Raw genomic sequence first — 71,373 nt, forward strand, 5'->3', positions numbered from 1 at the left:
GAACTGCCTATTCCTTATATCCAGTTGGCTCCAGACCCTCCAAACCATTCCTGTCTGTTCCCATCTCCTGAACAAATTTGAAGAAGCAAGGTCATGTTAGTTGACTTGAAATACAAAGAGTTTAGAGTTTGTCTTTTCTTTCTGATGATGATTTTTTTTTAATCGGAACATTTTAAATTTAAAAATTGAAAAGATTTTATATAGTTTTATTTCTCTTATTTAAAGATTATTCTGGTCAAACCATGTTGAGCTTCCTAAAGAAACCAGAGCTGTGTGACAGTACTCCAGGTGTTCATTGTCTCCTTCTCTGTCTGACCCTCTCATGACATTTGAGCTGGATGATTGTCTTCCAGCCGAATTTGCAATGGGGTTGAGATGTCTCAAAGACATTACAGGCTGAGCCATTTATTCAGATAAGTCCATTCTCTATGGCCTTACAGGATTTAGCCAACCCTACTTATGCGCACACTGAGGGAGAGCCTGAAACCTGAACTTGTCCTTTACCAGCAGTGGAGCATCTACCTAAGGAGACCCGAGAAGGTGCTGGGTGCCTAACTCCCTATTCAGATATTCTCGCTCATGTTGCTTGTTTTTGCTTACACTGCTCATGCTTCTCTGCTGCATAGGCTATGGAGGTACCTGGAATATTCTGCTGGACGTCTAATCTCACATACAAATAACATACAAGAATGCTTCATTGGTTCTTCACCTTCCTTTGCTCCCTTTCACTGCTACTTGCTCTGCACAGCTCATCACACTGTACAGGTCTCCTCTATTTACACTGCCTGACCAATCAAGTCAAGAAAAGTTAGGAGCATTTTTTATTTCAGTGGTACACTGATTTAATTGCACCACTCTATTTCCATTGCTACAACTGAAAAAAAAAAATGCTGGCTTTCCTTCGTGTTATCTCTGTGAAACATCTTCTAATTCAAGGTTTGGACAACACATCTAGAAAGTGTATAGCAATGACCTTCAGGCATCACGTGATCACCTGGCAATATTATTCACTCAGAGAAATTTCATCCATAACCACACACAAGGTAATTTTTTCCAGTCTGCTTGTACAGCAGGTGCCACTGGCCTTAATTTCCACATTTTTTTTTCCTGCCTGCTGGAGCACAGGTGGGACTGCCATGAAACATGGAAGTCTTTTACCTGCAGCAAGGGAGGAAAGGGGAGTAGGGAAAAGGGAGCTTGCTTTCTACTTTCATGTCTCTAATTACAGCTCCTGAGATGGCAAAAAAAAAATTCTGAAGGAGAACATTATATGCTGCTGGTGACCCAAGACGATCAAAGGCTGGAGTTCCTTCGCAGGGAAGATCTTTGGGTGCCCCAAAGGCTCAGGTGCCAAATTCATGGGGAGTGGCCTGTCCCTGGCTCTCTAGGAGCAGAGGCATCACTACAACAAAAGATGTCTTGTCCCAGTGGCCAGTGTCACCTCATGAGAAAGCCAATGGCTCTGTATTAATTTCACCCGAACCTCCTTCTAAGGAGGCTTAGAAGGAATCTGGCTTAGATCTAGATTCATCCCTGTGCATCCTAGCTAAGGCCAGCAGATTTATTACATGCCCGTATATCAGATTGCTTCAGAAGTCCAGTTCTGCTCTTGACCTCGGTTATGCCATGCTGTGAGGAATCCCAACAGTTATGCATGATGGGGAAGGAGGAAGGCAAAAAAGACTCCTGCCCTTTTACCAGCTTTAAGTCTGTTCCCTTTCAGTTCTGTGTCTCTTCCTCTTTTTATTCTTCACACTTTTTGCCTATTTTTGTTTCTCTATGACGCTTCATCTTAAGACTAGTTTCATCCATTCATCCATATGAAAGACAGCCCCAAACAAAAGGCAGTTACCAGAATTCATTAACCCAGCAAGGTCAATGCACTGGGTTTCTGATCCAGTGCAGTTTACGATTTCGTCACCGCACTGGAAGGAGTCCACACTGTAGCAGGCGGGACACTGGTATCCATTGGGCACGTTGTCTTCTGGCGGCACTGGAAGGACAGAGATGGGCCACAATTGGTTTTAACAAGGGAAGGAGAGGAACAAGCCAGATGATGGCTTAGCCTGGAAAGCCTCATCTCAGGTCAGGGCAGACAGAGAGGGTGTAAGGAAAAAGGGAGCTTACATGAGACAGAGATTGATCGACAGTCATCACCTGTGCAGCAAGCCAAATTGCTCCTTGCTTTTACCTTCCCATAGTTCATGGTAATAGGGCCAAGCTGGCAAACGCTGGACGGCAGGCAGGACTTGATGGATGAAGGGATTGCCATCCCTCCTGTAACAAAGTGGAAGGCAACACCAAGTCATTAACTACATGGTAACTCCCTTCCCCTCCCATTAGTTCCTACATCAGCAACTGCTAAGCAGCCATCCTGGGGTCTCAGAAGGGTCTGGGGACAGCAGAACCACCCCAAAAGCAGCACTGGTGATCGTGGTGATCCCCTCAAAGGAAGGTGGGTGTCATCACATCTGAGACACTAGTGAGGAATTTCTCATTCTCCGTGTTGTACTTACAGGTGGAGAGCATGACTCCTCACAGCCAGCTGGCTTTATTGCAGATGTTCACCATGGCCAAAACGCACCAGCTATAGAGCTTATGGGGTGACCCACGTGCCTCTCACTCACAGCCCATGTTTCTTCATACACAGTCAGCAAAGCACACAGTTTATCGCAGCCACAAGCAGCCTGACAGAGCCAAGTCTAGTCTTTCCCAACCAAACAATAAAGGTGGGGGGCAGAGCAGTTACGCTGCTGTCTACCAAGGCCTCACCAGCACTGTGAGGAGGAAAGGTGGCTTTGCGCAAGCAGGGGGAAGACGTGTACTGGAGCTGCCAGCACCAAAGCTGGTAGGATATGAGATAACCTCCAGTCTGAAAGCCAATAGTCACATTACTGAAGCTGGGCGATGATTGAGGCCATTGCCACTAACACAACAAAGTGTGCACTTGTGTCAGGGCTCAGCACCCATCTTTGGCTTATGAACCACGGAGACACAGTAATAGCTCCGTTCTGGTGGTGCCACCAGGCTGCCTGGTGTCCCCTTCCCTCCTCAAGGGGGGAAGTCAGATGTAGAACAGCTTCTCTCTTTGCCCATGGCCACTGCACCCTCAGTGCTAGATGCCAGCAGCCTTGTGTCCCTCATGGTCCAGCCTCTTGAACCAACCACTCACCTTAGCCAGAATTAAAAGCCACTGTCTCGTCCCAGTGTGTTGCCTAGGTCCTCCCCCAGTAAGAAACCACTGCTCAAAATAGAGTAGACAGCTTTTCCCATCCCAGACCATCCTGATCTCTGGGTCCTTTGTCAGTGAAAAGGAAAATTAACAGCTTATCCAAGGACTCACCATGAGGCCAGTGACAGAAGTGAGGAGAGATACCCATCCCCCAGCCAAACTCCAAAACCCCTGTTGGCGCACAGCCACTGTGGGTGTCTCACCTACCTATCAGGACCTCGTGTAGAATGACGCCACAGGTCTCTTCACCAGCACTACAGGTTTTCATGGGGCCAGAGCAGCTTCTTCCTATGCTGTGACAAACCTCACACTGAAGGGAGGCCCCTGGGGAAAAAAGGAGGACACATTCCTGGCTAGCAGTCATGAGAGATATCACTTCCCCTTTCATCAATGTTTTGCTTCAGCATTTCATCAGCACTTTTCACGTTCCTCTTCCTTTAGTTTCCCTGTATTATTGCCCAGTTTGTGGATTCTTTTTCATTATTTCTGTTATTATTTATTCTAGTATGAACTTGAATTCAGGCAAGTGAGGGGAAGTCATTTGGGGTCAGCATTTTACATTTTAACCACCAACACCCAGTCAGCTTCCCTTGTCCCCTCTACGATGATGGTTGCTTGTTTTCCTAGGGTAGCTCAGGAAAGCATTCCTACAAATCCTTTGGTCCCAGCAGGCATTCAGGTGTCCCTGGATTCCCAGGCCCCAAATACTCTCTTTACAGTGAGCAGGGGCACCCAAAGGTCTGAGGATCAAGAGGCTGCCAGCCTCTGACTGTGCTACGTACAAACGGGGGAATGGCATCTCTCTTTGTAGACATCAGGGGAAATCACTTTACTAACTGCCTGCCATCAGAAGCAGGCCAGAATATCAGGCTGTCAGCAGCAACACTTAGAAAGGCGTAAAGTGTTGACCAACAGAGGAGAAACAGCATGTCTTCCCTGACACACAGTGATCGAGACTGAAGGGTCCAGCATGTAGATTAAGAGGTCCAGGGCATGTGTCAGTTCCCTAAATCCTAGTCCCATCTAAGGCACCTTGCAGTGAGATCTACATGGGGTGGCAGGTATGACACAAAACCTTCAAGACACCAGTGCTCTTCTGAAGCAGAGCTGAAGGACAGCTGAGTTGACATGTAATGTCTAAAGTCTCACACGACCCCCGGCATGAGCAAAGTAAATGAGCCTCTAAGTTTGTGGTAGATGGTGGCTGGAGATCGATTCAGCCAACCGAAGCTCTGTCTGCCTCAGAGTAAACTGAATCACTCCCGCGACTGCCCCAGCTAGATCACCAGTGACCACCACGGGAGCTCAGACAGCTGGTTTGCATTGTAAATGCCTACACCTTCATCTGCACATGGGCTTATAGCACCAAATCTCCCCTGAGACCTGTCATCCCTCTGCAGTGCAAATCTCTCTGGATGAGGGGTTCCTACAGCTCAGATGACAGAAACAGCTCCGCACGCATAGCAGCCATTCCCACATCACCTCCATGTCTCGCAGCCCCGCAGGTCCCAGCAAAAGACTCACCTGGGTCCAGGAAAGCCAGGAAAAAGCTGAGGCTGAGAGGCACTTCCATGCTGATGTAAGCGCAGGGAGCTGCCAAGTCTTGCTGAACACACCACTGTGTGCCACAGGGGCTTTATAAACTGGAGGCAAACAGGAAGTTTTGGGGAAGTGGCACTTGGGGAAGTGCTCTGAAGAATATAGATCCTACAGAGCACTAGAAGCAGTCTTAGGGTTTTTTCATTTAAAGCACAAGTTCTGCCTTTTCCTCCGCATGAGGAATGCTGTTTGTCTTTCCCCAGTGGAGAGTATGCAGCCTGTGGGGAGAGACTGGCCTGCCTGGGGTCTATCAGGTATGTCTCCAGTGCAGACTTTGTTTGAACAACGTTCAGCCTCTGCCATACATATGAATGATGGAGAAGAAAATGTTTGAACAGCCCTGTTGTGCTCTTACCATTAGGCCCAAAGAAGCAAAGTGTACCAAGGGCCAGATGGGAGTTTTCCTTGTGGCTGAGTTTTTGCTGGCTGGATTCCTGTATCTCTTCCCATCAGACAGTCAGGAGCTCCCATACCCTGATACAGCGCCAAAGCAGGGAGCTTCCTCTCCAAGCTGGCATGCAGCTTTTGTTTGCAAAATAACTGCCAAAGCACACCTTGGAGCAGGCTCAGTCAGGGGTTCCTGGGGTTGAATATGTCAGAGCTGCAAAGCAGGTCCTCCAGAGCGTGGGTTCTGATGTAAAACACTTGGAAGTTGATAAGAAAATCTTCTATTGTACGTCTGGGCTTTAAATCAAACCAGACAGCAGTGTGAAGCCATGGATGTGGCTGTGAGACAGCCTGGTCACAGCTTAGGTAATGCTATAGCTGGTTTTCCATGCCCTGAGATCTCATGACGAGCTAACACCAAGCAGCGGTTAACAACTTACCATTGGCGCAGTCGTTTCTGCCCCATGTGCAGGTTTTGTCAGGATCTGCTGCCTCACTGAAACCATTCCCTACCCTGGAGATACCCTCTGTACTCCCATCCTGTACTGGATTGGACACAGACAGTTAGTTTACAGTCCTCCAGGACTTTTTGCATTGACAACAACAAAGAATTGAAATGCCCTTGTGCCCCGTCTCAACTGTGGTTTCAACTCCTTGGGCAAGATACTGCTCCAGGTAGACTCTTTGCTGTGCAGCACAGCAAAGGTGCTGGGCTCATCTGGCCTCCAGACACAAGGGCGACTAAAACAAGAAGTCCTCCACAGCAGGGGCATGCAGACCACAAGTACAGAGGGATAATGAGTCACAAATATGAGGTGCAAATATGAGGACCTTCCGAGGCTCACCCAGTCCTTCCAGTGGCACAGCTCTAGCCCAGGAAATTGCTGCCTGTGGGGATGTATCACAGAGCAGGGAAATCTGGTCTGCTGGGGAGGGAGTCTCACCTTGAACCTGGCAGGGCCAGGTGTTTGAAGAGTGGAGAGGGTTTCACTGCTAAAGTTTCCTACTGATGCGCAGATGAGCTAAGTGCTGTTCCTGGCTCTACGAGAGACTTCCTGCAAATCCATAGAGAAAATCACAGATCTTGCTGATGGTTCCATCCACTCTTTTGCTTTGGTTTTCTGTTTCTCTCTCCCACCTTACCACCTGCTTTTCCCCTTTGGGACTAATCTTTTCAGAGGAAAAGCGGTCTCATGCCATTTCCAAATACATTGAGCAGTCCAGTGGGACTTCTTCTTAGCTAAGCCCACAGCACTGTAAGAGTGGAAATCAGTGCAACCACACTGGATAAAAGCCCAGTTCCCCCAACATCCATAAAGCTGGTATCACAAGAAGACAAAGTAGAATGGTATCCTCACCTTTAATTACTTTTTCAGCTCAGAAATGGTCTCCTGCCACAGTAGATAAGTTATAATGAAGTCAAACTTCTGACTGCAGCCAGTGCAGGATTAAAACATGTTCTTTGTTGGTCTTAACCTCAGACTGAATAAAACCCTGTCCCCAGGCAGGCTGGGGTACTCAGATCAGGGTGATCCCACCATTTAACTACATGTGGGACTACGGATACAAATAGGGAGGTGGGTGGATGTGGCTGTCTCTGGTGATTTAAATTTCATGGCCTTTCATTTAACATGATTACTGAAGTGCCTGGGGCTTTTCCCTGAATGACATGACTTTACTAGCCCCACTGAATTATACTAAGCTCACACATCTTCCACCTCTCATGGAGGGAGAGTGTGAAGCTGCAGCTTTTCATGTGCAGTTTTAGAGATGAAACCAAGCGCAGCAAGGAGCAGCCACAATCTGCAGCAATAAAAGACCTGGAAAATACGACTTATGAGAGAAGATGGAAATAATAAAGCTGCTCAGGGTACACTCAGTCACATCACATATATCTGCAAAAATGAAGGTCGAATATGAAAAACTGTCAGAGCAGACATAGTTTAATTATTGGGGGAACTTTCTAACAGTGACAATACTGAGGCTGATTGTTTAGGGAAGATGTGGATCTTCCATCCTGGGTGTCTTGGAAAAACAGGCTAGACAAATACTTATTTGGGAATTACTTGATAGGATCCTGCTTCAGGGCTGAGAGATGGATTAGATGTGTTCTCCCAAGATCCGTTCTAAATTGGTTCCCTTATTTTAACTTCATGGTATGCATGAAGTACCTGTCTTCTGCAGCATGTCCATATTTCCAGAAGAAAAGGAGAGTGACAACGCGATAATCACCAATGACACTCTACTGGGAGGTGAAGCAGACGGCAGGGAGGTGAGAAAAACTTGTGAGGCAGGAAAAGATAGAAATCCAAACCTGAAAATAGCATTGGCAAGAAGCTGAGTAGAAGGGGATACATTCAAAAGAAAGACATTCAGCAGAAGAAAGACGCCTATCTAAGCATGGACAAAAATCGTATGTGAATTTGTTGTGCAGGCTTGTGACAGAAAACGCCAGTGGGTTTCAGAACACAAACATGATACGTCATCGAAGCATGAAGCTAATAAATCACGTTTACATCACAGCTGAAGAACTCACGTCAAAAAGTTCTGGAAAAAGCAAGAAAAGTGGCAAACTTATGAAAAGGAATGGAAAACAGAGAAAGAGCTGGGGGTGCACAGCTTGCTAGGGGATGGTGAGGAAAAGCCTTATACAGACCTAACTGGGGTTGAAATGCAAGGGAGAATGACAAGGACAGCTTTAAGAAAGAAGAAGTGAGATCAGAGCTAAGGATAAACTCTCCGATGGTGAGATCAATTGGGGCCACGGTGAGCACTCTGTTTCTGTGATGAAACACTTGACACGGAGCCAAAAGGACAGCATGTGCCTGGGCAGAGGGCAAAGCGTTGGGACCGGGAAGCGCGCTGTGGCTGCCAGCCCTCCTCCCTCGCAGTCACTGCATCTGGAGGGATGGCAGCACCGTGACAAACGCTCCCCTCCCAGCAGCTGGGAAGCCAGCAAAGCACTTTCTGCATCGGAGGAGAAGAACAAGAACCCTGGCAGGGCCCTTTGCAATGCAACTGCTCAGCTTGGAGATGTAGCTCACATTGGCAATCTAAATCCAACTAGTATGCCTCATTTGCAGATACCCTGGTTTGCAGACACCCTCTGAGGAACTGGCCGTATTTATTTGAGTTTCGCTGGGAGTCACTAACTCTGTGAAACCACATCTGACTCAGGAAGCTCCAACACTGAAGTAGCTGAGGCTGCCAGAGTACTATAGAGACAGGATATTATTGCGTGTTTGCTCTGCTCTTCCTCAGGACTCTGCTTACACCCACTATTTGTTTGTTTCCAGGCTTCTACCCCCAGGATGCGATGGGTACCACATCCTGCTGCCAGCTCTGGGGAGGAGCATCTCTTTGAAAAGGGTCAGCCACCCACCACCTGCAGCAGCAGCTCAATGAGCTTGGGGTGGCTGGAGAGGAGCAGAGCAGCCCCCATTGCGCCTGCTGCCACTGCTTGTAGCTGAGCAGAAGGTAGCAGAGATGCAAGGACGAGTGTGCATGCTCCGGATCATGGATGTTATATTCAGATGTATGTCACCATGTTGAGTTGAAGCCCTGTACACAGGGTCCTTGCATGGCCTGGGTGTTCAGCTGGGTCCAGAAGGTCACCCAGGCTGGTGGCAGCCACAGAAGTACTGTCCCCCCATTACCAGGACACAGCTCCAGAACCTGGCTGGTGAGGCCATCACACCCATAATAGCCATTTTTAACCACAATGTGTCTCTTCTTCTTCTTCTTTTAGAGGACAATCCTGACTCTTAAGCCTTGCAAAGTCAACACTGGGGCTACGCTAACAGAGGACTATCCATGGCTGCAGGACCCCGTACACCCGTAAGAGCTTTAACACCACCAGTGAGAGAGATCAAGTCCCAAAAGCCTAGGCACAGCTTCTGCAGGACCAGTATAGCAAAGGTATCACACTTACCTCCCTTTGCCTGCCATGCAAGAGGACAAAGCCACAACACATTGGGACATTTCAACAGTGAAGCCATCCATAACCCATGAAAAAAGAAGAAGAGTCAAACCTACCTGCTTTCTGAACTGATTCCTTGTTCTTCAGAACAGAGATTGGTAAAACGTGTCAATCTGGTTAACCAGGCAAGGAAACATAAGATAGCAACCCTAACTACTCCACACAGGTCTCACCTAAATGGTGAGAGCAAGAGGAGTGTCACTCTTGCTGGCCACAAGCTGAAGAACCTTTTGATGCTCATTTGTTTCAGCTGTGATCACACAAATTAATAAACCAGCCACTGGTGGGAGGTCGGTGTAAATCTAATTGCCATTCCTGATTAGGATCTTCCCAAAACCCTACCAGGCACCTCCTCAGCTGTGTTTGCCCATGCTCCACCACCTGACCCCAGGCCAGAGAGGAGGGGAGTTGTTGTCTCTCTCCACCTATGGCCAACTGGGCTCAGTGCTTGAAACAGGAGCTGGGAAGGGAGAGCTGGTGGCACCCAGGTGGTTCAAAGGAGCAAAGCCGTCCCTGCTGCCTATATGGGAGCTCATAGACCTGAGAGTTTGTCAGTGAGGAAGGTAGCCCGTGCCTGGAAGAGCTGTGTGCCTGTAACAGGCTGCTAATTAACAGATGTTAATTTCCCATGAGGACTTCTCCATGCACAGCCGTGTATTCACTTGGGGAGTGATGCTGCTGTTACTAATGAGGAACCAGCAAGAGGACAAGGGGGAACTACACTCCAAAATGGAGCTCAGGCAGAGACTCACGGGGGGCAGTGGGCTCCCCTGGGGTAAAAGGGGAGTCCAACATCATGGTGACACTGCCAGCTCCAAGGTGGCTGCACTGAGCCCTGTCCTTGCCGTGGTCCCCAGCCGTGGGCTCCCACTGGCCACCGCCTGACCAGCCCTGACCAGCCCTGCCTGAAAACATCCTGAAACATTTGTTTCCAGCCAGGTCAGTCCCCTGAGGGGAGAGCTCCTGTCAGCAAGGGAGTTGGGAGCCAAGGAAAAGAAGTTGAAGGCTGGAAATAATACATAAAACTGCTGCTTAAATGTTTTTTTTTTTCTGTGGCTAAAAAAGATGGTATCTAACATGTTATCACACATATGCAACAACACTCTAGTGAAAATACACACAGTCGAATTACTGAATATTATCAAATCATGTAACATCATTTTTTAAGAGATCAAGACATTTAAAGGAATACAAGGGACATTTTATTTTACCTTTGATACTGCACTATTTATGGCAATGACAGCATTAGCACTGGTGAATTTTGGTACCCTTGCCAGCAGTTACTTTTTCAATTGAAACGATTGCCAGGGAATCCAGCCGCTTTTCAGGCATCCTGGAATTTAAATAGATTTGCATGCACATGAGCACATTGAACGAACTTTCTTTTCTGGCATGAATGATCAGCAATGTCATCTTCAAGCAATCAAGACAACAGCAACTACTTAATCCACTGGCGGATGAAGTAAAAAGTGAGTCCTTATTGAATATTCACAGTCCTTATTAGACATTCATATTTCAACCTCCTCTTCAGTGATATGCTCCAACATGCGACTTAGTTAACATTTGCCAGCAGCAAAGTTTGTTTGCTAAGAGGGTTCCAGGCTGGCAGCTGAGGCAGACCAGTTTACCAGTCTTAATGAATCCATTAAGATAAAGCTAGTGCTGCCTAGACTGATGTCAATAGACAATGAATGTGTCAGAGGAGGGGAAGTCTTTTAGTGCAATACTAATAGCCACACATTTTACTTATTGTTAATGGCCATGGTTAGGACGCTAAAAATGGAATAGAAATTCAGCATTTCAGGGATCACTTCTAAGTGGGCACTCAAGTAATTTCTGTCCACTCTTGTCCCTTGGAAAACTGGCCTGACCACAAGTCTCTGGCAACTTGACTTAACAAGACTGAAAGTCTCTGTCTCTTCTAAACAGCTTTCTTGTTTGCTGCTTTCTGTCAAAAGAGCTCCCCTTTCCATACAGCTGGTGTTGGTGACGAAGGTCCCAAAGTCCTGGGAAGCACAAGTGGCTGCCTTTTGCATCACACTGGAATTTGTGAAGGAAGCAATTATGAGAATAGGAATTTATAAACTTCCTTTAAAAGCTTAATTCTGTGGGAAAAAAAAAAAAAAAAGGAGCCAGCCAAAGCCAACATAGAGGTAAGGCATCCATGGACTGCAGGCGCTAGGCTGAGCTGGGGGATTTTGGAGGACAAAGATTCGTTCAGTCCTTTACTGACCCACTCCTTCCCTCCCATCTGCTGCTCCCATTTGAGCTCCTCTGGCATGAGAAGCCTCCTTAGAACAGACTACAAGATACTTAGAAACAGAAGATGTGTAACAGGTAAAGGGATTCCTTTTTGCCCTTGATTGCATTTATTCTTAAGAATATGACTTTATCAGTTTCCCACCTTCTCTTCCTAGTCGGTCAATTACTGACCAAGTCCCACCATCATGAAATAAGATCTTGTCATGAAAAGCAGTAGTCATGGCTGACTAAGACCCGCCTTGGAAATGGGCAAGCACTGCCAAATCAAAAAAAAACCAAAAAAAATATATGTGTTACAAATAGGCTCAAGACAAAAGGCTAGGCTGTGGCTACAAACTGTCCCCACAGTGGAAAGTATTTGCATGTAGGTACTTCTTTGAACCATCACACAGATGCAGTGGCTCTGTTTATACCGGAGGTCTCTGGAGTCTGAAGATCCAGACAACCTCACTTACTACCTTTTCTTCAACTGAAGTGATCTGGAACTGACTCAACCCTCATTACAATTTTTGGCATCCCATCTCTCAGGTGTCTGACCTCATTCCGTTGATGCCATTCTTTCCCGTTGCAGGATTTTTCCTGTGTGTGTGAAGCACATATCATTTCTAATGAGCCCAGGTGTTGTGTGCTTATCAGCGCCAGCTTCTGCGTCCTCTTTCCAGTCTCTTGTGAAGTATGACACATTGCATAAGGAAGAGCCCAGAAAGCCATGCCCTGCAGCACCAAGAGACATGTTCCCAGCTCTCCAAATGATGCTCATCTTTCCCATCGCTTTCCAGTCCAACATTATTCATTGTGCGATAAGCATCATCAAATAAAGGTATTCCTGGATGAGCGTGTCACACAGCACTAAGAAGAGCACATGTGCTCAAAGGCTGCATTGGTTTGGGCAGATTTTCCAGTCAACAGTCACTTTCAGAAAGCAAAAACTGTTGTTGTGTCTGCCTGGTTGTTTTTAGCAGCTGAAGAAGACTTGTTATTTGTTCTTGCATTTTCTTACACATTTATGAGGAAATGCATCTATTGCCCAAGGCAGGACAGGCCCTCAGGCAAAAAATATTGCAGCAAACATCAGATAAATACTGAGAAACAGCAAACAATGAATGGCAGGAGAAGAGATCCAAGCAAACCTCCAGAGCACTCAGCATGGAGACACCGGTCGTAGCTCAGCACAAGCTGGTATAGCTCATGGCACTGCACCGTGTGGAGATGTCAGCTCAGGTCCTGCACGCAGGTTGGGAATGGGAGTGCTGTACTGACCTCCAGGATACAGGGAAAAGGGTGCTGCCCTGTGCAGCACAGAGATGCTCACACAGCAGCCTCCCATCTGGTTACGCCAGTGATTGAGGGGTCAGAGACCCATGGCAGCTGCTGGCGGCCAATGGCCAGAGCTACGTATGCAACAAGACAAAAGACTTTTTGATGTTGCTTGTCCTCAGCTGGGCAGATTGGAAAGAACCAGGCAGGAGCAATGAGCAGAAAAGGAAGAGTGTCCTTGTAAGGGATAATCAAACTGTTCCATAGATGCCATGGTCACACCTACTCAGCCCAACAGCACGAGAACTGGGGTTTCTCGCTCCCTAACAAACACCCTGGTTGAGGGGATAAAAACAATTCTGGCAAGGAGCTCTCTCCAGGGTGATGTACGATAATAAATACATTTTCACACACAGGCCCTCACTCTGCTACACCAACCAAAAAGTGACTGGTTTCAGCAAGCCAGGAGACTGGGCTGCAAAACATCTTGGAGTCCTTTGCGAACTGTTTGTTTATATGAAATCAAATTTTTACAACAAGAATACATCCCAATAAAAAGTTTCTTAACATATCAGTGACATAGATGCAAAGAAAATCCCTCCAAACACAGTCTTTAATTTGTCTGCCCACATCTTCAAACCTAGAATATTATAAATATACCTGATAGGGGTGATACACTGATAAATGGGTGGGATGTGGGTGTCTTTTGGGCCTCAAGGAATCATCTGGGAAACCACAAGATTTTAATGAGGCTGCACCAGAGACAGGTTTTATGGAGACAGATTAAAGGAATTTTACTTAACAACTTAATCATGCAGTATAATGAGAAAATAAAAATAATGCCGTAGAGATAAGACATGGGAAATTCCAGTCCTAGTGGCATGAAATGTATGGGAATAATAATCAGGTGGATACAGAATGTTAATAAAAACAAATGTGAAAGAAGAAAGGCAGATATGTAAAACAGGGATCATAAAATTAAAAAGACTAAGGCAGTTCCATATTAGAGCAAAAAGTCCTCCCTAATATATATTTTTTCAAGAAAGCTTTTGCCATCTTTATATTGGAACTTTTGCGTGAACATAGAGTGGAATACTGAGGAATGCAACTGGGATCCAGATCTCTACATTGTCTTAATGAAGTCTTTAAACTACCTGTGTCTCTGTTTGAGGAAAGTCAAAATTACCTTCACTGGTTACATGGAAAACCTTAGTGTGAAGGTGACACAAAACAAAAACTGTGGCACGTTGGTGCTGCCTCCTGGGAAAGGCTCTAGAGTAGATTTGGGGGCTACAAGAGGGGACATATCACCAGGGAGGATGTTGGTGAGACCACGGGAGCAATATTCCTCCTCTTCACAACAGGACTTTCTCAAAGTCACAATCCCAAGGCTGACCTGCTGACCACACGCAGATATCCGACATCTCTTGTGCTGTACCTGGATGAAAGCAAGCCCATAATGCAGCTAGTGGAAAGACTGCTCTCTCTATTCTTTCTCCTCATTAACCAAACTCATTAAAATAGGAAGTGATGACTTTTGGATCTAGAAAGAGATTCAGTTTCACTTCAAAATTGTATTATTGCCCTTTCTCCTTTTGTAAGTTTTGACCACTGTGAAGTGAAACAACTCTTTCTTGAAACCATCTCCAGAACATTACTGTCTCAGCTCTCCTGTCCGATGCCACTCCAGCGTACACCAGCTCTACATTTCCTCATGAATGGAAAACACATTTCTTCTCTGCGACTTTTACCTGATGCCCACGACATCTCACATACTAGAAAGTCTGCAGCAAGCAGTGGGGAGCTCTAAGCAAGTGCTCTGAAAACCAGAATATATCAGGATTCCTATAGCTCATGGAGAAGCCCTCCAGGCCTCCTCGGTGGAAAGGTAGAGCTCATCCATGTCTATCCCCTCATGACACATAAACAAACCCCAAAAGTCTGTAGAGTAAAGCCAAATGAGGAAAAACATAATGGAGGAGGTTCAGCTTCTGTCTCTAGTCTGGGGATGCGAGCAATTAAGAGAAAGGAATTACATGTAGTGGACAAAAGGGATTAGTGTATTTTCTCTTTTCTCCTGTGAAAGGAAATATCTGCTGAAGGAAAAGATGAGCTTCAATGGGTCAGTCACACACTGCCTCATGGATGACAGCATTTCGGGAGCTGTGGCCCTGCACAGAGTGTTAGAAATCATCATCATGACTACGACAATGACCCTCTTGCCAGGCAGAGCACGAACAGGAGCGGTGCAGGCCAGCCAACCAAAGACAAGCCATTGAGTGGCCCAGCACTGCAGATCCTGTAGCCCAATAGTTGAGCTTGAGTTGCGGAGCACAGCTCAGGTCATCAGGCCAGGGAGCAATTTCTGAGGACTTGTCTCTGATTAGACTGAACACTGAAGAAAAGCTGCTTCTTTCATTCCCACTTGCCTGCCTGACTCAGACACAGGAGTTCATTAGTAAATGAAGTGGGCAAAAAGCTCAGAAAATGTTGGTGTGAAGCAGTAACACTTTGTGATCTGTTAATTACGGATGCATCTGCACTTTGAAGAAGCAGTCTGAATACAGCTGCATCCTTAGAAAAGGGCATCCCATCAGTGGTGAAAAATTTGCACATACAGCTCCACGTGCAGAGGCAAAACAGAATGCAAAGAAAGATGAAAGTGAAGGTGAAGCTGGGGCTTCAAGAAATGCTTACACACTCTTCCTATCAGACATCCCAAGGCCGAATGGAGAAATAGATGAAGCACAGACTGCACACCCAAGCAATGGGATCTGGACTTCCCTGTCAGTTTTGTGGCTGAAGATCAAGAGAGGTGCTCAATTTTGGGGCAGCACAGTGACAGAGACAGTATGGGAACTGGAACACAGTTGTGGAGACAGGATTCAAATCCTCTGCATGCTCCCTTCGAGATGCTACGCTAAGCTGCTCTTACGGGTTTGCCGGAGTTCCTGTGTCAGGTCTGAGAGTGACACGAGGATTTTTCAGATACTGCAGGGCATTTCAAATGGCATCTGAATACATGGGCCTTAGCCTGCGAGCTGAATGGCATCTGAGGAGCCTGTGCATTACCTTATCCCTGGAGGGCCTACAATGTTCCCCATATCAGGTGATCCAAAGTAATTAAACCCACAGATTCACAAGACTCTCTGATAGTGCTTTGCCTTATACAATCCCTAGGGAAATATAACTGCAACAAGATCCAGTTCTGCCAGCTCTCTCTGTATGCATAGGAAGAGGCAACACTGGGTCCTAAATGCTTTAGTGAAGAGACCTGCACACAGAGAGCCAAGTGACTTGCTCGTGATCTCACAGACAACCTAAGTGCCCTGACTAAAGTGATCTTGCAAAGGTCCTACTGCCTGTCCTTACATCACTCGGTCCCCGTGACAACCCTATTGCAGTGACAACCTCGTGTGACAGGGTTAAAGACAGCAAGAAGTCTCTTCTGCTCTGAGAGCAAGGCACAGGTGAGCCAAGACACCTGGCATCATGCTGGGGTTGCTCCAGCTGCTCACATCTAAACCCATCTCTTGTTACACCACCTGTTGCCAAGGCAATAGCTTTTGTGTTTCACATGGGTTTGCACCCATCAGGACCTGTTATTTACAAACCAGGAGGAAAATAGCTGTGGGAACACAGGTTTTGACCTGCCTTTCGTCTGTGCCAAGGAGTAGATATTTCCTGACCTACTGGCCTATCAGAACTGAGTCGTTCTTGAGGATGAAGCTGGGTAAGCAGAAAGCCAATGCCCTCTTCATATGCATCCAAGGGTTCAAGAGGGCTCCTAGCACTGGAATATGCAGATGTAGGCAGATGAAACAAAGTTCTGGTGCAGCAGAAGTTGCCACTGCTGGCAGAGATGTATTCCAAGGATTACCTCTGACCTGGCAGGCTTTGTCCTGGATCAGACCCAGCACGGTCTGTACTACTCTGTCTCTAGATCAAATCAGATGTCATCTGACTGCACTAAGCCCATATAGTATGACACCATGGCAGTTAAGCCAAGATCATCGCTTCCTTCTCCCATGTTGTCTGTTCTGTGTGTCCTCCTTCTTCTCTGTCTCTTTCCTCCTCCCTCTTCTCCCTTGTGCCACTGCCAGTGCTCCTGTGCTCCCCTGGTAGGGCAGTTCAGGAAGCAGATCCATCTCACCCAGCAACGAACAGGGCAATATGGCAATATGGTCAGGCCATGTGGCCAAGCTGGCAGGGGCAGAGAGGACAAGGTGTCAGCAGCCCATGTTTGGCTTGGCTGACATTGGCAGGGGACCACACACTAACTCCGTCTTTGGCAGAGTGTGTGTGCTGGGTCAGGCAGGTATAAAAACATACCTGCTGCCTAAAGTCTGTGTTATGCATCCTGGATAAGTGAATTTAAATTTATTCAGGACTCAAACCTGTTTTGGTTCAAATCCGTGTTGTGACATGACCCAGCAGCATACAGATCTGGTACTGATGGTTACAGAAGCACAGCCCCATCTCCATCACTCATACAGTCCCTGGCTCTTTTGCTGGGACCTTTTGGAGGGTCCCAGGTTTGTCTTTTGGGACACCTCCATCATGGACAGAACAACTAAATGGCCCTCCTGCCAGAGAAGCTAATAAATTAATTCCTCATCACATGGGGCTGGACCGAGGTCACTCAATACTTGGAAACTCAAATATGTTACAGGATTCTTAGGACATCCCCTTTCTAGGAATTAACTGGTGATTATGATTTGCTAGACCTTCCTGTGTCCGAGGCTGTCCAGGGTTTGGCTTTCTGTACATTCAAAGCTAAGAACTTGGTACTTAAGGTTGTCACCAGTAACACAATGTGCATATAACACAAGGTCCCCTCTTCCACTGGGCTGGCTGGGCTGACATTCACACCCAGAGGAAAAAGGCTCTTCCTTCTCCTTTTGCTTCCCGCTATGGACCCATAATGTCACAGCCAAAGAAAACTGCTTCTTCCCCTTACAGACTGCAGACAGGGGAACTGGTTTCCACGAGAGAAGATGAAGAAAATCTGCATACAACCAAAGCCGGGATTAAAACACAGTAATCCTGGACAATAGGCCAGTTCCGACTGATCCAAAATGCCTTTGGCCCCAGAGGAAAAGGCTGTCTAATTAATGTCACCAGAAGGAAGGTGTGTGCACGGGTCATACATGCTTTCTGCCAAGGTTACAGTTGGCAAGAGCAGACTTTGCCAAGAGCAGCTTGCTGGCAAAGCCCCATGATTTCCACAGCCTAGAAGCACATGTCTCTCCTCATTCCAGGGATACCTTCCACCACCAGTGGGCTGCTCCTACCATTTCGAGATTCCCCACCCAGCCACACTGACCCCTCTGGACTTAGCCTCTTCTTCCACTAGAAAAGGGAGCTGAGTTCCTTACACAATATTTAACAAGCCCTCAAAGCCAGAGATGCTTTTGTCCCCATTTCAGCCTTGAGCATGGGTGCAAGACTCAACTAGCCCAGAGCTTTAACAAGACATCACCGAGATGAATCATTACTACCAAGTTATGTGATTACTTAACACGCTGTATGCATAACTGGATGAAACCAGCTCTCTCCCTTCTCTTTCTCCTTCATCCAATCTCCCCAGTTATCTTCATCTGTTGGAGCCAAGATCCTTTCAGTACCTCCAGCTTGCCAGGGAGAGCTGCCCCAGCTTGCTAGCTGAATTATAACACACCCTCCCAATAAGTCTCTGGCTCAGAAATTGCTTAAGTGAGAATATCCCTTAAGAGCATAACAAGGAAATCACAGTTGGATGAGTAATTAATTCAATTTGGATTGAAATGGAAAAATCTAGTCGGGTCCTACTCTCAGTTTTCTCCTCCTGTACTTGTGCAGACTGCAGCAGGTCTGTTCTTGGGGCTCAGAGATGAGTTGAAGACTCTGGGCTAACTTTCCTGCAGAGGTTGATTGGCGCAGGGTGATCACCTGGAATTCACAAGCAGTTATTGTCTTATTGCTGACAGAGCTGGGAGAGGGAACCCCAGGGCTGCACAGTTCTTCTGCTTGAGGGCTTATCTGAAGGGCTGTTTTGCAGTGGGATGATGCTCTGACTTTCAGGGCTTGACTGTAGGCTGTAAGGTTGCGAATAGCCCCAAGGCACAGCTTAGACATGATTTTTGGAAAGGAGAGGGGGTTCCTGTCAACTGAGGAAAGGTGTGGCCAACAGGGAGCCAGCTGCCTCCCAGGGGACAAACAGGAGGATGTCAGCACTGCAAGAAAAGATGAGGAGATCTCCAACTTCTTATTCAGAAGAGGAACTGCAGTGGTACAATTCTTCACACCAATGAGAAGGGAAGGTAAGCTGCAACCCTCTGTGCCTCCATGCAGCACCCAGAGTAGATAAAAGCAAATATGGGAACCCGGTATGTAGTGGCTTGTGACTGTCCCTGTCACTGCCCTCTTGTCCTGCCTTGACCTATCTGGGGCTGTAGGATCTCTGGCAATCCTTCACTAAACGCACGTGCAGCACCTGGCACAGAGGAACCCAGAGCCCAGCAAGGCTTCCAGTCTATTACAAAAAATAATAAACATCGTATATATAATCTCAAAGAATGCAGAGCAGAGACAGCAAGCCTCTGCCAGCGCAGGGACCTTTCCTTCTGCACTTCAAGGGAGATTTTCAGCAAAACCAACCTGTTTCAGTTCACTTGATGTGTGGGAAGAACTGTACAGGAGGAAGTGTCAGCTTAGCCATGTCTAAGACAGGACAGATCTCCTTGTCCTTCTGACATGCCTCAGGTTTGTGAAGAGTTTTGCAGAAAGAATTGTGGCCTCCCTCATGGCACCATCCATGATGTAATCCTTCACAATATCACCCTTCTAGAACAAGCACAACCCAAGGTTTTTTTCCATATGTTCAGGCTGGCACAGCTCGAAACAGGAAATTGTCTCAGGATTTCCTGGGGCAGAGGAGAAGGGCTTTGCCCCAAACATTGATTCTCAATGGATATCCATCTCTGCTTCTTAACCTTCTTTCTGTGCACTGTTGATTCCCACCGCTCATTTACCCTGAGGGCATTCACTTGAGTGTTGCCACTCTATTAAATGTGAATTGAGTTAGGCAGGAGGCAATTATCTGCACTGGAACTTTCCCAGGGTAGCAGAGCTAACATCCTCAGCAATACCTGATGAGATCTTTACAGACCACAAGCAACAGCGGCATCACTTAAAATGATAGTGCTTCCCACACTGCTCCTTAATATGTTTTTGGGACACTGCACTGCAGAGGGAAGAGTTAAGTCGCACCCCTCTTCATAAAGCCATCGGGATCTTCTCTGAGATCTCTTTGTGGGCAGGTTTGCTGCTATGGCTTTGTATTCACAGCTGTCTGAAAAGCAGCCCTCTGGCATGAGCCATGCTTGGTGTGTGAACTGAGCACCCACGATGCCGAGTCTGTGGAGGAGGGTCCACCACCAGTGCAGGTACTGGTGAAGGATATTCCTGCCCTGCCCTGAACTGACAATAGTATCTTATCATATTCTTAATGCCAGACTGATTATGAGCCAACGATATGCCCTCATTGCAAATCAGGCAAACCACATACTGGGCTAGATTAGGACAGTTGTGGTAAGCAGATTGAGGGCTTCACGGTGTCCACTGTTGGGCCCCCAGTTCAAGGCAGGTATGAAGAAACTGGAGAAGGAGCAGAGGAGGGCTGCCAAGACCAGGAGACAGAGCACGTGTCCCAGAAGCAGAGACTGAGGGAGCTGGGATTGCTTAGTCCTGCGAAGATAAGGCTGAAAGGGAGGTCTAATAGCAGCCCACAGCTGATTGAAGGATAACTACAGTGATGGTGCAGCCCAGCTCTTCTCAGCGGAGGCAGGTGATATAACAAGGGGCAACAAACTGGAGTTTGGGAGGTTCAGGGTGGACATGAGGAAAAGATTTTTAGCTGGAAGAGGGGATAAGCCCTGGGTGTGGTCACCAGAATTGTCTCCATCCTTACATCTTTTCAAGACACAGATAAGCAAATCCATGGCAAGCCTGATCAAATGTTGAGGATAGCCTGCTAATCAGAGCAGGAGGTTGGAGGGCAGATCTCCAGAGATCTTTTCAGACCAAAGCTCCTGTGGTACATTCCTCCTATCAGCTTTGCCAGCTTTCTGTGTGGCCACACAGGGGGTCACTGAACTGCTTTAGTTGAAAAATAAGCCAGAAAATGATTATTTCTTTCAAGCAGATCTGTTCTAAAAGTTCCCATGCTAACCAGGGAACAGAGATGAGTCATCTGTGGGAGATGGTCTCCAAGTTGCCACCACTAGCAACCAATGTACATGGGACCACTGATAATGTAAGACAACATCTATCTCAGAGAACTTTATATTTTGGGACTAACACAGCTGGGTATCTTCCTAACTGAAGCAGTCTCACATCCGTGTAGGATATGAATGAAGGACTGCAGCCCCCAAAACCTAGGTTAGGGATCAGTCTTCCTCAGCCACACCATCCTCGACTTAACTGCCTGTCAGTCTCAATCCAGAGTTTATAATGAGCCACGTGTTCAAGTATATGTAGGAGAACAAGACTCCTGCCTCAACATATGATAACAATTCAGCACAATTAATTTCACAGGAGAAAGACTGCCTCCTCATCAAGTCAGTAATGAAAGGTCTTTCGTGGGAAGAGGAAGAAAGACTTGAATCTGAACAGAACATCACATTGAGTTTGGGGGAAAAAGGAAGATAAATACTGAAATGTGCATTTGCTCTCATGAAGGACAGCTTAAGACTGCTGAGTTTGCGTAAGAAAAGCACAACAGGACAGGCAGAGAAAGGGCTTCTGGGCTAGCTGTGTGATGCACAGCAAGAGAGGTCATGCAGGCCAGCCTTAGGATGACTAGTACGAAGTGTGATTTTCTCTTATTCATCTCTTCTTCCAGCACATTCAACTCTTCTGTTTGTTTTGCTTTCATAGACAAATTCTTTGTTTACTTTTCTTTAGCTTGGCTGACGTTGCAGTTCTTGTCAAATTAATTCCCACTTCAAGGAGACCATGCCAATGGGTGTGATAACGCTTTCTCCTGCACAAGATACTGCAATACTCCGGGAAATTAGTTATAGACTGTACTGGCCTGCATGGACTACACTGGGGGTAGGTAATGGAGAGGGCACATGAAAAAGATGTGTTAGCCAGGAAAGCTTCTTGCAATGCAGCAGGACAGTGGGGGAGACTCTGAGGTTCCTCAGTAAGGCTCTACTGAAGTCCTACAGCGCCTGTGACCTGCAGCAGCAATGGCTCCACTTGGAATAGCATCAAGTTACGAAATGCAGGCTTCTGTCCTCACACACTTCCTTAGTTTAAGTCAATTGCTTTTCCTTTTTCCTCCTTTTCAATAACAGTGTTGCCTAACTTAGGAATAGTGGATCTTTTGCAGGTGTTGTGAGTCCGCGGCCAAAGAGATGGTGACAAATTACGTCTTGACAGACAGAAAAGGCTGGGACCACACAGTTATTGCAGCTCACCACAACTCATTAAGCTGTAGTATCTTGGTTGTTACTGTTCATGTGCCCATAGTCCAGGGTGTACCAAGAGGGAAAGGAGAATCAGGAAATCTGAATTCTCATCACATCCCATGTCCACTACCAGACCAAAAGCTTAACCCAACACCAAAAAAGCAGCACTACACAGTGTTAATAACTGCTCCAGAAACATTTTTCCAAGGTAGATTTCCAAGGAATGAGTGTCTGAGCAGGGCTGAAACAGCAAAAGTCATTGGTGAATGAATGGTGCCATATAAGTTCAGTAAAGACTTTACATGGTAGCACGCATTCTGGCTGTTCTTTCAAGGACCTTGACAACCATCACGCCAAGGACTGGGCGCAGAGCTGGAAGGATCTATCAGACATTGGGGTGACAGGGAGCTATTGCAGTCATCAAGATGTGTAATCACTTCCTCCAGCTGGCCAAATCCCATGTGAGAAGCCATCAGTGCTCACCACAAAGGTTTGGCTCCCAACCCTGGGTAGTCCAGGTAGCCTGTGCCATTGTTTGCTGGTTTTCAAACATGTGCACTTATCTTTTATCTTACGCTTCTCATTCCTGGGAGAATTTCCTCAAAGACAACCCCTGGAAACCTCACACATCCTGCTCCTCACCTTCTGGCACCCCTCTGTGTTCAAACCACCATTTGTCAGGGTGATCCTTAGAGTCTCACTCCCTTTGTCTGCTCCATGGGTCTTCATCCAGCTATCAGTTCTTGCCTAACATTGACTGTAACCACTATGAAATGGGCATGTGTCCCGCAGTGACCTAACACTAACCATGCGGTAGCATAAATACTGTCTACATTAAAGGTTTGCATTACCCATTAAGCTGCACTCAGACACCTTGGACAACAAGCCCAGGAGAGCAACCCATCAGCTCCACAGCTCTAAGTCCCTCAGGAAAGCATCACAGGGACTCGGATGAAGAAGAAGCAGCAGCAAGAAAATAACTTTCCTTTCCCAATTTTGGGTCTTGCTTCACTTCAGCCTTCCTAGAGATCTGGCCCCTTTCTGGCGTGATCTCTGCAGCACCCTGGTGACATAATCGTGTTTGCCTCATATCTGGAGAGGATCCATGTGATTCATCCACAGTTCCTTCGGAGCCTTGAAGTTTTGATCCTTGTCCTCATTGCTCATTTTTGTTTTCTCATGAGAGAGAAAATAACAAAGATGACTGACAAACAGACAAGATAAGGAGTCTGCTCCGTGGTCACCAAGTGCCAAGGATACAGGCTCAGGCATCTAAAAGCACTGGGTGGTGGGCAGGCAAGTGCGATGTTGTGTCTGCATCTTACACCAGCATCTTCCACATGCCAGCTTTATTCCCTGGAACACTGCACATCTTCCTTCGAAACCAGAAAGACCAACATAGTTGCCTTCTCCTTTCCAGAAATGAGTAACAGCACAGAATTACAGACACTTTCTGAGCTGACTTACAGCAGTGAGTCAAGGCTTGGTGTTCGGCCCTCATTTGTCCAAGGGGAAAAATGACACCCCAAAACCGCCAGAAGGCTCTGGAGACTAGGAGGGTTTGGTGCGGAGCAGAGGGGCTAAATAGTCAGCATAAATACTTGCTTTTCTGGCTAGAATAAAGTCCTTAACTAATAAAATGAACAGAAGTCAGCCAGCAGTTTGAATCTGCAGAGCTGTTGAGAAGCCGCCATAATTAACTTCTCTTTCCTTTTTTCCCTCTTAACCATCCCCTCGTTTTTCACTTTTATTTTTCCTTTTTTAATTTTTTTTTTCAAACATGTGTATTTCCACATCAGGGAAAGTAAGTGAGAACTGATCTTCAGCAGTCAGCAGCTGAATGTGGAGAGGATTGTGTTGAACAAGATGTGTTTGACCAGATGGCTGCAAGAGCAGCCTGCTTAGCCAAAATAGGCTGTCCTCTCTGAAAAGCCCAGTCTCATTTTTGCCAATTCCATTTTAAACAGGAGAAGCTTTGAAAACCACAACTGTTTCCTGAGTTAAAAAAAAAAATATTAAAAATATAATGACAAAAAATATTATTTTTTTCCAATACCATTGTGGGAGACTTATACAAGCATGATGTGATTACTTGGTCTTGACAGTTCTCCAGAACTTGAGGAGACCCAGTGTCCCTGACTGAAAATGATATTTCTGTGCATGGCAGTGAGCTATTTTCTGATGATTTGCATGGATGTGGAGTCTCTGTCATCCAATAAATGTCATGCTTACCAATATCCCCCTTAGTGGTGTCAGTAACACCATCTGAGTCTTCTATCCAGCCAGAGACTTTCATGAAATTTGTAGGAATTCTTCACTCCTGCTGCATCTTCCACTCTTCCATGTTTGCCACCATTGGGCCACCTGGTTCAAAGGTGGCAGGGGAGCAGAGAGATGCACGCCCTCGCCATCTTGCACACCCAGACTCCATGACCACATAGCCCTGGCCTCCTGGGAAAACCAGGCAGAAGCAGATAATCATCTCTTCATTGTACATCTCCAAGAGTAAAATTATCCCCTGCAGGAGAGATCACATCTTGTGGGGGAAGATTTCCCTGCCCATGGAGCACTCATACACTAAAAACATGAGATGAAGAGTACCATGTGAGCTCCAGATCCAAGGCAGAGATGAAGCTTGTTTTGGAGCCAATAGCTTGTTTGCACACAGATCCCTCTGGAAGATTTTTCCTGGGTTTCCTTTGAAGAATGTAAACAAAACCTCATAGAAAAAATTACTCAGAATTGTCTGCTCATCTACCCGGTCTACAGCTGACACTGCAAGGTATAGCCAAGAGCTCATCTGCAACCCAAGACTTCCCCCAGAGACAGTTTTCTGTCCCCTCCGGCGTGGGACATCTGTGACACCAGAAGGGGAAAAAAATAGGAGACCAAGGCTGCTAGCAAGCACATCATGAAAGAAGATTCCCCCCCTCTTTACATTCATTTCCTTGTTCATATTTTCTCCTGGATTTGAGATAGAGTTTCTCAGTGATGTGCTTCATGATGCTCACAAACATGCACAAGGGAAAGAGGGTAAGGAAGGAAAAGGAGATGACACAGGAGAAAATAACAGAGGGTTTCCAACCTGCAAATCCTCTTGAAGGACCCTGAGAGCCTTCTGCTGCTGTGCTTATACACGTGCAGTACTTCCAGACATGGTGATGGGGAGATGGATGTCCAGTAGGAATAAATTAAAAAGTGGCCTGGGGGCTGAGAGAGTGTGGGAAATGGGTTAGGAAATATAGATAATAGTACAAGAGCAGAAGCTCCTTCCAAAATACTGTGAGGGTGCAAAGTGGCTGAGCTGCACACCAAGGGTGGAGAAAAAAACAGCTCCTCTGCATGAAGGAGCTCTGGTCCCAGGCTCACATGGTGCCCCAGGGAAGGTCATGGTGTGGTACATGTGTGGAGCAAAGGCAGGGACAGGCAGGCATCAGATGATGGGAACTTACCTACCTCTGTCCCTTCATCTGCCTCCAGCATGGAAAAGTCCCTCAGGCACCCCTGCATGGTGAAATCCCCATTGATGTAAGCTTCAACAGGAGAGAAAGAGAAAGGAGGAGGGAAGGGTTTAGACAGATTTGCTGAAAGCTCAGATGAAATGGCTGAGTGGGTGCACTGGGTGGGAGGCGAGGAGACAGTGAGGACCTCCTCAGAGAGGGGGCCACAGTAGGAGGAGAAGCCTGGTCAAGGTCAGAGACCTTGGAGGGAGATGCAGGGAGGGAGAGGAGCATGTGGAGGAAGAGAGCCCAGAGGGTCCATGGGGCAGCAGATGCTGTGACCCCGATCCCCTGCCATGCCTCTTTCCTCCAGTGACCAGCTCCTGGCTCAGATTCCTTGAGGGCTCAGCATCCTTCCCACGTGTTTAGGACATAGGTGACCATAAAGCGGCATTACCTTGGCTGAGGAAAAGGTTCTTATTCCCACTGCTCCCTTTGTAGCTCACTTTCCTCCCAGGAGCTGACAGAGCTGTAAACATTTCCTCCTAAAAAATGAAAGGAAGAAGCCTTGAAGAGACCAAGCCCTAAAGGGAAATAATAAACAAACCCATGACAGCAGCACCTCTTTGATAAAACGCTGGGAATATTTTATGAGAGCTCCTCAGAGAAACGTGGCTGGCTGCTAACTTGGAGCAAAAACTCCCAGATCCCCCATGCCCCCAAAATTCCCAGCTTTCTTTATTGGAGCTGGTCCTCCCCCACTGGCTCCATGACCCACAAGTGTAAATGGGGCTGGGGGGCTCTGCTAGGACCAAGGAGGGAGGAGAGGGAAAAACACTAAAAAGGAGGAAGAGGAAGAGTGCCTTAATGAAAGAGAGGAGCAGGACAAAACCTGGAAGACAAATCAATCTCAGAGACGCTGAAACGCGGAAAAGGCGCATAAAAGGGCTGAGTGGAGAAGAGGTCATGGGAAGGGAAAATATCGAGCTGCTTAACCAAAATGATTGAATAGCAAATGTTGCGTACAGGCCATTTCCATCCGTGCACGACACTATCTTCAGCATACACCTTCTCCCCGCCTGCCCGGGGGCAGGGTGGTGCCGCTCTCTCTACTTTAAAGGCACACAAAAGCTCGTGCCCAGACCAGCCAAGGGTCTCAGGCGTGGGAAAGCTCTGTGTTGCTGCTCCTCACTTCCAGGCACCTGGCATGCACACTACGGGAGAGACACAAGTGCCCTATAGCACAAACAGGGAGATCCACCCCTCCCAAAACCAGCTCCCATCTGTTGAGACCTGGGACGGTCCCTGATACTTTCCATCCCGTGTTGTTCTCCCCTTGGTTATAGATACAAAACATAACATTTTTCCCTGGTTCTGCAGTTCAGGGTAGACCCAAGAGCCCTGGTTTTCATTTGTTTATATCCATCCAGTCACTGAACTGAAATCAAGCAGAACTATTGCTGCCCTCACCCCTTGGGTGTCAGGGGCTTCCTTGCTTCTGTCTCATGGATTTTCCTCCCAGCACGCCCAACCTCAAAAGGAGGGAAGATGGGAGACCGCACCACCCAGGTGACAACCTCATGCGTGGGGCAGTCAGGGATCGCACAGCCCTTCACAGGACCCCTGACCCTACACATCTCAGCAGGGTTGGTACAAGAGCCAGCTGCTTCTGACCAGGGATCCTCCAGATGTGCTGGTGCAGCGTTGCACTGGGATTTATTGCACTGTGGCTCTCCTGTGGATCAGGTGCTAGTACTTCTGTTCCCTCGGCTCAGGGGAGGTTTGTCAGCATGGCTTCTCCTCTTTTCCTTTCCTCCTGAAGGGCCAATGCAGCTGCAAACATTTCCTGAGTGAGCACAAGGCAAATGAGAGGAAAGGCGATTTGTCTGCAGATTACCTCAAGCAACGCAGCAAGAAAGGGAAAGCAAAGCTAAAGGGCAACAGAAACTCTGCCCTTCTGTGGTGGGTGGGGTTCAGAGGTTGCGAGTGAGCCCAGGAGTTTTAAATGGAAATGTGATTGTTTCGGGGACTGAACTGATGCCAGACAAGACACAAAATTCAACTATTAGATGTTGTCCCAGTGACTCATGCCTGAGAGGTGCGTGTCACCTAGATATGCGCCTTTAGAGTTAGTTAGTTACTTGTGGGTTAGAGGCTCCTGGCCGGGGACAGGGCACAGTCGTAATAAGAGCCTGATGTGCAAAATGACGTGTTTGTGAGACTGACGCACGAGTGTGCTCAGTTCAGATAGGACAGGAAAGCCAGCCTGTGTCTTTGACTCAAGCTACCTCTCTTTTAGGCCTGATAGCCCAGGCTGAGCCTTAGCTGTTGCCTCTTGGGAGGGAACGTCCACCTGGGGCCATTTTCCAGTGATGGGAGCCAGAAACCCAAGCATCTGGGGTGTTCCCTGGAAGGTTGTCCAGAAAGGTGTTGCTGTACTCTCAAGGGTGACTTAGATGAGTTGAAGATCTCCCCGGACAAGCCAAGCCTGCCTGGCAGGGAAGTTGTCTGCCAGTGAAAAAATTAGAGAAGGAAAAGTGTTAATTATGAGACAACATCAGTGTTTCTCCTTGGGACTGTAAATGAGGTTGCCCCTCCCAGTATAAACCAACAAAGTCCTTTCAGTTAGTATGTAAATATGGTGTTACTCTGGCTCCTCGAGAGAGCTGGTTTCAACCAAGTCTGTCACAACTCAAACTCAAGCAAGAAGAGTATCTGGCAGCTCAAAAGCCACCTCATCCTTGTGGTTTTTGTTGCTCCCTGTTGCAGCATTCCTAAAGCGGGTAGGGAGGTATAACTGGCTGTTGTTGGAGACAGGGCGCAGGGGTAGGCAGACTTTTCATCTGTTCCCTGCACCATTCTTAAGCTTCTGTGGAAATGGTCATCTTACCACAAAGGGAACAGAAATACAGAGATTTGTCAAGTTTCTGCCGCTGCCCAGGCCATTGTTTCCTGGGGAGGAACTCAGCTCCTATTCAGCTCCCAGATCTCCAGGGCTTGACCCAATTGCATACACGTAGGATGCCGAAAGATATCTACATAGGCTTTGGAGCTACGGCACAGGGCCTACAGGAGATCTCAGTCCTTCTGGAGTGGCAGCTACAGCCAGGCAGGATTCCCCAGGGCATCTCAAAAGACATCATCTGAATTGAGCCCATAGTCAGCACAGCCAACGAAGCAATTGAGTTTTCCTTTGCAGATGGACTTTAGTGCTGTCACTTGTCAGCCTGCTGTCGCTTGTCAGCCTGAGCAGAGTCATGGGCTCCCAGACTTCCTTGAGCTGCTATTTGCCACCTCTTGCACTACGCTTGTCTCACAGCCATGGGCTGCAGGGCTCAGATACAATCAACTCCAGCATCTGTTCTCTGTGTTGGCTCTTCCAGCTCTCTATCACACTTGTCTCTCCACCCTTTAGTCCCTGGAGGCAGCACAGAGGTCTTCTCTTCACCTTTCATGTCTGGAAGCTGAAGATACCATTGTCTTCATCTCGTGTCTGGAGGGACAAACACCATCCCAGTTTCAGCAACATTCCTCACTCTGGTGTGTTTTTCAAGCTCAGCTATTCATCTGGGTAAGCAGAGGTCTGGGCTGTAGCCCCTGACGTCTACTCAGCGCTTGAGCATCTGGACTAAGAGGGAGCAGACACGGGTGACAGGTTTGGCAACACGTCACTTTGTGTCCCTGTTGCCGAGAGATAGAGGAGACTCTGTTATCTTGCATTTCCACCAGGGACAGCGTGATGAATTTAAAGAGCTGGTGGTGTTCCAGGCACAGAAAAGTGGGTAAATGCTGAATGTCCCTGAGTAGAAGAGGGTAAATCCTGTCAATACATACCTACTTTACACTGAGTACTTTTCCTGGAGCAAAAGAGTTTTTAGGATGACAAGACCTGACTAGTCCCCCAACTGTCTCTCTACCCCACCCCATTCTTGCACATTACAGCCATGCTGTCACAGGACTCAGAGGCACATTTTTCCCTCCTGGAAGTGGTTATGTGGGAGCACACTGGCAGCTCTTGTGTCTCATGACTTTTATTTCGGTCTCACCTCTTGTATGTGCAGTCACCAAACAGAGTAGAACAAGAGGGGCATCAAGTCACCCCACAATACCCAGCTGTCACCTGGGGCTGACTGCTGGGCGAGCGGAGGCAGCAGATAAGGTGTCCTTATCCATCCTGGAGGCAGAAGGAAGGTCCCACCGCTCCAGACAAGAGCTCTCCTCCTCTTCCCTTGGGTCAGGATGGTTACCTGCAGCCAAAGGGTGCCTGTTCCCTCATTTGCCAGCAGCTGCAAAGTCTGGCATCACTCAGTCACACAGGTTGTTGTCCTCCTCCATTTATTTATTTCTTTTTCATTCACATGCTTTGTCAGATTCTCAGCCCCAGCCAGGCAGGTTCTGCTGGAGAAATGCTTTGTCAACAGCCATTTGTCCTCAGATCAGCTGGCAGTTAGATATCAAACAACTAATTCAGGGTTAAATAAACTTTGTCTTCTGAAGCAGTTCAACGTGAAGGCTGCAAGACTTTTTTTTTGTGTGTCCTCTGCCACTCTCTTATCATCTTTCTGGGCAAAGGGGAGAGGTACAAGAGCAAGAGCGGGGCAAGAGCTCAACCAGTTGATCTCCCAACAGGGCTCTTGGGGAAGATTTTCCTTCTGCCACTCTAAATGGCACTCAGCCTGTAAGAGAGTAAATAAAGGAGTAGAATTTGCTGCTGTACAGGAAGAAGCCTCTATCGGCCTTCCCTGGCACTTTCACAGGGTGTTTAACAGTGTCCCAGCTTGAGAAGGGGCCAGGTCCCCAGGTTAAGCATGGAGGAGAGGGCTGGTAGGGCAGAGAGAGGGCTGGCCTCTCTCACCAAAAGGAGCAATAAGGGTAGTGGCCCCCTGTAAAATGCGGATACTCATTGCCACAGCATGTCTCCAGGGCAAAAAGTAAGAATGGATCAACAAAAGACCTCAGGGCAAATGTATTCCAGGGTGGTTACTAATTTCCATGTTCTTGACGCAACCTCCAGCTGAGAAAGTCCCTGTCACGCGGTCACCAGACGTGGAGAAAGTACAGCCAAAGGAGAGCTCACACGATGCTTGTCCTACCTCCTAGGCTTTTCCGCTGCAGCACGGGGACCTGTGACTGCGCCAGGCTGCAAGAGCTGGGGGTGAGATCTTCCATCCTGACTGCATCCTCCAAACCCACAGACAGCCATGGGGAGGGTGGCAAGCTGGGAAAAGCCAGCCAAGGGGGAAAGCTGAGCCTGAAAGGGGAGAAACTGCAGTAGCTGAAGGGCAGCCGCCTCCTCCCATGTAGGAATGGGGATGAGAGGCAGGCTGGTCTCCAAGACAGGGTTCCCTGCAAGAAGGACTGTTTTAAGAAGGCACCTGAAATTCGCAGGGTGACCAATGAGTGATGGGGGGATTAGAGGAAACACCACAGCAACTTAGACTCCCACATCACTTGCACTCAGGTTTATTACGATACTTTGTGCAAGTGCAGGTACCCACTCAGTGGGACTGACAAACACATCTAAAGGGATAGGGTCATGTTCCCAGAGGCTCCACGGGTGATCTTTTCCACTTGCTTCCCCACAGGTATTGCTGATGTATCATTGGATACCATTCCTGGTAAGGGAAACGATCCAAAATCGGCTCTGTTTTCCCATTCATGTTGATGTTACTTTTGAGTAAGCGTTGTTTATGTTGGATTTCATAACCTGCATAATTCCACGTCATAAATGTTCTCGGATATCTGTGTATGTCATTCAATGCCTGCTCTGTGCAGCTGGTTTTACTTTTAAAATACCAGACACCTCTGTATACCTACCATTTGTAAAAAACAACCCAAACAGACAAATAGAAAAAAAAAAACAAAAACCCAAGGGATACAGGTACTGCATGGCTGCCTGAAACTATGGTAAATATGGGATCAACGGTTTCATTCAGTGGTGCAGCAGCTCTTGGCTCAGATGTGTTTCGGTAGCACAGACCTATCCAAATGTGAATGCAGATTTTGAACTGTTTGTCCAGTCTGTGCTGTTTCACTTGCAGAGGGAGGGCTTTAATGCTGGTGGAGACGTGCTGCTTTCAGCAGACAAGGTAATTAGATATCAAGATGGGTTTATGAAGATGGGATGCTGATTTTTTAAAACTCTTTAGAAATTTTGGGAACAACAGATCAAAACCAAATTTTAACCATAAGCTTGATACACATTTTTACAAAGAAACTCCAACTTTCATTCCTTCTTTAGACAGCTGTTAGAGGGCTGAAGGAAAACCTTAAACAGTCAGCTCAGTTTTGCAAAAAAAAAAAATATCTTGAAATCTTTCTTGACTAGAGTTTGACTCCACCTCCGCACTCTAATTTGATAATGATAAATACAAGCCATACCAAAAAACTCCCCTGACAGAATATTTCATCTGCGTCATGAATAAAAACGTTGCCCTTCAAAATGGTTGAGTCTTCCTCCCTATGGCTTTCACACCTTTATGCTATTGACCTTTTCTTTTCCAGTGTGGCTTTTTTGTTACTATTATATGGCTAGATATGAAAATATTTTCAATCTGATAAGCTCATTTGGCTGTATAATCATTCTCCAGCCCCCTGGAGTGAGATGGCTGTGCTCACTTCTCCAACCAAGTTAATCTTTTGCAGCGGTGACAAGCCACATGGCAGCAGCTGGGTTGCAGACACATTTACCTGGAGTTCCTTGATGTCCTCCTCACATGCACACTCTGCACCCAGAGAAACCCTCATACGGGACGTTGTTCCTGAACTGGAGTTTAAATGGGGAAGAGTGAAGAGGAACCTCCTACTCAACAATGAGTTTGTGGCACAGGAAAGGGTTTTTTATTATTCTGTACACAGAAAATAGTAAGGTTTAATTAGAATGATAGAATCATTTAGGTTGAAAAAGACCTTTAAGATCATCAAGTGCAAAACATGTCCAAGGCTCCTACAAGGCTACAGAGGCTCCTAAATAGTTGAATGGCCACAAACTTGGATGTCCTTGGAGACATGTGGGCATGCTGGAATTGGGCAGTGGGCTAGGACTTCTTTCTGCCTTTAGATGTAGGATGAGGGCAAAATCCTTGGCTGCGCAGGAAAGCTGAGAGTTCAAGCATGACCTGAGCATGCAAAACTACCTTGGATTTACAGGAGGCAATAAAGAATGTAACAGCCTTCATGGCCCAGCCTTTACCAATGCTGTTCCTCAACAGAGCCCCTCTCTCACCTTCTTTCTAGGAAGGCGAGCAAAGACCTGTCATTCTCCTCTTCTTTGGACTCTCCTGGGACAAAGCTCTTGCAATAGCTTCAGGGTTTCTCTCCCTTAATGACCTTGGTCCTGTCCTCTTCTCCCATAGAGCTGCCAAGCGGCTCTTTTTGATGGAAAAGGAGATCCTGAACCGAGGTGAATGTGATGGGGAGAAGTCAAGACAGCAAGTGGCTGAGGTGTCACTGCCCATCTCCTTTGGGCACATGAGGAAACCTGCTCTGGTGTAGCCCCACTAGACCCACTTGGAGGCGGTCAGCCAAGTGCCAACCAGCTCCTGCATCCCCAGCACCCACCACTGGCAGACGGAGAGCTGAAACTCATGTTGGGACAGAAGAGCTGCAGAGAGGGAGGCTGTATCTTTCTCCCACCCACATCACAATGCCCATCATTCTTGGCCCTTCAATTTGTATTGCCACTTTGCTCTTATGAGGCAAAATAGAGCAGAGTCTGGAAGAGCTCAGCCCTGCTGCTGCCATTTTACGGATGGACAAAGCAAACAAGAGCTGGAAGAGCAGCCCAAGGCATTCCTTTTAAGGCAGTATGAGAATGGGGAACCAAATTCATGTTTCCCCGGGGCACAACTGATGTGCCACCATATTACAGCATCTGCAGCAAAGAGCTTAGACCAGCTGAGAGCCAAGAGGAACTGAATACTTGGCCATTTCCAGACCGCCTTTTAAATTTTGTAGGTTTTAAAGTCAGCAGGGACAATTCCCATCAACTTGACCTTCTGTAATTCAGAGGTCTGGGAATTTCCTCCAGCGGGACTTGCTCTTAAGAGTATGGTTAGAGGTTTAACTGAAAGATCTTTTTGCAAGACAGCTAGTCTTAATTTGAAAACCTCTCACAATAGAGAATGCACAACATCTTTTAACATTTTGTTCCAGAGACAAATTACTCTCCCTGTCAAGCATGAATAGTTTAAATTGTAGATTTATTTCTTCCTACAAAGCTAAGTACACTTCAATAGCTTGACAGCTGGAATTCATCCGACCTAAAACCCGGATGACTGTATTTGGCCAGATGAATCTTACCTCTCCAGTGGCTTCAAAAGCAAGGAATTAACTATATGATTCATTGCCTTTGAAATTTAGGTATGGAGAAAAAAGAAAAAAAAAAAATCTTTCAGTTTGCATGGGCCCGCCAGATGAATAACACCCATAAGCTTTCTCAAGGCAGCTAAATTGAAAACAAACAGAACCACAACTTGCAGCAATTTAAGGGTGTCTGCTGCCAGGGAAATCATCGTCTGCAGTTAACTCCATCTCTCCCTCCCCACACTTCAATAACACCTCTAGAGCTTTTGAAATCTGGCATATCAAACTGTCCTGTGCACTGCCCTTCTTATACGGTTAGCAAAGAGCTGCCCTAATTGTGTTTCATGTAGGCCAGACCTTTCCGCAAGGTGAGGCTAAGATGTTCTCCATAACTCGACGTCAGGCTGTGCCGGCCCCTTTCCACATGTAATGGATCTACTCAGCAGTGCTCAGCGCTTCTCCAACAGACCCCAGAAAAAACAAAGCTTTATACGTGGGGATACAGTGAAGATAAAAAAAAAAAAAAAATTAACCTGAAACGGGTATGGTATTTTATTGCAGTTTTAATAAGCTAAATACACCATTGAGGCGCAAGTAAGGCAAAAGTACAGAAAAATGCAATTACTACATGCCAGGTGGAGGCAGGAATAATGTGGTAGGTAATGTACCAAAAAAAAAAAAAAAACCCACCAGAAGAAAAAAAAAAAAAAAAAAAAACTAAAAAAAACAAACCACACACAACACCAAAAACAAACCCCAAAACTCACACCCTGAATCAAAAGTCTTAAGGTCTGTAGTAAGAATTTTAATACAGTGATCAAGTCAGTCGAAGATATGATGTGGTAGAAGAGTATAAAAAGGACTAACAGTCCTGAAGGGGAGTGGGGCTTGACCTCTCCAGCTATGTTAGAGGATGACAGTAATATTAAAGAATTTTACACAGATTTTGAGCAATAAATTTTTCAGTATAGCAATGGAATAGAACAGGAGGCTGACCACAGATAGAGAGTATACCAAACAAACTTGGCAACTTTCTTGCCAGAAAGCCATTTCATTTCTAGCTGGTGAATTGCAGGAAACTGCATTCATCCCAATTTCAATGAATTGTTCAGTATGGCACCATATGGGAAGTTACAAGTTATTTTAAGGCACTACAATTAATACAGGAAAAATACAGCAGTACACAAATCAGCCAAAGAGCAAAAATAATTCTATTTATAGAGGATGCAGGCTGGAAGAAAGCTGTTTATATAATTCTGTAAGCACTGGGTTCAGGTCTGTAATACTTTTCCTTGCATGGCATAGCTAATGAAAAGAAAAGTGACAAGTGAAATATGCTCAGAGATGCTGGACAGTACACTGGATGCAGAGTAGGATTGCATGCTCAGAAGAACTATGTTAATGGAAAGAACAGTAAGATAAATTAAACGGTACAAAGGGCAAGGGACAAATGCTGACCTCTTAGTTCTTTTACCTTAAGAGTAAGACATCTGACAGCAGCATCTCTCCCACCCCCAGCCCATACCTGGGCCTTTGTACTGAGTTACAGGCACCCCATCTCCCCCCACCTGCCCCAAAAGCCCAGCCCAGAGAAGAAAGGAGTGAAACACAAATGGAATACATAGATGTATTGCTTAAAAAGGGTTAATTCTCTTTTGCTCATAGAGGCTGAAGAGGAAAAGGCTTTGAGGAAACTAATGGTGTAGATGACTTCCTTTCCATCATAAAGTTTACTGACAGCTGCTTAAAAATAAAACCAACACTAGAATTTTACAGGGCGGGTATTGACTTTTTAATCTTTAAAAAGGCAAAAAAAATACATCATTTTAGTCACTGGAAATGTGTACAAAGTTACATATTTCAAAGAATTCATACATTAAAGAAACAGGCTTTGAAATACTTTCTCTAATGCATGGAACCTACAAATTCGTTCACACCTGACACTGCTTGTTTCAAATCCCCTTTAATAATACGGTATTGGGAGAGCCGAGATCCCCTGAGATGCCAGTACTGCTAGTATAGGAGGTGCCCAACCTCTGTCCCTCAGCTGAGGGTACCAGGGATACCCCAGTAACTCTGCAAGGTAGAAAAGGAGATGCTCCAATCATAAAACACCATAATCTAAGGCCACCCCAGGAAAAAAAATCTAACAGTATCTCAAAGCTGTCAGAGAATAGGCAGTTCCCACACATTGTTAACTCATCCCAATCCTGGTATTTAGTAACAGCTTTAAGGAGTATATTATATATAAATCTATTTTAGAAAAAAAAAAAACCAGCGCTATTTTGAAATTTACATGAACACGCACAACTTTAGCATTAGCCGCTTGCAGTTTATATACAAAGCTGATTAATTAGAAAGGTTGTTACAGGGAGCCAAGCTTTCTTTCCAGGTTAGCCCCTGCCTAGAATAAGAATTTCCTACGTGTTATCTTCAAACAGTTGTCAATATTAAAAATTGTTACTACAACAACAGGGCGCAGTGGTTTGTAAACATTTTGCATTCATATTAAATTAAAATCCAGTGCATTCTCACTCTCTGCTTTGACATTATGGATCAGCTGATTGATACAATGTTTTAAGAATTCATGGGAGATACAAAAATTCATCCAACAAAAATCCTTCTGTCAAGTTCATTCCCGGTGACAAGTTTTTTACTTTAGAGCAACACCAAGAATGAATTTGATCCACAGTAGAATTGCAAGTAAGTTTTTTTTTCTGGGATGCAGGAGTTTACAGTCCATGCTAGCAACACAATTTCAGTCTTGCATGATCCCCAGTCTACAGATGGAGACACAGGTCTGGAGGGAAGCAGTTTGCCAAACTGATAGGCAAGGCCAGCAACACAGCACAAAAGAGCTCCAGATTCCTGACCATCTGGCCCATGTTGGAGGTGTTGGACAGCAATGCCCACTTCTCTCCTGCCTCCTACAGACCTCAACCCCCTTCTACCGGGGAAGGATTAAATGATACTGCATTTGGGGAAAGGCTCACAGGAAAATGCTTAAAGCAAATGCATCAGGGATATACACAAAAAGAAAAAAATTAAAAGACTAGAATATCTCAAGACAGGAAAAAAAAAACCCAAAACACTTCCTGATGTTCTTGAAGCTCTTCTTAACTCCTTCCTCCTCTTTGCCAGCTGCAGTCCTGAGTAATGAATATCTGCCAGACCTGGGCGGCAGCTTCCTCAGACCCTTTCCTTGTGCTTCACATTAGCCAGCTTGACTGTTTCCTGCTCAGAGGCAGGTGGAGAAGGCTCATCATGACATCCAATCATCAGCTGATAGACCATCACTCCCGCAATGGCCCCGAGGAAAGGAGCAACAACTGGAACCCACCACCACTGCTTACCAGTCCTGGAAAACAAAAAAGAAAATACACAAGGTAACAACTGCAACCTAAGCATTAGGATATTTGTGTTCAGGTCTGGAATAATGCAAGATCTGGTCATCTCCAAACATCATCACTGACTTGCAAAAGACAATAGTACCTGCATGTCTACAGCAATTTCCGAAGCAGATATTGCCTCCCACTGCAAGTTCAGGTTACAAGCAATTCAGAACAACTACTTTCAGGACTTCCAAGTCTGTCTCTCCACCAAGAAAGGAGAGAAGCAGTTGCTGTGCCTGAGCTAGTCTCCTTCGATTTCCTCCCACGCCTTGCAGGAAAGCAGCCCTTGATAGTACGTAGCCTGTATTGCTCATTGCTCTCTTAATTACCTCCAACAACAACAGCTGGAGTATAACAGTCTCCATTTTGTACCACCACAAAAAACAATGATAGGCTCATGTTCAGGGTGCACCTGAACTTCTCATAAATGATCCTAGATTTCCTCCTTAATAGCAAAGTTAGGCCATCTGCTCTCACCATTGGAAACTGCCCAGCTTCTACAATTTCTGAAGAAGTCAGAGCAGAGCAAACAGTGTGTTTCAAAAACACTTATATAATCCAAACATACCTCCTGGGTGCTAAGATTCTTAACACCAGAGCTACCACGTATTTGGACTTGTAATTTTTTTCTCCTTGAAAACACAAGGTTTTCATTGGCAAGCACTTACCAGAACACTTCAGTGCCCCAGCCAGCAATGGCTGTGAAGAGACGAGGCCCAAAGTCCCTGGCAGGGTTGACAGCATAGCCAGAGTTGAAGCCCATGGAGGTTCCAATAACAAGGACAACAAAGCCAACTGTGAAAGCCTCCAGCCCCACAGGGACAGGGTTGTTGTATGGATCAACAATAGCCAAGACACAAACAATCAGGGAGGCAGTGCCAATGAACTGGAGAGGGAGAAGAAAGACAAGAATTTAATCCAGGTTAGTTTTTTAACCAAGTTATGTAACTCCTCTGAAGTCCCATGCATTTAAGACTTATTCTCTATACTGGAAGAGCTGCACTAAGTCATCCCATGGAGCCATCACGCCACAGTAGAGTGAGCAACCACAGGAATGGGAGAAGGGAACATGCTCATCATGGCAGCCCACAGGCTTGATGAAGCCCACACCAACTTCCCTACCCACAGAAGAGCTATGAATAACTGTTTGAGCAGCCAGAAGAGAAGAAGGCACCTTCCTGAACCTGCATCCAACTGGCCGCAGCTGGGCGGCTGCTGTTCCTCTGTGTCTGATGGCAACTTTAAGGAGAACCACCTCACACCCAGTTGACCTCTGGATTGTGTAACAGCCACAGTAGTACCATGGGAGTGAGGCAGAGCCATCCCTCTTCATGTTATGGCTCTTCAGGGGCTGAGAGCAAGTGGTATCATTTTCACTGGTGTCCTAGCCAGTGTTGTACCACTGGTTAATCCCCTTAACACAAGCCTTCTTGCTTTAAGGGTGCTTTAATGCACCTTCGTATTTCCAGCACCCTCTTACCTGGTCAAAGAATCCATTCACAATGTTCAGATGCTGAGATGGGTAGGTTGCAAAGATACCAGCAGTGCCATTCTGTCCTGTTACATATAGCTGGTTACTGCCAAAAGCCCAGATGGCATCTAGAGGTAGGGGTAAAGAAAAAAAAAAAGAAAAAAAAAAGGTAGAGAGATCAGTTGTTTTCCAACACACAGAGAGAGGACTGCACTTGGAAGATGACCAAAATGTTGTCTCCACAGAGCCATGAATATTGAGCATTCCGTGAGCAACCCATTGCTATGTGTTGCAAAACCATTTCCTCTAGAGCAAACACTTATTTGGAAAACTTAGGGTGTGATCCACCACAGCATTTTACCAGTCAGGCTCAGGTGCAGATGGCCCAAGTCACTGTTCCTAGCATTTCTTGTTTGCCAGGCACCAGGAAAGAGTTAGAGCCAAAAAGTAAATACTAAGGTGACTCCAAATCTCTTCCAAAGGTACCCAAATGCCTATGGTATCTGTCTTGGTGTCAAGATATAAGATATTGCTATGAATTTGATCTACAGCAAACAGGATTTGGGCTGATCTTGCACTTTCCTCTAAGCCAGTATGCAATTATTCCACCTCTCAGGGTTGTCTTGTAGAGCAGTCAGCCCCTTGCCTACCACTGTGTAGCAGCTGGACAACTAGCCTAGGTGGGCTGCCTAGATTCCTTTCATGGCCAGTGGAGAGAAAAAAAAACAGACACTTTCTGCAGGTAGCTCTTCCATGGTTTAGGCAGCTAAGATGGGATTAACTCTCTTCTGAAGAGGACACTTCAGCCCACCAACTAGAAAGGTAACTGGTGTTGAACTGGAGTCTTGATGTTTACAGAGATAAAGGTAGGTCCCCCTGCTTCTTTCTAAAGTGAAAAAGCAGTTAGTGCTACTGCTGGGGTGGCAGTTCCCTCACTTCAGGTGGAAGCTACAGTGACCCAGATGTTCCGCTCAGCTATAGGGAACACTGCTCCTATTGCCAGAAACAGATATCAGGAGGCAAAGTCTGAGTCAAAATGTCACCCTTGATAATTGAAGAAGAGCAATTTCCAGCACAGAGAGTTGGTTCTTGCCCCCTAAATATTGCCCCGTGATGAGGAACACAACTCAGGAGGAATAGATGCACGAGGAACTGGATTTTGAGAATACTTTCCAAGGTATAGAATCACTCTCATAAGCGCAGCAAAATGTTAGAAGTCCCATTGTCTGGAAGCTAACATGACACAATGCAGAAGACATCCATTATGAAGTTTTGTTGGTTTTTTGGGTTTTTTGTTTGTTTGTTTGGGTTTTTTTAATCCAGAAGGATAAAACAGCTCTGAAACAGTGCACAGAAAACCTCAATCTCTACTAGTGTTTCACTGGGTTTCTGGAAGATCTGCTTTAGTCTAGATAGCAGATACAAGAAGGGCTATCCAGTGGTCCAGTGATCATTACTCAAGGGTAAAAACTCACACATTGACAATGCTGGTTGGCCTTCAGACTGATTTGAGGAGACCTGAACCCCTCATCATGAGATCAGGACAAGATGAGGAAAGCCCTCCGGAAAACACAGTAAGGAGGATTTGTCAGATCTCTACTCTGCAAGAAATGCTTCTCTCTGATCTGGAAACCAGCCTCCCTGCAGTGAGCCATGAAGAGCAGTAGTCTCACGCCAACAAACACGCAGAGTTTCTGCACTTACCATAGTACAGCCCAAAGACTATGCCAGCTCCAAGGAAAGCCCCCAGGGTTTGTGCTAGGGCATAAATTGGTAGCTTGATCCAGGGCTCTCGGGCCAAGAAGCACATGGCAAAAGTGACAGCTGGGTTCAGGTGTCCACCTGCAGAGAGGTTGGTGGTTAGTGTACTTTTACAGGCAGAATTTGTGTCCCAGAGAGTACCCAAGGGACAGTGGTTTCCACACCAGTGCCACATAGGAAAAGTACAGCCATCTAGGCCTCTACAACAATTGTCACAACTGAAATACAGCCCACAGGGAGCCACAACCTACCTGATACCTGTCCTGCAATCAAAATGCCAAGTGTTACGGCAAAGCCAAAGGCCAGGTTGACAGTCAGGAAGCCTCCATGGGTGCCTCTGCTGAGCACGATCTGCGCGACAGAGCCACAGCCAAACACCTAAAAGGAGAAGGGATTAAAATTACCCTCTCTGTTTCACATCAGGGCCAGTTCCTGACCAAGGCCTGCAATGGCTCCACTTACACCTGCATGTACTGTCACAGCCTACCGATGACTCAAAGCCTTCAAAGCATCAACCTTTGGTCAAAGTATCTAGGCATTATCTCTAAGGACAGCAGGGAAGGAGAAAGGACAATCTTGTGTCCTGGCAGAGGGAATCAAAACCAGGGCCAAAGTCAAAAGCAAGACTGGACCACAGAAGGCTGGAGGTCTTTGCCCAGCTATCTGATTTTAAGGCAGTAGGTGAGAATATTTACAGTGCAACTGTTTAGATGAGGGATCTGGGTAAGTTATTGTTAAAAAAAGACTAATAATTGTTTGACACAGTAGCATGTAGATTGGTAGGGGGAAATTTTGCTAATGCCTGGAAATACAGGCATGACTAAAGAAGGCCATATTCAGCCTGACATTCATAAAGTCCTCTTTCAGGTGACACTGGCTGAAGGTGAGGGACTGGGGTTGCCTCCTTGAGCGCCTGGAGTTCTCCCAGACCCAAGGTACAATCTCTGCTGTGGGCACGCTGAGCATGGCCCACACGATCCCAAACCACTTTTATCCTTCCTATGGCAAAACCATGTAAGAAAGGTTCAGGACAATACAACTGGCCTATCTCTGCAGCACTGACATGGCGCAGGCACCATCAAGAAAAGTCCATATTCCACAGTCAGCCTCCCACCAGTGCAGCCAGAGGCTTGGCCTTCTGTCCAAGATAATGGATGCACCAAGCACTTACGGGGATAAAAGCTGTTTCTGTTGGGTGACAAAGGGTGTTTCCTAGCAGTTAAGAGAGGCATGTGCTCTTGCTCAAGGACATTTGCTCCAAACAGGTAATCCTTCTCTTCCCAACTACATTCAAAAGTCATCCTTCCTTTGCTTTAACAACCCAAACTAGTTTCCCCTGGCAGTTCAGTTCACCACTCATACAACTGGAGGCTTTCTGCCTTGCCAAGTCTTTCTACTACTCACCATGTAATTTAAGGAGCCCTAATCCTGATGATCTGTATGCTTCAATCTTCCACTGACTCCACTTTAATTGATTTTGGTGTATACTAGGGATTATCATATCAGCAGGTACTGAAATCACCCTTAAACTAGGACAGGGATAACAGCTTGTTCCTGAGATCCTCAAATCTAGGGATCAAGGCTTGCCTTATTTCTTCTGACCACACACCCATACCTACCCATCCACCAAGACTTTTTGATTCTGTGAACTCTGTCATCCCAGAATTACTCAAGTGCCACAGAAGCAGTATCTGCTCGTAGGGTATAAGCCATCAAACACTCACAAAAGCAGCAGGGGTAGCTGTCATCACCTTTCCTGCCAATACCGGACATGCCCATTGTGCAAGACACAATCCGGATGAGGGGCAAAGCCAAAACACACCTAACTCATCCCCTCCCATCCCCTTGACAACTGATGAATTGCAAGCAAAGCAAAGACTGCACTCAGCCTGCTGGGACAGGAGCAGCCAGGTAGGTTGCACGCTGGCTCAACAAGGTGGACACTCTGTACACAGGTGCCTCCTGATAAGAAGCCAGGACCTAAACACAGGACCTTGTCTAGAAGGAACAAAGGAACCTGTAGAACTCGTTAGTTAATGAGAGGGACAGCTAGCGCTGCTCTCTACTGGGTGCACTCAGAACAGCCCCTTCAATGCCCTAATCCTGAGCTGCCCAGTTGTGAAACCACAGCAGAGAAGATGCCCAGGCAAAGGCAGAAGTGACGAGCCTTGTTTATCACACAGTAAACAGAGCCATCATCCCCAGCTATGCTCAAACCACTGAGGGGAGGGTAGCTCCAAGTGAGCAAATACATACTGGCTAGCAACCAGGGTGACATCCATTCCTTCCCTTACCCTTACCCCAGACAAGCCCCAGCATACTTTAGACAGAGATTTGTAGACGGTACTTGGCCATGGTGTTTGTCTTTCTAAGGCCACGCAGCACATCAATCTGGCCAGCGAGGGGACGAGCGAAAAAACAAACAAACAAACAAACACTCCCCCCCCCCCCAAAAAAAAACCCCACCAAAAACAAAACAAAACAACCAACCAAACCTGCAGTGGGTATCTGAATTTGGCAGGGTTGACCCCAGTTTCTTCATAATGATTAAGTTATTTGTTATTCACTCTGAAAGAACTGGCAGTTCTGCAAGTGGATGGTGGTTGGCTCATTAGCCTCATACCTTTTGGTTGCAGAAACCACAGAGTAAAGTTTTCCCCCTCGCTCCACCTCCCTGTTCACCTACAAAGGTCTTCCCTTAACCTGGAGGAATGCCAGGTCCGCCTTTTCTCAGGAGGTTATTCCCCATTCTCCTCTCCCCCATCCTGCACCTGGCAATAGCTCTCCAGCTTTTCCTCATAAGAGAGTCCATGGCCCGTGCAAAAACAGCCTGGAGCCACTCCACAGGAGCATTACAGTTATTTATCAGATGAGACCTAAGTACTGTTTGGCTTAATTCAGCTTAACACTGGAAAACTTGACCCTCAGCAGATAAAAAGAGTAAGGTGATATTTAGAGACAAGTTGGAACTTTGATATATGTGTGTGCAATTCCATCCTGCACCAGAGGAGTCCACTAAGCATGAACAGATAGCCTCATGCATGACATCTGCCCATTGCATTTGACTTTTAGAAACCAATTCAGATCATGCTCTCCAGTGCTTTTGTGGCAAGTGGCTTGACATCACACAGTTTTGTTGCGGTAGTGGCTGTTACTATTTTTAATCCCATTGTTTCCACTTCTGCTATTTTCTAGTTTTCCTTCCAATTCCTTTTCACAGGCCATATGAGGCAGGAGACACTCGGCACTCATTTTTTTTAAGTCTTCCTTTTCTAGTGCTTGCAGAGAAGCATTTAGGAGCAGCTAGCTTGAGTTGAAACGCAAAAAGGGTCAAATAAAAGCAATTCTGTGTTTATGCCAGCAGCTTTTAAGTCCACGCAACGGATGTAAAAGTCCTCAGGCAATATTATACCACTATGGTCAGGAGACAGTGGTGCACACCCAAGGGGGAGATGACCCCTCATTCTCTTGATTTTAATAACCTGCCTCCAATATGCCCACCACTACCCCTTTAAAAAATAAAATAAAATAAAAAAAAAAGAAAGACCAAAAAGAAAAAACAACCATTACTAGAAAAACACCCCAGCCAACTGAAAGCCAAGTTAGCAGCTCACATGGCAGTGGGTGCAGCAATGAACTGTTAGGCTCCCATGATCCACTACCCAAGTTCAAAAATAGATTTAAAGTGCTAACAAAATGATTGCAACAAAACATTATTCTGATGTATTAAAGCCACTTTCCTAGGACTTGAGGTCAGTGGACACATTAACCAGGTTAATGGAAGCTTGCTCCCCAATTTCATCTTATGGCTCTAGCAGAGCTAACGGCTCTTCCTGCCAACAGGAAAGCTTCTTGCTCCTCATGAACTGATCCAACTCCTTGCACCGCTAAAACCCATGTTCTGCAGGATCCATGAGTTGAACTGGTTCAAGGGTGGAGGAACCGACAGACTGTAGAGCCTGTACAAGGCAGGGGACAGCCTGGTTTTACTGCCACTGCTTCTGGAAAAGGTAGCAGGTCGCGAGGTGAAACTTCATACTCAGGGAAACCTTAAACTCCCTGTGTCCAGGGCATGTTTGGAGAACAGCCATTTGGCTTTGTCACCCAAGATAAAAACTCCTTGTCTCAATGGCTAGAAACAAGAAAGCCCTGGAGCTAGTCAGGATCAATAGGAAAGGACCTTGGAGGACAAAAAAAAAAAAGTTGAAAGAGCTAACGAAGAAGTCAGACCACCTGAGTTTACAGGCAGACATTGTGAAAAGCAGCTCCATACATGAGCTCAGGAGAAGGTAGTGCTCAGCACTCCCCTGCACAACAGCCAGGTTTCTTTTTTTTTTTTTGCTGATACTTTTACATGCCTTCAGGTGCAACACAAAAGGTCTGGAGGCACTTGGTCTTGGACTTCAGACAGACTGATCTCTAAAACAAGATGGGAAAGTTTTGCTGGCACAGCCCATGAGGACTGTTCTTACCTGAATTACAACTTTCCTCTTCAGCCAGCAGATAAACCAGGGATTAGGCAAGTAGCCTGCTGTAAACCTACCCTAATCACCTTGGTGGACCAGAAGGGCTACTCAGCCCTGGCTGCCCTTTGTTTAGGGGGGAAGATGCCAGAAGGGCAGCCAAACTGTGAGTCTACTCTGAAGGAAGAGACCCTGAGATATCAATGGAAGGTTTTAAGCATTAGACACACAAAGGGACACCTCTCTTCACATTAGAGTGAAACTTAGGACTCTCCTACAGTCCCTTCAAGGGGGAAGGCGGGAGGGGACAGAGGACTATCACTTTATAGACAGTTTGAAATAACCTCCCAACTCCTCTGCAGCTCAAACAAGAAGTGGTTAAAGGCATTGTAAGTGTTCCCCATGGCCTTTTACTGTTTTCCTCAAGGAGCAGGTCCGAGCCAGGTAGATCTGAAGACAGATCTATCCCTGTTGCTGTTTCTGCTCAAGCAGCACACAGAGATATTCCTCAGCTCCATGGCCCATGTGGCCAGGACCATCTCTACCAGCCACAAAGACAGGGCAAGGAGAACCATCATTTTTGCCTTTCCTCAAAGCATCTCTCAAACCACCATACCAGTCATCATTTACAATTTGCAAAGCAAGGACAAACATTAGACTCCACAGTCTGGCTTCTTGTAGGTCATGGCTGGAGACAGCCTGGACAGAAGCAGTCCTACAGGGAAGGGTAGCAGCAGCAGATGGTCTCTCATGTTACGGCTCTTTCCGCACTGCGCGCTGTGCCAGAGCCAGGCAGGGCTGCAGGACTCAAGAGATAAGAGAGTCTAAGGAAAAGTTGTGCCCCACATACATCACATGCTACAACAACGCTGCATGAGAGACGAGCGGCATTCAGCACAAGAAACCGAGCAACTGTCAGCAGGGCAGTTGGGCATTAGAGAGGAAATTCGCTATTTTAGCTCATTCCGTCCCTACACACACAGAAGCAAAACCCCTTATTCTGATATTCTGGTATTTCTCACATCACGAAGTTTTAGCTCTTGAACAGCCTGTACTTCTGGTGGGGTTTTGGTCACAGGTTTGGGCAGACCCGAGGAAAAGCTAACTTGCAATTTGGTCAAGTCATGGTGCCCGAACTGCACTGTTTCAAAGAAGGAGAAACCTCCCCCTGCACAGTGACAGCAAGAAGAGATAGTTTTGAATAGTTAATGCAGAGCTTTGAGGTCTTCTGGTGGAAGAAGGGAGGCAGAGAATCAGCACTGCCATTTCCCACACCTCCACACCCACCAGCACAGACCCTTTTACAGGGAGGAATCAGCAGCGCCCAACATGCTTACAGCAAAGATTTCCAGCCCCCTTTAAAGCCTAGCAAAGCATTAACAGAGAAAATACTTTTAAAAATTTTTTTTAAATAAATAAAAATGACACCATATTCTCCAAATGCGACAATCTGGTTCAAAAAAGTTTGCCATAATCCAAACAGTGACTGTGGGAAATGGCTGTGCCACCCCAGATGGCTGTGGGATGAGTGGTGACTTTAAGCTCTGGGCTGCCAACAGTTTAAACAAGGCTCCCTTTTCCTTGATCATCCCCACCACCTTGCTGTTTCGGTTTCTGAGGTCTGCAGCACACCCATACCCCAAAAAGCTCCCACCTAGCCACAAAAATCAAGGCAGCCCTGATTGAAAAGCAATTAGGAATTGTTTTGTCCGTTCTTTGTGCCTCAGTAGCAATGAATCACAGTTAAACCATCTTGGAAATCCATTATAAACAGAAAGTTTCTTCTCTTGCAAATGTGAAAACCAAACAGAGCCAGCTTTGGCATTTACAGCCAGCGGAGCAAGGCAAACAGATCGGGCATTTAAGGGTGGCACACCACTGCAAACGTGGCTTTAGCGAGTTGCTACAGCAATAACACAAACAGCAACTTAGAAAATGCCTTCAACATTTACACTGCTTAACTACTGCCAGCAAGTGGTGCTTCCACCGTCAGCATGAAGTTCCAAGCTGAAGCACCACTCAAAGTGCATTTTGAAGTGGGGGGGGGGGGGGGGAGTAATCTTAATTATCAAAGGAAAGGTAGAATCAGCATTAGTATTTTTTAATAGCAACACACTACCCACAGACTAAAACCACGTTGTGCAAGGAAGCTGCCTTTGCTGTGTACAGCACCAAGTAGAGAGCACCTCGCCTTCACACTATTCAGGGCTTGGCTGCCTTTGCTGTGTACAGCACCAAGTAGAGAGCACCTCGCCTTCACACTATTCAGGGCTTGGCTGCCTTAGCTGGGTTATTCTTCTTATCTTAAAAGAAGCACTATTTCATCCGAATGTTCACTACCTTTACAACTTCCTTAAAAAAAAAAAATAATAAGATCCAGCACTAGATTAATCCTTATGACAAAGCGACTTTGCAGGGGTCTGGAATATCTTTGCTCTAGCAGAGCCTGAGCGTGCCACAGTCGTTACGCAAGTGAAAGGGAGGAAGGAAGAAGCTGAAGCCATGCCAGTATCCACGGTGGGACAAGTTTTACATTACACAGTGAAATTTAAAGTAAGTCACAAACTTTAAACGGTTTCCCTCTCTTGGGGCTCGGAAAGTTTATTTCAGTGTGAATGATATCAAACCTTAAATCCATCCCTAATACTCTTCTGTTCTAGACTTGTGCTCAGTACACTCCATCTCCCAGGAAGACAATTTCTTGGATCCCAGGTCTTTCCTCTGGTATTTTATTGTCTGAAGCCTGAGCTTCACAGCGTTTGGGACTGCTGTTTCTCCCACCAGCCCACTTCATCGAGAAGATGGGAGAACCACATGGACACAGAGTGCCCACAGCCCTCCATCCACTGCAGAGCTGCTGCAGGAGATCCTAGGTGACTTTTACAAGACCTACGAGGTGAAGCTGAGTTTGTCGCTAAAATCTGCATATTCTTTGCCCTCAGAGACCAGGTCAGGAACTCCTGCACAAGATGAGGGATTCGCTTGTACCTTTACACACACTTTAAAACACAGCAGGTGTGGTGCTCCTGAGGACAAGGCATCTGTTGCCCACGTTTACCAGTGGCTGGCATCCATCCAGCCTGGCTGATGAGTGTCCATTACCACCCTCATTTTGGAGGCTGGTTATGATTTTGGACCAAACCCTTCCTCAGGCTCTCAGCACATCCCTACTCCCAACTCCTCTCTGCCCCAGAGAGGCAAGGCTGTAGGGAAAAGCAGTCTTTGTTGTGCTAGCTAACACAGTCAGAACAAGAAATAACTTTTTTTTTTGTAATCATGAGCCCTTCTGAAATCCCATATCCACGTGGCCAAGGGGTTTCCTTGTTTCGCAGCAACATTAACTCGAGTAGTAGGAAACATTATTCCACCTTACAAGTCTTACCTTGCTTCAATCCTAACTGCAGGTAGGATCAGTGATTAATAGACAGCAACTTTCTACCTGTTAATCACTTTCCTATCAGCTTCTACCCACCTTAATTCCAAATAACCCTTCCCTGAAAAATCAACAGGATTTGTTTGCAAATCACCAAAGCTGGGTCACTCTGACAGTAAAGCCACTGCATTGTGTGAAGTTGCTTGCTTTTAAAAGTGGTACCATTTTACAGGGTCTTAGCAGAGTCCTCCCACAGGGGACTCAGTAATCCTGCCTTCCTCATGAAAAAATAATCTTGTTTATGAAAGCATAAGTTTGTGCGTTAGCCCTTTTGTGTTGTTCCCCAGGCGCATGTGCAGCTTCATCAAGGCTTCCTCCACTTTCAGCTCCTCCAGCCATTACATTTCTCCTCAAAGAGCCCTGCCATCAGTTACAAAGAGGTGTAAGCCCACATTCACTCCACTGAAACCCTTAGTATTGCTCTGGATTTACACCACTTCAGAGGAACTTTCACCTGCAGATACTCACTGTGTGAACATCCACTCATTTCTGCTGCAAGAGCAGCACACCAAACCTGTGGCCCATGGAACAGTCCTACCTTTCTGAATGCAGGTGCCCAAAGCCAGACATCACTGTCACAGTTTTTCTACCCTGGTATTTGCTCCCCACTCCTCACACAGAGCTAATCTACCTGTTTACATCTGCCTCTGACTCCAAAGCAAGCTCAAGACATCTGCAAACTAAGTCACTTACAGAGATCTCTACCCCACTTTATCTCTTACAGCTCATACCTTTGGAAACTGAACACTTAAGCAGGCAGAAAAGTTTTGTTGCCATTCACCACTTAAAAACACATTGAGTGACAGCTCAGGACTGTCACACACATGGTGAGTGCAAGCTCACGATCAGCTACCGGCACATAGTGCAGCCAGGTTGATAAGACCCCGGGGAACCTGTGGCCAAAAACATACTGCCACGGTTTAAAAACTGGCTACTTCTTCTCCATAGGATGCACAAGGGAAAAAAAAAAAAAAGTGACAACATTTGAAGTATTTCAGTGCCAAGAAAATATTCCAAGGTAAACAGAAAGGAAGTTTTGCATGATCTCTAGCAAAACACTTGCTGCTTACACAGACATTTTGCTCCCTGCACTTCACAAATACACAAAAGCCCTCAAACACCCAACAAGCTCTGCTTTGCCTGCAACCCCGAAGCTCACCCTAAAGAAACTTCCATTAATTTTTTTCCTGTGGGCAAAGACTTCTCTTCTAGCCTCCTTACAGCAGGTTTCACAAGACCTGAGCTCATCCCTGGTGCAAACTCTGGCAGAAGCACAGCCCCTTCACCAGGACAATTTCCCCCCCACCCCACACCCAGGGGTTAGAGAGCATCCCCACACCACACCAAAAACTCACCACCAGGATCAGCGTCCCCAGGCACTCTGCCAGTGCTTGCCGCACTAACTTGTTCCGGATCCTCAGGTGCTCCTCAATAGTAGCAAGAACGTCCTTTTGCCTCCCCATCACGGCAGAGGTGACCTTCAAGCAGTGTCAGAGGGGGAAAAACCAGCAGCTGACAAAGGCTCAGCAAGCTTTCTTCCCCAGCAGAGCTGCCTTTGCTTATAAATAAGTTCAAGGATGCCTGACACACCTCCTGGGTAACCACACCCCTTCCACCCTCTTTTCAAAACCCAACTTTCCCCCCCCCCTTTTCAGCATGAGACAGAGTGGGTGGTTTTCTTCATTTTCTTTATTGCTCATATAGATGAGCAAAATATTCAGGAGTTTAAGAAGAAGGAGGAAATAAATGTGGAGAAGATGATCTCCTCAAAACCCTGCTATTAGCACCTAAAACATGAGGCCATAGCCACCCGTCTCCAGCTTCAGCTGGAGAGCTAACAGCTAAGGGCATGGACTGAGCAGTGTCTTAACCCATTTGTGTGAGCATGGTACCATGCTTTCAGCTTTCTTTTCCTCCCAAACTGCCACAGGATAGCAGTCATGCATGCTCCTGTCCTGACTCAGAGGCTGCAGGTGCTTTTGCAGTGAAAATGTGGAGCTGGAGGGCTTGATCTCCCACACCTGTAACGCAGGCTGAGGCCAGGGCACCTCCTGACTCCAGCAATCCCCCAGCTGAAGCTGGTGTCGTGAAGCAAGAGCAGAGCACTCTGTCCATGAAAATCTGCCTCTGGGTCCAAACTTTAGTGTGTTGTTACCCTTTGTCTCCCTCTCTCAGGGCTTTGGGAGACCATTTGCAGCCCAGTCCCCATGAAAGCTGTGAAGAAGCCATGGGAGATCCCTAGTGCAGAGCCAGTCACTACTATAGGACCTTGACAAGGAGCTCACAGACTCACTGAACCTCTCAGGAACCAACTCTTGCTGCATTTTCATCCTCAGTAACGTCCTGTATCGCACTGGGCCAGTGCTAAGTGAACGAAAGCTGTCCCAGTCCATACCATCTGGGGTGAGGGTGGCTAACAGGACGCATGCCACTCATGGCATCTGGTTTGTGTTAAGCGAGCAGTAAACATTCCCCAGGCTCCTTGACTCACCAGGGCTTGACACAGAGCAGCAGGGCTGAATTTGCAGGACTGAAGGGGACCCCTTTCCTGGATTTGTTCCCCCACCTCCTCTGCAAAGCCACAGATACCCAGCTTTTCCTCTTATTTAACCGTCAACTTTCCTGTTGAAAAAGTAGAGCTTTTTAGTGTGGTGCTGAATGAGCCTTTATTTCATACAGAAACTGCAGCCAGTCTGAGAAGCAGAGTCAGGAATGTGGTTAAGAAAGCAATAATGTGTGAGGAATCAAATGCAGGGAGGCACTCGGGTCCAAAGGTAATTACAGGGACAGGAAACTTTCCTCATTACTTTGTGCTCAAGTCCGGTCCTGTATCGCCAGCATCAGTGGGGTCCTCTGAACTACAGCGAGCATTCTCCCCTCACCCTCTTGCTTCGCATCCCTCGACCCGTGGAGGATCCACAGCTGCTCTTCTGCCTCGCTTCCTCCTGCGCTCCCCTATCCTTTATGCTCCACTCTGTCCTTTTCACCTTGATTTTATATCAAATCCATTACAGCCAAAAACGAAGCTGTGTGTTGGGTTTTCTTCCCTTTTGGCAGTTCCTAAGTTAAGGTCCATGGGCTGTTTTGCCATTTGTTGAACCACCAGTGTGCAGATGGTGTGTTCTGTGGTGTAGGTTCACTGAGATTTGTTTAGACTGGGTCCTGGATCCCATTCCTTTCCTGGTGGTGGGGACAGAGCCATGAGACCAGAGAGAGACAGCTGAGGAGCAAGAGGCGTAGGGAGGTGTGATGACCTCCAGGTAGGTAGGTACATTTCTCCTGTCTGCAGCATCTGAGCCCCTTTGGCTATGAGTTGAGGATACAGAAATTTCCTCATGACTGGTGAAGTGAGAGGAGAAATCTAGGCTCCCAGGCTGATGACAGAAGATGGTGGTAACACCAGCATCAAAGCTGGAAGAGTCTAGACAGACAAAAGCCCGAGGAGTCAGGGTGGGGTGGGCGCTCCGACACCATCTCTGTGGCTGACTCACTGCCTGACCCTGAGCAAATCCTTCACCTTTCCACACCTCAGCTTCTCCATCAGTAAATGGGAGAGAGTGACATCGAATTCCCTTCCTGGGGCGTTGTGAGGGTGAATCACTGCAGCCCCAGATCCAATTACTTAAAATGAGCAATAGGAACTTATGCAATTGCTTTCCCAACAGACAGCCATGTTATTATCTAGGAAGGAGCTTAGGGAAGGGGCAGTTATGCAATGCTGACAGAAGAGGAAAATCTTTTCAGAAGCAATAGCTAATCAAAGTGTGGGTAAGGGCTGAAAGACCCCAGTTCCAGACCTTCTTCGTGCCAAGGCAGGAATTGCCCTGCCACACCATTCAGCTGTACTCCAGGGACACATGATCTAAGACAAAACAATTAAAGATGCGTGTCAGCAGCAGTAGGTTTCCAAATAAGCCCATCTCTCACAGTGAGTGGTAGACAGGGTACTGGTACCTGTGCTGGTGGTTAGAAGTCCACGGGTCAGTAGAAGCAAACAAGGAAAGATGTAGCAATAAGACTAACAAGGTGGGACCTCAGAGCTGCTGGGTTTTCCTAGTGTTGAGTGGACACAACAAGATGTCCACACCTTTAACATTGCCTTGCATGGACACTCAAAGATGCTATTTCACAGCACAAAGGCTTGAAAAAAAAGGAAATTTCCAAAACTCTGTCACAAAAACTCATGCCTGACCTCCCGGTGGTGGTGCCCAAGATACTGAAGCCCAAGCAAGGAAATTCTATTGTCAGTCATGGCCTGATTCAAACATCAGGTGTTAAAGTGCCTAGAGTGAACTACCTCCATCAATCTGCACAGTGTCACAAAATGAAGGCATTGGGGGGTGGGCGGCAATGTAATATTTTAAGTTATGGAAACTGCTGGTTGCCCAGAGGAAAACGCAAACAGAAAAGGAAGCTCAGCAGGGAAATCAGAGACAATACTGTTCTGCCATGCTCCTTCCATAAATCTTAATCTTTTCTTCCAACATCTTCTGGGACCTACAAATATGGCAGTAGCTAGAGATAAACCAAAATTTGAACCCATGCCCTCTGACCTCAGTCCAACAGAGCACTTGTCTGTAATGTTTGTAATTTTCTTACTCCTTTCCTTTCCTTTGCTTCCTGCAGAACCATGCAATGCACCACAAGAAACTCACTCTTTCTCAGGCTGTTATTTCAAGACGTGATCCAAAACCAACACCCAGGTTCCAAGTTTGGTGTTTGCATTGCCACTTGGCTCTCTCCCTCATCACTCCATGCTGGGGGAAAGACACAGGTGAAATTTTAAAGGAAGAACTGATCCTTGGCTCCTTCTTCAGCTGTTTTCTTGCTGGCTCTAGTGACACAAAATAAACCCCTTGGCTTCTGCAGAGTGCTGAATCAGCCTCCAGCAATGTAATTTTTCCTATTAAAAACCAAGTTTAACAAAGTAACGAGGCTTTTCCTTAAGCAGTTGAATGGATGAACCTGAACCGATGGGTTCCACATCTTGTCCAAGCCAAATTGATTCACTCATCCCAGGATGCATGGTGCAATCCTATAAGGAGAAAAGCGTGAATCACACAAATCTGTAATGAGTCATTGCACTGATGGCTGGGTCACCTGGTGCAAAACCCATTGTGCCAGGAGAGGTCACTGGGTCACAGCGTGACAGGATTCATCCTTGTGAAATCTCCCTTTGGAAGGTACCTCTGACCATCTCCTTCCCCACTTGACAGAGCAATATGGTGACATGTTCAGAAGATTTCATTAGAAGTAAAAATTATAGCTTGCCTAGCAAGGCAGGGTAGGAAGTGAGTGGGTAGGAAGTTTATAAGCTTTCTAAACGATTCTAGCTGGAGGGTTGAGTGCAGTGATTTCAACATCCTGCCTTGAATCTCCAGATTTTCAGAGCTAGGTGTTCATTTCATGTCTGGGTCTGCGTAGCCCACAACCTTCAGTTAGAAAACTGGAGAAATTAATCCAGAGAACAAGGGTAGTCAACACAGCTGAGGGTTGTTGATGGCATCTGTGTTTGGAGAAACTTAAGGTGAAACTGCAGTTCTGATTTAGGTTCCTCAGACATCTAAGAGAGGCCTGGAATTTGGCAAACTGGATTTGGATTTTGAATTACAATATGGTAATGGGAATAATATTTAAAATCCCTGAAAACAATTCTTCATCAAGTCCACTTCTTAGGACCAAGTGGAGCAAAAGGTGACCCTGAGCTGAGTCTTTACTTCTTATTCAGAAGTTCCAGGTCCATAGGGACAGATCCCTCAGAGTTACATTGGAGCTTGGACTCACAGCTTGTTCCCACTGTCGGTTCCTTGTCATGTCTGATTTCCTCCTCATCCCAAGGCTGGTCCCAATTTACCAGAATAGACATCATTCATCACATGCTGTTCCTGTAGAGAAGCCATGTTTCCAGTATAAGCAGTTGCATACCAGAACAACTACTGTACACTGGAAAAGCACCAATTGCTCCAGAAGAAAGCTATTACAAACAGCTCTCCTGAAATAGAGTTTTTGCAAGAGCTTCTCACATAAACTGCTCTGTGCAGACAGTCATTCTTCTGAGAGCTGCAGAGCCAGTCCTGACTTGGAGACACTGCTGCTGCTGTGCAGCACAGCAGGAGAGTTCAAAAACCCTAAAGGCAGAAGACACAGAAATGGAGTGAAACTTGGCCGGCAGAAAGTGCAAGTCAGGAGCAATGACAACAACTTTCCTTACCAGGTGAGGACATGTCCAGGAATGGAGAAGGTGTCTGCTCTCCAACATGACCAGAGGTAGTCCCAGCACAGATGCCCCTGAGCGCACAAATTATCTCTTTTAAGAGCAAAATCACTTAGATGTCTTTTTAGAAGTCTACTCCATGTGATCACTTTAGACGCATCTCTTTGTTGGCTATAAAAGAAGCCCAGGTGGAGATATCTACACATAGTTAGTGTAAGCCACCTCCGGTCCCTAAGGAAGTGCAGACCTGTAAAATGCAAAAGTATTTGTACCATAGATGGTGTGAGGTATTTGCAAAAGGAGCGGGGAAGCCTTAATACTGTTCCACGATTCACAGCAGGGGCTCTCTCTGCAATACGACATGAAGTTCAAATCACCCATGCTCAAGAAAGACAAACTGTAAGTGGAAGAGGTGCAAAGAAATATCAGAAGAACGAGAAGAGTTTCTCCATTCTAGTATGGGCCAAAAGTGCTCAAACAAGGTAATTTCACTTGGTAAGGTGAACTCATGGCCAAATTGGGACATTCTGCTGCCAATCAGTACACCAGGAAGCAAAATAACTGTTTGTGTTGGCAGAAGTGCAATTAGGGATGAAACAGTCGTGGATAATTTTAGGCTGGAGAGTAAAAACCATAAGAGCATGGATGTTCTGTAGATCTTTTACAGTTCCAGGAAGATGTTTTCCTTTCCCAGGAGATGCAAATGCAGAACGTACAAGAAGGTCAAATCTGGAAGGAGGCATAGAGTTCCCTGAAGTAAACTCTTTTTCCCCAGTTTCTGTACCCTTACCCAATTCTGCACCCCCAAGTCTTGCTTGTCCTCATATGGTCTCTGCAAGGGAACTCCTGCTAACCTGCACCCTCAGAGAAGAGAATCGGGCACCTGAGCTGTAAAAGCACCTTTGGAGAAAAGTACACTCTCTGTCAGTTATGACTTCAGTGCTGTCAAAGGACTTCAACTACTAGTTCACCTGGATGGTCCCTAAATCCACCTCTGCAAATGCAAAAGTGAGCTTGCCTACATTTGCTGCAAGAGAGAACAGAGTCTGCTGTCCTCTTTGGGACATCCATTCCTTCAACTGATGTTAAATCAGCCTGAATCCTGGGGGAATTTCCATACTGGCCTATTTTTTTTTCCCCTGGTTAGTTTAAGTATTAAACATCATCCTTAAGCAAACAGGCATTAAGGAACTGCATTGTAATGGGCATTTCTGAGATTCCATAATGCAACAGGGATTTGGCATGGACAAGCCACCTGAGACGAGCGCCCGCGGCTGTGGAGATAACAGGGCTGTAAACAGAAGGGCTGGGCTGTGCGGTGGATGGAACACCGAAAATCTGAAGAGACGTAAGCACCCACCTCCCTATTCACCAGGAGAGTCACTCTCCCAAAGAGAGGGAGAATGTCCTTTACCTGGCAGCTCCTGCACAGACAGACATCAACAGGCAGGGTACATAAGCTGAGTTTGGGTGATAGCTTTTAAACTTATTCTGGAGGCTATAGTGAAGGCTTGATCTCACGGGTGGGGAAGAGCAAAGAATTTGAATGCTGTCATGATGAAAGCCACTGTCTTCCCCTTGGATGGAGTTACATTGACTGACTGACCTTACGATTGACCTGGAATATCCCAAGGGTAAAGAGCCAACATTTCCTTAGAAAAGTATCCTGGTCTCTTTTTCTTGGCCTGCCCAGAAGGAACAAAAGTGGGGATTTACACTGTGAAAGCCCAAACAAGAGTTAGCAAATGTAGGTGCCAAAATAGGATGTAAAGCATATTCAGAACTTCAGTCCTAAACTAGCAACAATGAAACAGGGCTAATCCTATTCCCCTGGAATACATCCATGAAGATGTACATCCATGTGTATTTCCTGGACACAGGAAATCAAAGCCCCAGTTTGCTTCATGACCCAAGGCATGGATGGGTTTTATCCTGCGAAACCTACTGTCAGATCAAAGTGGTTTGGAGAAGCAGAGAGGAGGACTTGGCCCTGCCCCTGTTGGACAAACAGCCCAACTCAGACCTCCCTGCTCTCCCCTTCCCCCTTACATCTGAGGGCAGGGCCAAGTGTTGAGAACTGCCAGCCCAGAAGCCACGGGAGCTGCCTGCCCTGCCGCAGGATGGGGGTCTGGGGCTCAGAAACCGGCAGTTGGAACAGATGCTTTCCTCTAAGTCGTCAGCGCATTTGTAGCCAGCATTGGCAGCAGCTCCCAATTCCAACGGCCTCCTCCTGGGGTTCCTTTTCCTTTAGGTGAGGAAACCCCCAGCCCTACCAGCTGCTAGCATCCAGTGAGGGCAGGATGGGACCTGAAAGCAGCACTGAGTGGAGGCAAGCACAGAGTGTACTGAAGGGACAAAAAAGGGGTCTTCTCCCTCAACCCACGGAGAGCCCTTGCATCTCTGTCCCCTCTGGGATTCAGAGGGGATGGATTCTACCATCCTTGCAGCCCCACATTTCGTGGCTCCCACTGTCCCAGCAAATCCCAATAGCAGAGTCCCATCCTCACCACAGCTCCTGTTCACTTCCAGACTGGAGAAGGAGCAATGGGAGGATGACAAAAGAAGCAGTGGGTCAGGGAGCACAAAAAACACAGAGAGGAGGAGAGGTTACCCCTCCCCAGGTTGGCAGCAGCCCCGAGTCTCCCCATCACAGGCCACTTGCCATGTAGTGTGTTTTGTGGGGTGGTAGGAGCAGGGCAACGCTACCAAGGTACCAAAATGCCCAACCTGTAGCAAGGTATCTTGCCACACACTCTGCTTGGGAAACCATTTCCTAGCAAAATCTGACAACAGAAGTCTGTTGTGTGTGTCTGGGGCTTCCCAGGCAGGAGCCCTGGATCCTCTGGGAACAGACAGCATCTCTCCTGCTTTGCCTGTTAACCTACACACCGGTGTACCCATTCCTCAGCTCCAGACTGGGAGTATCAAACCCCGGAGCCCCTACTGGGAGGTGCAGGTGATGGGTCTTTGATGTCTACCCCTGTTTCCCGAGCCTGCCGCTCAGACATTACATCCACCCCTCCTGCCACCACATCCTGCAGGAAGCCCATGGAGACCTGAATCAGACTTGAGTTGGGCAACTGGAGTCAGCAAATTGGATACCTATTACTAAAAGGCAAGATAAGATCACTTACACTCATCCTGCTTGTGGCTTGAGGAGTATCTATTGCAGGCACCCAGCTAGGGCATCTGCTCAGCCTTGCAAAACCTTTACAAAGAGGCACCAACTCGGGCTCCCCACATGCTCTCCCACCCCTCCCACAAGGAATACACTCAGCTGGTAGAAATGACAATGCGTGGAAGGAGGGAGTGGGGCTTGGCATAGCCTTTGTGCCACTCAGTCATCCCTCCACCTGGCAGACCGAGTCAGCAACAATGAGGGAAGGGTGGAGGCGCAGAGGAAACTGGTGGGATATGCCAGTGTGGACCACTGGAGAGGAATAAGACATGCCAGTCATTTATGGAAGTTTCCATAAGTGTTGTGTTAGGAAGGCTTGGTCCCTGCTGCTGCCAAAGAAATCACGGGAAATCTGAACTCAAGGCTATTATTAACAGAGAATAGGAAACTTCTTGCCTTGCTTCTTCTCTGGGAAAGCAAAGGTGTGTGCGAGGGGAAGGAGAAGCTGCAGTCTTCCTCAGGTAAGGTTTGCCATCCCAGCACTTCTGAGATCCCCGAGAGGCAGGAGCTGTGCCACCCATGCGCCCATCGCTGGGACGGGCGGCTTTGCAGTATGAAGCAGAGCACGTTCCAGCGGGCATCCCTGATGCCCTGTGGACACAGCACAAGGTGTTAGGGTGGTGGCTGAACTCAGCAGGCCTCCAAGCACAAGCTGTCCGGAGTCAGCTCATGTGGAGAGCCAGTAAACATTGCTGGGTTTTCAGGCAGGGGCCATGGTCTCTGAGCAGCCCACAAGGATCCAGACCCAGGGCGTGCAAGAGGGCAAAGCTGTCGCAGAAAGAATCACCTTGGTGGTGGTGGTACCTGCCCCTGGAACTACAGCCCTTTGCTGCAGTGTCTCATATTGTCCTAGGAGTGGCCACAGCAGCCCATCTCAGCTCCTTCAGAAATGGGCCAAGACTCTTTGTTAGCTTCAGTCAAGAGACAAGAGGTCTGCAGCAGTGTGTACCCACATACAACCCATGCTGCCCATGCTGGTGAGGCAAGGTACCCCTCAGGTCAGACATATTTTCAGAAAGATATCAACTTGGGGATAAAGACCTATGTCCTAGAGGTGGCACCAAGCCTTTACACCAGCAATGTCCCAGGAGGGAGATGCAGACATACAATCAGGCTAAACAACCTGGGGGGTTACTTCAAGTTGGACCACAGCAAGCCCTGCAGAGAGCAGGCCAGGAACTGAGGCCAATTGCTAGTAACTCTTCCCGAGGCCCTGTATCTAGAAAGGAATTAATTCTTGCTCACTGAAACAGAGTTTTGTCAGAGGCCGAGGAGCAACACTGCTTCCTTGACTCTAGCTCTGGCCATTTTCTGCTCGTTACTATTTACTGTAAGGTGCTTCGGAGACATTTCTGGAATGTGCAGTGCCCTGAGGATGACTCTGGGCCATGAAACTCTAAACCAGCTTGTAGACCTCCATGGCAAATGATCACATCTGTCATTATTACCTTCAGCTGCTGGAGCTGTTGAACTCAGGTCGCTGAACTCAGTCTTTCATCACTATTGTTTTTGCCGCTTCATGAACGGGCAACCTTGCATCTGGGATAATGCATCATTAATTGATGTACTCCAAACCAACACCTTAAGGTTATTGTTAACTTATATAACAAGAAATGATGGGCTAAATCCTTTGTGTGTCTAAGCTAGGGTGTCTTCGGCTTTCAGCAGTAGAGAATTTGGCCCCTTGAACTTGGTTGCCCTGGGTCCCAGGATGCTCCTCTGCTTGTGATCTGCACCATCGACCTGTGAGCAACACTACAGGTCGTTTAAGATATGGTTGGGCTCTGCCCTAGCATGTGTAAAAGCCTCAGTCACTGCCTGGGATTGTACTTCAACTATTGCCTCCTTTCACGGGAAAGAAGATGGAAGAAAGCAGAGACACTATATGTGTACCAAAGCTGCATTTTGCTGGCTTTAGCAGCAATAAAGTTCGAAGAGCACTGCTCAGGAGTCTACATGGACACAGGATGCACTTCTAAGTGCTGGATTTCTGACAATAATGATGTTCTGATTCTGCATCCCCATCCACCACCAGGACTGACAACGCCGTCAGTGTGTTGCAAGAGCTGGACAGCCAGTACAGCGTCCTTCTATCCTGTGGCTCTTCTGGCCACCTGGACCAGCTTTTGAAAGACCATGGCAATGAGAAGGCTGTCATGGCAATGTCTGACCTCCTCACTGACACTGCATATGTAGAGGATACCCACTAGTCAGATGGTTGCTGGAGAGTGTGGAGAGAAGGAGAAGGGAACCTTGCTTGACAGCAGATCAACAAGACAAGAGTATCTGCATCCATCCCTGATGACTGCAAGGCTGTGAAGACAGCACCAGCAAATTCACCCGAAGGCTAAAGCCCATACGTTTTGCAGGGAGAAGCTGAGAGTTCAGCATGTTCCACCTTTCAGAGAGAAGATGGAGAGGCAGGTTGATTACAGGGTACAAATAGCACTGTGAGGAGAAAAATACAAGGTCTTTAATTTCCAGGAGAAAAGCACGTCAAGCAAAATAGCTTTTAGCCTTGAGCCAGACAAATACAAATGAGAAGACCAGGCATGGAGATTTGCACTTCCCCAGCACGGTGCTGGCCGTCCTGGTTCAAGTGGGCTGGTGGGCTTGGCAGGGAGGTGTCTCTTGGAGGAGAGGGAAGATGCCAGTGCAAACGGCTGGAAAAATTTTCTAGCCGCCTGTTGACTGTGGGTGCTGCTGCTCCAGAGCGTGCTCCGTCATGTCCCCCTTTGAAAGGAGCATACGCGTCCGTGGAAAGAGAGAGACGCGAGCAGAAGTGATTTGCTAGCCTGAGGCTCAGCCAGGCTGAGCCTATGCTGCACTAGTCATGTTGTGTGGCATCCTTGAGCTCCAGGGATCCGGACTCAAGCCAGAATAACTAATTGTGCAACACCTTTATGACTGGGAAACCTACCTCCTCTCCCTTATATAATGGCAGTGCCCGAGGGCGAGTCATCTCTTGCTGACTGCAGAGCTGCATGGCACGGAGCAGCCTCCCAAGCCGGGGGACAGGCCCAGCACAACCGTGCCCCAGCACAGGGCACAGACACCCCCTGGTCCTACTGCGTGAAGGATGGGATGCATTTGCAAGGCCCTGCACTGAGATGAGAGACACTTCTGTGATCCCCTAAGGGGATGAGAAATGTGCTTAAAAACCCCATCCAAGCCCAAAACAAGAATTTCAACTAACCCAACAGGTCTAGCTGATTTTCCTCCTTACCCCCTCCATTGCAGGCCCCTACAGTCATCTTCTACTCATCCTCCCTTCCCTCTTCACGCAACGTGTGTGCCCTGGGACACGGCTAGACTGCCCACACCAGGAGGATGCAGCCACGCAAACACACCCCACGCACTTCCCAGGGAAGAGACAGTGCCCCGCGCCAAGCCCTCATGCACTCGGCACACGTGTTGCACCAGGTGCTGCCGTCCTTCTCTGCCATCTTGAGCGCACACGTTGCGGGGCTACTGGTCCCCCTGCCCTGAGCGGACAGGGGTAGGGCAGGAGCAATGCCCAGAGCAGGGCAGGGAGAGATGGGCATCCTGCCTGCAGCGGTGGGACCCGAGCTGTGCCTGCACCACGAGGGTGGGAAAGGGATGTGCTGGGCACTTGTGTGCAATGGGAGGTAGCTTGACTCGCACAGGCGGCAGAGGGACCTGTCGCAGGCTTAAGCACTTTTGGGCAAAGGGGCCAGGGATGTTTTTGCCTGTGTGGCCCAAACATCTGCCTGCACAAGCACTTCTGCTGTGCCTTATCGGCACGGCTGCCAGCGCAGCCTGTTGCTCTGCTCCCAGACTTGCCCATAGCACTGCCAAACAGGCACTGCTGGTGTTGAACGTTTTCTGCCTTGTTTGTTTGCCTCAAGCACATATATACACCTCTCTCTGCCAAGACAATTTCAAGCACTTCAAAAGTAGGCTAGTAACAAATCTATGTTTTTGCTCATCTTAAAATCATAGTTGTAGAAACACTAGTGACCCTTCCTTGGATCTGGGACTTGAGATACCATTGGGAGGCAGAGATGTAGGTAAGTGCTTTTGGCCACTGGTGAAAATCCACCTCATTGTGGCCCAGATGCTGCTCAGGCAACCTCAGCAGAGACTGCGCAAATTTTTGCTGACAAGACTCCTCTGAAATTTTGAAATCGTCAACCTCTTTACTCAAAATTTCTGCAGCTCCTACAGAGGACAAGATCACTCACCACACCATCCCCACAGAGGAAATAGATCTGTTCCCTTGGGCTGATGGCTCCATGGCAGAAGGTGGGCACCAAAAATAAAAACCAGGGACTGACAACCTTCCCTATGTTCTTCTCCATGAGATGGTGTCGAGGAGGAAGGAGGATTATCTGAGGATTATCTGAGAGGTAACAAACCTAGACTGGGGTGGAGGGGCAAGTACACCATGAAATGAACATTAGTGACGACACGACCAGGAACATGGAGGGAAGTTCTGGGATTTTGAGAGGGAGATAAGGTAAGGAGATGGAAAGAAAAGGGATGGGGATTGGAATTGGGTTTGGGATGTGATGCCAGGGAGACTGTTTCTTGAAGAGACAACTTCATGGTTCCCCAGAGAGAAACCAAGACAGACAAGAAGGCAGTGAGACCCGAAGGTTGCTGGACCAGGTGACAGGGATTGCCAGACCGTGGAGGACATGGGAAGGGGTGGGAGGCAGATGGGAGGGCTACAGAGAGACCTGGCATTGGGAACACAGAATCCGCAGCAGGGCCCAGGAGGAGGCATGTGTGCTGCTGCTAAGAGACTCGGGAGAAGCGGCAGCAAGCTGTGCACAGAGGCATTTTAAACCAAGAGCTTAAAGTGGGAGTTGAGACTCAGCAGATAGAGAGTCTGAGGCTAAGAGAGGAAATGTGTGTGAGTGGATATATCCACAGAAAAGCAAAGAAGAAGGGAACAGGCACTAATTTAAGGCTCAAGGGGCTGAGAGTCTTGAACTAGGCAGGGGAACATGCAGGAGAGCAAAAAGACTGGGGCAAAGAGAAGATGCTCCAAAAAGGAATGAATCTGGGGAAACTAACATGTATCAACCACAACAGGCTCTGCTGCTGAGCCCAAAGAGAGCCGTGAGTCTCACCCTGTCCTCTGCTGTCAGCAAATACTCAGTAAGACCTTCAGGCAAAACATCTTTCAACCCCATTTCATAAAGAGAACAGAGCCTCCCACCAGCTGGTCATCCTGGGCTCCTTCTTCTCCGGTGGAAGGGCAGGGGGTGCAATGAATCATAAGGACTGAGTAAGACCTGGGTTTTGATCAGTTTGGTGGGAATTTTAACCACAGAGAGCTGCTCCAGACGCATGCATTGTAAAAAGTATGTTAAGGCTTTGAAGTCCAGCTCTCCATTAAGAAAAGCCAACCTGAAGTTTACCCACACAGCCTTGGTTTATAAAAACCCCTTGAGTTCACATATGAAGATATAACCCCCACTATGTTTGCCTCCTTTGGGATGTGCAACAGGCAGTGCTCAACTGATAAGCAGTTCTTGCATCTTCTGTTTTCCTCTTGCTGCTGCTCACTTATCTTCAAACAGCTCAACTTCGCTCCAAAGGACAATCACGACCTCAGCTTTTTCAGGTCAGTCACCACCCTCCAGTTGGAGCAGTTCATTCAGGTCCCTTTACTCCTTAGGATGGGAACATGGGAGGGAGGCTTTACCCCTTTTCAGCTGAGCACAGAATAAAATCTTGTAGGTCCCCCATTTGATGCTCCCCAGGTCTGTTTTATCAGAGGACTCAGTGCTGTACGTTCAAGCCCAGCTCACATTGACATCCAGCATTGTACACAGACACTAAAACTATTAACATAAACAGCTGTCAATTCAATCCTCTTGAAGGAGGTCAATCACATAAATTACCGGGAAGCAAGGTTAACACTTGGAGAAGAAGACAGAGCCTGCTCATAGCAGGGAGGTTCCCTGGCATACATGTCCCTCTGGCTGAGATCGCCGAGATGCTCAGGAGATTCTGGAGGAAAAAGCAGATCTATCCAGTTCTTGTGTGTGCTCAGCTACCAAGTGTGGGGACACTCAGCTGTCCCTGATGTTCTCACACCATTGTCATGCAGACCTTCTGTAGCTGGGCAAGACAGATACACAAGCAAGTAATGAAGTCCAATCAGTTGGCATTAAAGGAAACCAAGACCATAACTTACAGTCTTGAGGGACCAGTGTCTGACTTGTTGCTTTTAAATCCTCCTGGTGATACTGATTTCAATAAAGCCAGCACTGAAGTGAGAAGGATACTGGAGGGGGGACCTCATATGCAATGAGCCTTGGGGATGATAACAGGGGGAACATTAGGTCCAGCAGTGTCCCAATTCCTAGAGCACAAGTGTAGCATCAGTAGGGAGATCGAGATCTTTTCCAAAGATCCTAAAAGACCTGGGCCCCTGTATTTACCTTTGGGAGGTAAATATAGGAACTGGGCCCAACAAAGTACTAGACTTCTCACCCAAATCGCTTCAAAGGCTTCTCAGAGGGTGCTCACATCACCTTACTCGGTGTCTGGGATAGGGCTACTTCTCTAAAGAAACAGACTTGGATTTTGTCAAACACATACTGGACATGCACTGACAACACAGGCCACTAAGCTGGACATATTGGGGCACAATTCGGTTCACCAAAACTAGGTGTCTCTGAGGTGCCCTGAGATACCGAAACCAATTGGCAGATCTGACATGGCATCTTCAGGAGAGCCTTATTCTTCCAAACAGCAGCCAGAGGTCAGAAAGGACATCCAGGTCATCTCAAAGAGCCCCAAACATATGCATACAGGTAATGGAATAAAGCCCCAGATGTGAGATACTGGTGTGAGTTTGCAAATCCCACGCAAAGTCTAGACACATCTTCCTTTACCCAAATTCTTTGATCCATATCTGGTACTTCAGCTGACCATTATGCCAGTCCTTTTGCAAGGACTTTGACTCCTAAGTCATTTGGACAGTTTGGCAAAGGTTATCTTCAGGCAACTGAAAAAATGTCTGTAAGATATCAGGCCAGATCCAGCCGAGGTCTAGACCAACCTCATTGTTTTGGCCCTATTAGATGCCCATCTCACCTATTGCACTGGAGTCTTAGAGATGTGCAAAGTATCAAACAGCAGCAAAAGGAAGAGCCAAGGCAGTGGGCAGCCACAACCTGGCAGGAATCAAGGTCTCAATTAACATTGTGGAGCTCTGTCCTGAACACTGGGGAGCAGGATTTTTCCCTCCAGATTTTAGCTTCATTTTTGCCCTTGGTGTCTTCAAAATCTGCACAATAAAACCTTATCTGCCTCACATAGACTATGCAATGATGACTAATTAATGTTAATTAAGTGCTTTCAGATCATCCATTTCAAGGAGCTATATGATTGCAAAATATTAATTATTGTTTACTTATTATCATGAAGCCAATAGCAAAACCACCTGCTTATCTGCCTCAGTCATGACTCAGAAGAGGATGATGGCTGATAGAGGTGTAGAGTCCAGTTAATCCTGTACAGTGACACACGTGTCTCTGTGCGTGTGTATGTGTATGCGTGCATGTGCAAAGGCACCTGACACACCAGGGCCAAGGCCAAATTAGACCTTACTCATGTCAAAACCCTGCAAATTGGAAGTCCATGGAGATGAGCAAAAACTCATCTTGCCAAAGATTCAGCTGGGAAAACGTATGTCTAGCGATGATCCACGTTTGAAAATGCCATTCATGAGAAAGACCATGTGGCACAGAAAATCAGAGTAGTCAAAGCTGTAATAAATTACTGTGAAAGACTAAAACGTTCTTGTAAACATAGGCTATGCTCACAATGTGCTTGAAAACCTCATTATCAAAGATAACAAACCATACATGGGCAGGAGAGAAAGAGGCAGGGAGTACAACATCCAGGAATAGAGAACTTGGCAGACAAATTGAGAGGAAACAGCTTAATATTTTGTCATATTTTGTCAAATTCTGGTAGGATGATAGAAATTAGTTCGGGGTTGGACTTTGAACCAGCTGGTGGTCAAAGGACTGGAGCAGGGTGAGTGTTTCACAAACAAGGACCACACGGGTGACATCCTTTGATTAAGAGGTGTTTAGGGCTGACCATGTTGATGGAGCAAAAGATATTGACTATGGGAAAACAAATCCAGGCAAACTCTAGTAGACAAATTTAGGAAGGACCCTGAAGAGAGATGAGGGGCACTGAGCTTCTACTTGTTGCGGCCTCAGAGGAGGGGTGAAGGACTCACACTGCTGAATCATGAGAAGTTGTGCTTTGCAAGGAGCACTGGGGAAGGGAGGAAGAGAAAACATGGAGTAACACAGGAGTTTTAGGAAAAGGAAGTCTTAGAGATTCATGAAGGAAAGCAGAGATTGAGTTTGGGAAATCCATGCTGTAGAAGATGAAGAGCTTTATATTACAAAGATTTTCAGGCATTTATAGGTGCCTCCAAATTACCATCTGACCTCAGAGGACCCACTGATTCCCTTAGGCATTCTAGCATCCTTAAAGACCTCAAATCGCAGCCTAGCATTTACACTAACATGTAAAATTATCTTCCCTGTGAGGGATTGAAAGAGCAACTTGGAAGCTTGTGGCTGTGGCTCCTGCTTGGCTGTTTGCAGAGGAGCAGGTGCCCCTGAGCCATGGTGGCTTTCTCTGCAGGTCAGCTCAGAGCCAGGTGCATATATTGTCGTCAGCCTGAGCAGCTCTCCTACTCACACACCCAGGGAAGTATGCGCAGGGAAGCTGCATAAACTTTCCTAAATGGGTCCTCAGGAGAAAAGGAATGATTCTGACCTACAAAAGTAGGATCCACAAGTCCAAGCTCACTTGCTTTCAGGGGTCCTTTGTTAATATAAGTGACTGCAACATACTAGTCCAAGGGATTTACTAAAGCTGAAGCGACTCAGTAAGGTGAAAGATGCAGCAGCTGCTGTGCCATGAAACCAGATGCAAAGCAGGAATGTGTTGGCAACAGCCAACAGCTTCTTCAAGTGGAAAAGTATCAGCAGGACTTAACTTGGCTTATGGCTGGGGTGCTCATGGGACCCTCAAGCTGTTTCTTCTCTTCTGTCCAGAGCCCAAAACCGACCGGGCTTAATCTAAAAAGTATGGTGATACAATGTCCTCCACCCACCACAGAACAAAGCCAGAGGACTCCTTAGAGCTCATGTGTCTGGTCTGTAACTGGTGGTGCAGCTCTCACTGCAGCACTCTCTCTGAGCAGTCCTGTATTTCATCCACCATTCACCATGGTGGACAAACAACGTCATAGCAACTATCAAACACTTTTTTTTTTTTTTTTTTGCCCCTGCTTTGTGACTTCTGCCTAACTCCCCAGGAGAGACGTGCAATAAACAAGCAGCTCCCATCAGGAAATCACTGCAATTCTCTGAGGCACACTGACATAATGACATCTCCTCTAAGATCCTGGTGTTGGGATACGGCTCCTGATTCTATCCCCAGCTCCAACAAAGAGGTCTAGCCTAAGGACATACACTTAAGCTTCAGGGTGTCTGTGAGATATGATCAGTCTGGAAGGCCCCGGTCTGATGGGGAAGTCTTCTTATACTGCAGATGAAAGTGCAGAGGAGTCGGAGTATTTGCCCAAAGCTATGCAGGGAGTCAGGCACTCTGAATGCCTTTTGCCTGACACCTGAGCCACCACACTGATACCTTACGAGTCTATTATGCCCATTCTCCTCCTCTTTAAGTGACTCTTGGCTATGGCGGAGTCAGTTTGTGCAGGTTGAACATCACAGAAGTTCAGTGACATGTTCTGCTGGTGGCTATGGTGCTTTCAGGAACACTGTTATTTTTCTTAGTTGCAACATTCCTTTTAGGTGCAATATTACTCCTTATTACTTTCCACCATCCCCTTGAGATTCTGCAGAGTCTTTTGCACTGTCAGCATCCCATTGTGCATTTGGGATAAGCTCAACCATTCAGAGAGCACTACAATTTAGACATGGACTGACTTTTCAGGGGTATTATTTTGCATAGCTACAACTCTTTCTATTCCTATCCCTCAATCTCCTGGAACCATATATTTCCAAAACATCTCAAAGAACCAACTTTTAAAGCCTTGCCAACCATATCTGCACCCAGATTTCCAAAAGCAACCCACATTTATTGGGTTGCCTCCTTACAAAAAAAAAAAATAGCTGCTTACCTTCAGTTGAGTGCTTTTACCAGCTTTGATTGAAAATTTATTCTTATAACCTCTTGCAAGATATGTTTTGCAGCCATGAATAAATCTAGGTCATGTCCACATTTGACACTTGCTCAACCATCCAACCTAAGCCAACAGATTTAAGGGCTTCAGTATAAACAGGACTAAACTGTGCTAAACAGAAATAAGTGGATGAAAAGGTAGGTGTTGTGCCCCACTCCAGGCCTGGAGTCTAATTCTTTTCTGTCTCTTCTGCCTGGAGATCCTGAGAGGAAACACACCAGTGGCCATAAATAGTACTGATTCCAGGGTTTGGAATTTGAGATTATGATGGGGATCATTAAAGAGGGAACTTTCCTGGTTCCCTGATGAATGCAGAATCAAAAAGTAAATTGCAGACACCCAATCTATCTCTTACTATCCAACAAGGAGCAAATATAAATAAATGATGAGTCATAGCATCTTCCTGTTTACGCTTCTTTAACTGAGAGGAGGTAGATTTCCATATGAGCAACTCCACCCTGTCTGCATCTATTGTCTTATTTGTCCTGGCTCTCACAGTCACTACTTTTACACTCTTTCACACACCTCACAGCATCGTATCTCCTTCCCTATCTCTGTATTTGCTGAACAGCGCACCTCACTTCATTGCAGAGAAGCTAAGCCCCCTAGCCATTCTTGCAAGGGTATCCTACGAGAAACAAGGTCTCATCAGTGCTACAGATTCAGCCCTAATAGTGGACATTCTTAATTAATGTCCATTCTTAGAACACAATCTTAGTGTTTCTGTGTTCTCCAATACAGATCTGCTTACAGGGGCGGGCCGGATGTAGCTGCATTTTGTCAAATCGCATCTGCAAATTGTCCTAGACTCTTGGATAAGTTGGAATTGTGCAAATATGTGAACTACTCACGACATGGACCTCTGCTCTAGTTGAGTCTCCAGCCACAGTGAAAGTTGTAAGGTAAATGCAAGTCAAAATGAGGAAAGGAGAAGAAAGGAAATACACGTGGCCTTGTGAAGGTGAGGCCATTTAGTCCTCATCTTCCAACATCTATCAGATCCCACAACTTCCTCCTCTATGAGATTTCTACTGGATCTGACCAACGACTTCACATTGGAAGATGCCTTTTTGTCAAAAGGGGCAGGACTGAAAGCTGCCCTCAGAGTGTCAGGCAGAAACTCTCCCCTGTGTTCAGCAGGTTGGAGTACACCACAGCAGAAAAGACAAGATAAACTTTGTTTTTCTCCATACATTCCTCAGTTCAAACTGAATTGTCTTCCACCAGCCCACCAACAGCACTTGTACTATTGGATCTTCTGCAGCAGTAGCAGAATAAGGACAGTGGGCTTCAAAGAGAGGATTTCAACATGGATAATGGGTTTCAAAAAAGGAGTCGTCAGCAAACTTGGGGAATTGACCTTCAGGAAAAAAAAAAGATCTAAATCAATAACGCAACTGCAAGAGAGCGTATGTGCTACCAAAAGATTTTATGGATGTGTTTGCTCACCAGAAGAGATCAATTAGTGCATCGGAAGGCATTACTGCCAATAAACTAATGTGATAATTGACTATATGCAAAAGACCAGTCCATAGAAGATGTGATAAAAAGGGTTTGCTTCACCCAGCTGAGAAGGTGTTTAAACTAACCCATTTAATTTCACAACCAGGACAGGCTCCAACAGAAGGAGAGAGTCAGTTACTACATTTCATCTGACAGGTAACAATTTCTTATGATGTGTTGACTTAATTCTCTTGCAATCCCATGAACATGCCCTTAATTAAACACACAAAGGCAACACATCCTAATGCACAGGGGCGAGAGGAAATGAGAGGTGACAGTGATGGCATCAGGCACTGGTTGCTGACCTGGGATTCAGGCAGGAACCCGACAACAAATGGAAGTGCTGTCATACGGATAATGATGAGCATAATGGAAAGGCCTGGGTAAGCAAGGGTAAACTCAGATAGGACACAGAACTTGAAAAGGACTAGAAGTTAGCGAGATATATAGAGGGCTCCATAGAAAAGCTTCTTGAGTTACATTGGGAGTAGGTGGAAGAAGAAGAAAGGCAGAGCTGCTATTCACAGGAAACAGCAAATAGCAAATGACTGAATGAAAGCTGGTATGTCCCCTGCTGTGCTTCAGGTGCAGGAAAAGGTTAACTGGGAAAAGCCACAAACAGCAGAAAACATTAATAAGGAGTAGGAGAAGAGTCCAGAATAGGAAAAGCACAGGTCGAAGCCCAGTGGGCAGAGTCTAATAAACCAGGGATACTTAAGGAAGCAGCTGGAAATTCTTCACATCTATTATTAATTATCTCTGAGATCTGTGGGCGTTCCCATAGGACTGGTGCAGGGTAAACACAATGTCTGTCTTTAAAAAGCAGACCCAGGAGGACAGCAGGAACCTCAGTTTGGTCAAGCCACCATCTGTACCCGGAAGGATCCCCACCTGTCCTATTAAATGATTCTGAGTACTGAGGATATAATGTGGTGATAGGTGCAGCCAAGATGAGTTTTTTAAGAAGAAAACACATCAAACCTGTTTCCTGGTAGATTACTTTACGGCCTGGGAGGAATCAGGAGATGAGATACCACTCTTGGCACTGTCCTGTGTGAAATCCTAATACAAAATCAACAGAGCGGATGCAGTTCTGGTTGAAAAAAGTCTGTGCTCAGAAATTTTGTTGTGCAAAGTGTGCTCTCAAATCTGGGAAGGTCTCAAAAGGATGCTCAGAGAGGCCAGGCTTGGGCACTCTCTTGGTCTATGATTTTACTGATTCCCAGGCAGAAAAAGAGGAGGCTTGTAAGTGAGTCTGGGAGGGCTGTGGAGAACAGGCTCAGGTAGAATATAAAGGACTTTAATAAACCAAACGAAAAGGCTGTAGTGCCCGTGGGAAAAAGGGGTGGCTACTGTGTGGGTGGTAAGGACAGGAGAGCCAGAACTGGGGCATGGGAAGTAATCGTTTTGCTTTTTCCAGTGGTGATGGACCTGGAGTCCAGTGTTCAACTGCAGGCATTGCACTTCTGAAACAGCACAGACAATCCAGAGGGAATCAGGATAGATCATCAGGAAGAGCTGGAGATTTCAAATTGAGAGGTTTGGTGTGAGTTGCAACCTGGCTGGAGCAGCACTGCCAGCTGCCAGATGCCCAGCATGAAGATCACAAGCATTGCACCTGGCAGGGACGTGCAGGCAGAGCTGGGGCACCCATGTGAGCCAGGGAGAATGAAGGTCCTGCAGGCATCACTGGGGTGCTGGTGCTGATGTTTGTGTCTCCCAGCTTCAGCACGTGCTGGTATAACTGATTGCCTTTCACAAGCCCTCCCCAGGGTTTCATGCCAGAGCGGCTTTGCAAGTTGTGCTGAGTTTAGA

The 71,373-nt window shown here is 46.8% G+C and overlaps 2 protein-coding genes and 1 long non-coding RNA gene across 3 annotated transcripts in view; 1 reads left to right on the top strand and 2 right to left on the bottom strand.

The window, feature by feature from the left end:
• The window catches only part of LOC104476366 (phospholipase A2 inhibitor 25 kDa subunit), a 5,329-nt gene extending 442 nt beyond the window's left edge, over nt 1–4,887 (bottom strand). The window contains exons 1-4 of the mRNA XM_010116131.2: nt 4,757–4,887; nt 3,440–3,556; nt 2,128–2,277; nt 1,853–1,993 (exon numbers count right to left, since the gene is read on the bottom strand). Coding sequence (XP_010114433.2) covers nt 1,853–1,993; nt 2,128–2,277; nt 3,440–3,556; nt 4,757–4,805 — 457 coding nt within the window. The 5' untranslated portion in view covers nt 4,806–4,887. The remainder of the gene's footprint in view (nt 1–1,852; nt 1,994–2,127; nt 2,278–3,439; nt 3,557–4,756) is intronic.
• Nucleotides 4,888–28,972: 24,085 nt separating this feature from the next.
• On the top strand, nt 28,973–31,289 carry LOC147596232 (uncharacterized). The gene is made up of 3 exons (XR_015261511.1): nt 28,973–29,185; nt 30,629–30,769; nt 31,200–31,289. It is a non-coding gene; the product is annotated as an uncharacterized LOC147596232 (long non-coding RNA).
• A 4,397-nt stretch (nt 31,290–35,686) lies between these two features.
• LOC104476367 (aquaporin-3) lies at nt 35,687–50,018 on the bottom strand. Its single transcript, XM_010116132.2, has 6 exons — nt 49,794–50,018; nt 40,794–40,920; nt 40,486–40,623; nt 38,791–38,909; nt 37,979–38,196; nt 35,687–37,276 (listed from the first exon to the last, which is right to left on the bottom strand). Exons 1-6 carry the CDS (start codon nt 49,899–49,901, stop codon nt 37,108–37,110), a joined length of 879 nt encoding a protein of 292 aa, XP_010114434.1. The 5' UTR covers nt 49,902–50,018; the 3' UTR covers nt 35,687–37,107.
• Between the last annotated feature and the right edge of the window lie 21,355 nt (nt 50,019–71,373).

Source organism: Chlamydotis macqueenii, chromosome Z (assembly GCF_036417535.1).
Source record: "Chlamydotis macqueenii isolate bChlMac1 chromosome Z, bChlMac1.mat, whole genome shotgun sequence".
Classification (NCBI taxonomy): Eukaryota; Metazoa; Chordata; class Aves; order Otidiformes; family Otididae; genus Chlamydotis; species Chlamydotis macqueenii.

Coding starts and splice junctions, on each gene's coding strand:
- LOC104476367 (XM_010116132.2), bottom strand. CDS start 49,901: ATGGGGAGGCAAAAGGACGTTCTTGCTACTATTGAGGAGCACCTGAGG. Junction 38,910..40,485: donor AGTCTTTGGGCTGTACTATG/GTAAGTGCAGAA, acceptor CCCTACCTCTAG/ATGCCATCTGGGCTTTTGGC. Junction 37,277..37,978: donor TGGGGCACTGAAGTGTTCTG/GTAAGTGCTTGC, acceptor TTTGTTTTCCAG/GACTGGTAAGCAGTGGTGGT.